The sequence below is a fragment of the Peromyscus eremicus genome, chromosome 17, assembly GCF_949786415.1.
Source record: "Peromyscus eremicus chromosome 17, PerEre_H2_v1, whole genome shotgun sequence".
NCBI lineage: Eukaryota > Metazoa > Chordata > Mammalia > Rodentia > Cricetidae > Peromyscus > Peromyscus eremicus.
In genome coordinates, this window is record NC_081433.1 from 3502279 (window position 1) to 3563226 (window position 60948).

Sequence of the window (60948 nt, forward strand, 5' to 3'; positions counted from 1 at the left end):
CCACTTCCCAGTATCTTGACTCGACAGAATCACGCCCTTCCTGAGTCAGGTGGACTCAATGTGGGCTCAAGGAAGCAGCTGAGAACAACTTGCTTCTCTTCGTGACGGTACAAGATGGGAAGCTGAGGAAGAGGTATACAGATGAGGAGGCAGGTTTGGGGTTTGCTTGTGTTTCTTGTCTGAGTTCATAGACCTGAATAACAACCACAAAGCTATCAGATTCCAGGTCACTGCTGGGGATAAGAAGGGAGGAAAGACTCATTCCCTTTGCCTGCAAAGTGGTCCCAGGTGAAAAAGGCTCCTAGCATTCTTCCAGGAACTCTGCCTTCCAGGCTCACCCACCCTATCGTACAGAGCTGTGTGGTCCGTTCTTGTGAAGTTTATAAAGGACAACTTCCTGTGGCAACGGCAAGGGGTTCTTGTAAGATTCCCAGTCAGGGCAGAGCTTATCCGGTGAGGTATTCCCAGGACCACAAGACTGAGTCACCGTGTTTCTTGTCCATAGGGGCCTGCGGCCCAGGTTGCTATCTCCAGAAGTTAAAGGACCAATTAGGTCCCCACTTGAGACATCCTTGTGAACGGTGATGTCACTGTGGCTGTTGTCCGGGTTGGCCCAGGGTGCTGCGGATATTCTTTGCATTGGTGGATTGTACGGGTAATAAACTGGAAACATTGTCACCCGTCACTTGGTGGTGATTAAGCTAAACTCCACAAGGGCTGATGATTCGTGCTTGTTTTTTTTTTTTAAACAATCATTCTTCCTCCTGCCCTGGCATGGCGGGTGAGAGGAGGCATCTATCCTCAGGTGCGGGTTTTAAACTTAAATAATCACATTTTAAAGCCATATGCTTATCCATTCAATGCTACAACAACAGCAGGCCCGGAAGCCAGCCGCAGGCGGACGTGGGTTTTATTAACACACGCAGCCGTTGTGACCGCCCCATGAGATTGAAGTATTAGTTACTTGCTTTACCGAGGAGGACACTGGGGTACAGGATCAGCGGTGGAATGTGCTCTGAGTGGAGAGTTATAAACCTCCTTTCTACTTGTTTATTTGTGTGTTTGTGGGCACAGGTAGGTACCACAGCATGTGTGGGTGTCAGAGGACACTTTATGACAGCCCATGCCCTCTTCTTCCACCACATGGGCTCTGGGAATCAAATTCAGGTCACCAGGCTTGGAGGCAAACGCTTTTTCCCACTGAGCCATCTCACTGGCCCATGAGTTCTGATTTTAATAGGAAAAAAATTTTTTTTCAAGTTAAAAACAAAGATCATAGGAGTGAGGCATGGTGGCAAACACCTGTAATCTTGAGAGACTGAGGCAGCAGGATTGCCATGAGTTCAAAGCCACTCTTTGCTCCATAATGAGTCCTAGGCCATCTTAAAATATGTCACCAGATGGAGGCAAGAGCATGCTTTCGGCTGCCATGTGACATCCAATAACTGCTTTGGGTGAGAATCCTATGGCTGCTTTGCCAGGCTTCAGACTGTGGGTTTTGACCTGCTAAAAGTGGAAAAGTATCAAGGAATAAATGCAATGAATTCCTTAACACATGTGTGTGTGTGCGCGCGCGCGCGCGCGTGCGTGCGAGTGCATGCACTGTGTAACACAAAAGTGGGTTATAATCATAACACATACATAGCTGGGTTGTAATCATAAGAATTCTACAAACACCTCCCCACCCCAACTGGGCAGGGCTGCATGACTTTGGGCTTGGGTTAACTGACCCCACCAGAGAATGCGGAACTGGTCCCTTAACCTTATCTAGAATCAATCTTATCACCTGGCTTTTGAGCACAATACAGCCCTCAATCAGGCTCCCTCCTGGTGCAGTGTTAGCTTCCGGGCCAGACGAAAGCACAGACAAGGAGAAATGGAGGCCTCGCCCCCACAGTCCACAGGAAGGAGGAAGGCAGAGGCCTGTGTGTCCATCTGGCCTGGAGTGACTTACGCTAACCCGGCCAGGAGGCACAAGCTGGTGGATGCATGCCCTTCCTCTCTGTCTCTTGGGTTAGAATTCAGACATTTAGAGGGCCAAACTTCTTGTCTTTGTATTTGTCATGACCAGATGCAGATCACTAAACATTTGTGATGCTTGAGGGGCACTGTTTTTGGTGTGTACCGGCATTTTTACATGAATTGTATTTTATATAAATATATTTTTGACTGATACAAAAAAAGAATCAAAATTGTATGTATTTATGAGGCAGCACAATGTTCAGATGTTTAGATACAGGCACACATTGTGTACTATTCACAGTAAACATATCAGGGATATTTTGAATGAAACATAGTTTGAACTTGTACCGTCTGAAACTGTAACAGTTTCTTCAGAGAAATGTACTAAACGTTGGTACCTCGGTACCGGGCACATACTTTAGGACCCAGTGAACACAGAAGCAGTCCTGAGGAAGAGACGCCTGCCCACTCAAGCCTCCTCTCTCAGCCTCAAGTGACAATAGGATCCTGATATTTCCTCCGGATCAAGAATCTTCTCAGGCTGTGCCGGACCCAGCAAGTGCTTGACAGATCCCCAGCACCAACCCTCTGTGCAAACAGCTTTATAGTGTGTGCCTTTGTTAGCTACTCATCGTACACTTTGGAACCTCGAACCATGGGCAGAAGACGTTCCAGGAAACGTCTGGGTGTTGTGAAGCTGGGAGGCCACCGAGGGCTGAGGGTTCTCTCTAAAACCAAATGCTGAGCCACACAAAATTCCTCGTGGACAGTGCCTGTCACTCACCCTCCCCAGATCTCGGCTTTCATTCTTGCCTTTGCAGGAATAACCGCTCTCATTCAATCAGCCGTTGCTCTGTGAGCAGTGGAGCACCGTGGCCCATCCACAGGCACTGTGAGCAGTGGAGCACCGTGGCCCATCCACAGGCACTGTGAGCAGTGGAGCACCGTGGCCCATCCACAGGCACTGTTATCATTGACTTCCCTCTCAGGAGGCAGGAACTACCACCAACCCCACTTTGCACAGAAAATATTTAGGCCCCACAGTTTGGAAAAAAAAGCCCAAAGTCATGAAGCAGGATGGTCAGGTCAGAAATGCAAACCAAAAGCTGTGGAATCTGAGGCCTTACCGTTCACCTCTGAGCTAGCTGGCTGTCTAAGCTTCAGGGTCACCCAGGAGTCCAGAGGAAAGACATTGTCTGCCTACCCACCTTGAAAGCAGGCTGTCTCCTGCCTCATGCATGTGCTTCTCATGCTTCCCCATGACACGGTGGCCACTGTTGTATTCTGCTCACAGTGTCTTTCTTTTGCATGGTGCTGAAGGATAATTTCCTCACCCAGGGCGAATCATGACTCTCATGTCAGTGAGAAAATGAAGACAATGCTAAGAGAGAGGTTACTTAGTCTGTGGTGCTGTAGAGCAGACCAAGAGCCTTATGTGCCCTCTAAGCAAGTGCTCTGGTCCTGAGCTATACCGCCAGCCCTACTTAACTCTCCAATGGGGGAACTAGTTAAATGCAACAACCAGATTAAAGGAAGATACAATCAGGTTCATGCCCGCAATCCCAGCACTCAGGAGGCTGAGGCAGAAGGATTGCTGGCAGTTTGAGGCCAACCTGGGCTTCATTTCGAGACACTGTCTCAAAATAAATAAATAATAATGAGAGACAAATGGAGGCCAGGCCGATTTTTTTTTTTGGGGGGGGTTTTGGTTTTGGTTTTTTGAGACAGGTTTTTTCTGTGTAGCTTTGCGCCTTCAATTTTTTTTTTTATACTGGGAATATGGAAATCAAAGTGTGAACACCCAGCTTTATCCACAGTGACAGGAAAGTTCATCGAATGCCTCCCTCCAGACAAAGCTCACTGCTGTCTTCAGACACTGCTGTCCGTGGTCTATAGATTTTAGAATTCTCAATCTAAAAACACAGAAGATATGAGTCATAGAACCTGGAAGATACGGGTCTGGGGCCCCTGAGTTTCTGTCAGGAAAGTGCGGGACCCTGTTCCATGCCATTTACATGTGGACTTTGTCTGTCCTCCCCTCCCCCCCACACACACCCGTGACACCAAGGCAGAGTGACCACTAGGGACCCACAAAGCTTGACCTGGGTCTTACCAGGCCCTTGATGAAACTCTGTCTTCCTTTTACTAAACCTAATTTTCTAGGGAAGCACAAATTTCTCCTTCCACCCGAAAAACCGCTTGGTGTTTCGTGTGCTGAGCAAAGAGACGCAGAGCACACCTTTCAGAATGAAAGTGAAGTGAAGGGGATGTTGGGAGTGTGAGCTTGCAAGGCTTGGTCCAAGAGTGGCTTGACAACAGGAGTTTGCTCTCTCACAGGGCACAGCTCTGGAGGACAAACGTCCAAGGCCAAGGTGTCCTTAGACAGAGCTGGTTCCTCTCTCCCTGGCATAGAAGACCCCCATCTGCCATGTTTGTGTGTGTCTCCTTATGTTCTTGTTCAACACCGGGTCTTACTCTGCAACTCAAGCAAGCTTGGAACTCACTGGATAGCCCCAGAAAGGCCTAAAACTTGCAGCAATCCACCTGCCTCGGTCTTTACATGTGGCCTGAGACAATTCTTTTTCATCTAATGTGGGCCAGAGAAGCCAGAAGGTTGGATGCCGCTTCCTACGGTGTTAGAATTACAGGCAGGAACCACCATGTCCCACTTCCTGTCTGCCCTCCTGTGCTCTAACTCGTTCATACTGAGTTAGGGTCTACTATGGAGGCTTCCTTTTCACCTCAGTTTCTTTGTAAACACTGCGAATAACCACACTCTGAAAGCACTCAGGGTCTGGATTTGAACACCTGAATTTGGGGGTACTTGATCCAGCCCACAACTTTGGATACAGGGGGGTTTGCATACTCATTGAATATTCTGAGAAGGTCACCTGTCAAAACCATGCTACTGTGACTGTAGCCAGAGCAGATACATTGACGTCCGTTAAGACTGGAGGTCGGTGGCTGTTGGTGGACAGCTCAAGCCCTACCCTGAGCCCTTACCCACCCTGCAAACATCCTGCTGTCTCAAAACTGCTGACTAGCGGCTGTACTCCACAGAGGTGCATTCTTTGTATGTTTTTACATTGTCATAGCTACTGTAACCATTGGTTTATTGTACAAACCAGGAAAAACCAGATCTTAGCTTGGGTGTGAGTCAGAGGCATGTTAGTGTGAAGGGTGTACTGGCACCAGGAATATAGAACATTTGCCCTTTTCACCCTGGGAAAGGAAAGTGAGAATGGTGTCCTTGTCATTTAGAGATCTCAGAAGATTCTGTGTGGAAATTACAATGTTGTCATTTAATGTCTACACGTCCACTAGAGACATGCAGCTGTGAGAATCTATTGCCAACAACCGGTGGTCAGCAGTAAGATCCTTCGTCAAGCCAGGCCTCGGGGTGAGCGGCAGGAAGTACAGACTCTGGTCAGAGGTCCGCATGTCCTCAGGGAGTATTTACTGCCTGGCAGACACATCTGCACTGGCTGCCTGTCCTGACCTCACAAGAGCTCTCCGAGGTGGGTCTTGACAGGCTGATTTTCCTTCATGAAGAGAGCAAAGTCCCAACAGGCAAACAGGCTTTCTTGAGAAATTATAGCTGGTAAGTAGCAGGCCGGGGCTCATCCCTGAATCATCAGCAATGGAAAACCGCCTGGGGGGCCTGAGGGAATGGGGGGTGGAGTGACCACAGTACAAGCCTGAAGGCTGGAGTTTAATGCCCAGGACCCACGTGAAAGCCATGTGTGGCGGCATGCACCTGTAACCCCAGTACTGGGGAGCCCGAGACAGGTGGATTCCTGGAGTTTGTTAGAGGTTCAGCCTAGCCAATCAGTGAGCTCCAGATTTAGTGAGAGGTCCTGTCTCAAAAACAAAAACAAAAACAAAAAACAACGGAAGACATCCAAAAGAGGAAATCATTTGTGGAGACCTAAGGCCTTCACACACATGTACAGACACATCTAAAGACACACATGAACACATACACATGTATGCACCACAGCCTACACACACACACACACACACACACACACACACACAAACACACGCATGCACATGCACACGCACAATCATCTTGGGCATGTGTCATGAAAACTGGCCCAGGGTAGCGTTGGCTTTCTTTAAAGAAACCCTTCCCATGTCAGATGCACCGGCTTGGAGAAGATTCTCACTTACAGACTGTGTTCAGGGAGGGATGCCTGAGAGAGGTGGGGATGTGTAGCCCCACAGGGAGCTGCATACCTCTGGATGCCTAGCACAGGGGGAGATGGTGCTGGCTGGCCCACGCTACTCTTCCTCACAACAGGATTTTCCCTTAATGTGTTTGCACAGCACGCTGTGGAAGCCTCCTGCAGCTCACACCACAGAGAACCAGCCCTGTGAGCTATCTCCCCACTGGTGGAAACTAGCAGGAAAGAAAGGAAGAGAATCTGAGAGCAAACAGACAACTTCCCTTTCTCCTCCCTTATCAGGAGCTGTTGATGGTCAGTATTTACCGAAATAATCAAAAGCGGCACCAACTTTCTCAATTCCTGTAAGGAGGGGGGAAAAGAAAAAGAAACAAGAAGGTTCATGGTGTAAAAAGGAAGAAAAGAAAGTTTGCTTCGACTTCCTGTCCTTGGAAGCCACGGACAAAGCTGGTCCAACATCTGGATGCAGATGCTGCAGAGCTAAAACGTTAGAGACGTTTTCCTGGCCAGAAGGCATATTTCTGTATTGACTTTCTATGAGCTGCAGCGCCATTGGAAAGAAAGAGAAAAACGAGGCATTGAACTCCAGTAGGCCATGAGTTTCCTAAATCTCCCTGGCAAGCCGTCCAACCTATTAGACATTTAGAATTTGAAGGTGGAAGATCTGAGATGTCAACTAGGAAACTCAGGGCTGTGTTCCATACCCAAGCATAACGTGGTACGGTGATGAGGGTTGAGGACGCGGGGAGAAACTGAAGTTCCCAGATGCTCCGGTCCCTGGACCAGCCGCTGAGGCCTGGAGGAAAGGCTTCTCAGAGCAGATCCTCTGCCTGTCTGCCTGCTGAACCCTTATTTATAGCTTGATCCCTCGTCTCAAGCCATTTGAAGTCTGAATGCATAAGCCCGGGTCAGGGGGGCAGTGAAGAGGCACAGAGTAGGTGTTTGTGTAAACGAAGTCACTTGATAGCAGCCCAGTTTTACCCCTGGCAAAGTGGGCAGGTGCACGGGGGGCACTGTCTAAGGAGGGTAAATCCACGTTCAGCCTCAGATCAGAGTTACTTGGAAAGACGGTGAAGGAATGTACAAAAACGTGTATCCTTAACCCTGTTCCTCCTAGCTGCTAAGTGAAATTATGTTAGCTCTTAAATCCTTTAATTGAAGAGACTGAGCCTTATTAAAAAGGAAACTATTCTCATGGGAAAAGAAAAAAAAAAAACTCCAAGCTGTTATGGGTGGTTTATATGCCAACAACCTTCTATGCTTGCTGGGAAAAGTGCTGTGTCACACCCAGCACTACTGAACCAGAACCTGGCTTCAAGCACAGGACTCTCTCTCTCTCTCTCTCTCTCTCTCTCTCTCTCTCTCTCTCTCTCTCTCTCACACACACACACACACACACACACACACACACATTAATAGAACTGCTTTTATAGACAGTTATAATTCTCAAACAGTGATTTATTTTTCTAAAATTTAATTTTTCCTAATAAAGAAAAATTATTGCCAGGCAAGATGCCTTGTACCTATAATCCCAGTACTCAGGAAGCTGAGGCAGGAGGATTGCACAAATTCAAGGTCACCCTGGGCTACACAGTAAACTCTAAGTCATCCTGGGCTTCAGCGTGAGGCACTGTCTCTAAAAGCCAAATAATAACAAAATATGTTCTTTAGATGCATAGTCCTTTCAGAAAAAAAAAAAATCCTGTACATCGTATAGCATGATTCCTGCTTGCGTTGCATTACATGTCTTGTGGGTTCCCTGGGACTCCCTCTAAAAGACCTCACAGTGTGTAGTGGATGGAGACCCATCCAGTGGAGATACAAACCATATGACCATGCCTGTGCCTCCAGGCTTATGTGTCTAGCTGCTAACCTCTTTTTACTGGTTCCAGATGTGGGTCTATGAGGATACGGTACCCACAAAGAGGGTATGTGAAGTTTCAGAACCCTCTGAGCATCACTGGATTAATTTCTATTCTCTCCTTCAGACTTGGTTTTGTCTCATCAGCAGGAAGCCCCAGCAGTAGAGTGAACTAGGCTCAGGCACCTTTTCTGTTAGAAGCAGACACGCAAGTCTTTGTGTCGGGCTCTAGCTCAGGGCCGTAGGCTCTGCACTCACAAGCACGTAGCAGGTCCTGTACTAGCAGCAAATACACTGATGAATAAACTCTTATGTGTCCCGAGCTACAAAGCAGAGGGAAGAAAGCTGTGACAGAAAGTAGTCTCGAGGCTTTTAATATTTTTATGATGTATATGACTATGTCAACATTCTATAAGCTGCTGCCAAAATGCTACATACTGGCTTAACAACTGTGACCTCGGAAGAGGTGGCCCATCAGGAGCCAGTGACATGGCTCAGTGTGTGAATAAGGTATTTTGCCAATGAGCCTGACAACCTGAGTGCAAGCTTGAGGACCCACATGGTGGAAGGAGAGAACTGACTACCCTTAGTTATTCTTTGATCTCCACACTCACGCTGTGGCACATGGGTACCCATTGTGTGTGTGTGTGTGTGTGTGTGTGTGTGTGTGTGTGTGTGTGTGTGCATGTGCGCGCACATGTACACATGCACACATACACTATATAAGTAAATGCAATAAGGAAATAAAGGAGAGAGGGTGCTTTTGCATTCTATTTGCTTCTTGTAGATTTTTAGGGGACACTCACGGTACAAATTGCGAACAAGGTGGAGTAGGAATTGCATTGTCAAACCTGAGATGCCGACGAAAGGAAATTGGAAGCCAGCCCAGCAGTGTCTTTGCAAAGCTCCAAAGGTCACGGATGTCCTTTCACACAGCAGTTCCACCATAGGCTTTCACATGGGGAGCTGCGTACAGAGGTACCTTGAGATGCGTGTATGAGAGGGAAGGCTCCCCAACTCCTTCCAATTTCACTAACTCATTTTCCTTACTTTAGAGCTCAGTGTCTCTGGTTGGTAGGAGCCTCTGGTCCACACAGTCACCTAGGGACCAGCTTGACCAAGTCTTCATCTTGGATCTGCACCCTCTGACGCTAGTACCAGCCTCACTCAGTACCTCAAAGAGATGGGAAAGGTACGGAACCGATATCTGCTCCTGCCTGCTTCCCTCCAACTCCCAGCTATGACCCCTCTCCCAACCTTACTGTAAGCAGGGGAAAGTGGGGAATACCTCAGCCACCCAATCAACCCCACTGCATCCCACAAACCAAAGGTGTCTGTCTATGTGAGATGTGGTGTGAGGCAGCTTGAAAGCCAGATCCTGCTAGGAATTGATGATTTAAGTGAATTGATCTGAAAATGCTGGTAAGGAAAGAGATCTAGATACAGTATTTAGAAATATTATATTTTTCTAATGTTATATACAAAAGCATAAAACAAGGTGTACCCTTTGATCTTTAGAGTGACCAGTCTGTAAAAAGTATGTGTATGCATATGCAAGTGTGTGCATGCACACTTCTTTTTAATTAAATTATAATTACATCACTTTACTCACTCCAATGCCTTCCACGACCCCCACCCTCACTCCCTCTTAAACTCATGTTTTTTTTCATTGATTATTATTGTTACACACACACACACACACACACACACACACACACACACACACACACGCACAAATACACCCTGCTGAGTCTGTTTAATGTTGCTTGTATGTATAGGATTTTGGGACTATTTGATATTCAACAGTACATTAGGGGCTCATCCCTGGGAAAGACTATCGGTGTCACTGGCCAGGTCTCATTTGGGCGGCCATATTTTTGAGGTCTCATGGGCATGGCTTCCCTGTCATTTCTAGGAAACACAATCTTACAGCAGATCTTTACCGAAACAAAGCTTTTAACTACAAAGATGAGTTTCATAAGTTGGTCATATTATGAAGTGCTTTTGGATGTCTGCCAGGTATGTGACATTGTGCTCATATGGGAAGGTCCCTTTTCCTGAGATGCTGGGATAGAGAGAAGGGTCAAAGTTTGCGTGTAAAACATGTAAGTGGGTACACACACACACACACACACACACACACACACACACACACACCTGTAGTGTTAGCACACAGACTATGCATTCATGCTTCACACATCGTTGACGCAGAGAGTTGGGATCTAGATGTTTTTCAACTTTTTGTTGTATTTGAAACTTTTTCAAAGTAAAAGGCTAGAGAAACAAAAGATAAGTGTCACAGAACTGGGATACACAGAGTCTTTCTACTGTGCTCTGAGGAAAGTTCAGAAACAGCCATGCTAGAGAAGTCTTTGAGAAAGGGGTTTGTCTGCTCTTGGCTTTGAGGAGTTGGGAGGCACAACTGAGGAAAGCACAGAGAACAATTGTCACCTCAGCCACCAACGGGACATTTGTGCCACACCCTCCACAAGCCTCCAGCACCATCAGGGAAGACTGGATGGAAAGATGGCAAAGAGCCGGAGATCTGGGGGATTGGAGCTAACTGGTGTTTTCCGGATATGATAGGACCAGGGTTCTCATGAACCGGAAGCAGCTGTGGTTGCCTACACAAGACCCGCACAAGATGAAGCCAAGTTAACATCCTGGCATGGAGGGGGAAGGGACTCAAAATACACTGCATGTAATTCTCAAAGAACTCACAAAAAGCTGAGCCAAGGTTGGGAGGCCTGATTACGCAGGGCAGGCTTCTTCCAGAGTTCCACCACCACCACCGTCCCCATATCTGCACTGCTGGTAGTACCACTTAAATAATTCTATTGTTACATTTCAAACATTTATTCTCCCAGAAGCTGTTCTCAGGGCTAACATAAATGAGTCTTAGGAGCATTACGGTTAAAGCCATGTGACTTACCATCCACTCTCTCTGGGTCCTTGAGGGGATGGGTGATTCAAGGTCAAAGTATGTTTCTGCCTGTTGCTCTCGCAGAAGACCCTCCAGGGAACAGTGGTCACTCCCATTTGATAGTGATCAGGACTGGAGCATTTATGAGCCTGTGTGCTGGGCTGTACACAAACAACATCTCCCACTCTCCCAGCAAGCCCTGAGTGAGACTGCCTCTGCAGTATGGTGCAAGAGATGGGTGAGAGAGCACCAAGTAGCCGCATCTTCCAGGGTCTGCTGTACCTTCCTCTTTGGAGGTGGTCATAAGGGCTCCTCTCCATCCAGCCCATCCTGTGCAAACTCACATACTGTAGGAAACAGCCTGCATCCCTAACTATGTGTCCCTGGAAAGTGGGGGTGTCTTTGTTTTTTCCTCACACCCAGCTAGCAGTGTGTGAGTGAAGGTGTCCATACTGTGTCTATTTCGGGAACTGGGAGGAAACCCTGGTCTTTCCAGCCCTCTTAACCAGGAGGGCAGGTAGCACCTAGCTGAAAGGCTGGGGTGGTACAGAGCTAAGGGGTCACTGGCACACAACCCAGATCGATAGCTCTATCTATCTGTCTATCTATCTATCTATCCATCCATCCATCCATCCATCCATCCATTCATTTTCTCCCTCCCCCTCCCTATCTCTCCCTTTCCCTTCCCCCTCCCCCCTCTCTCTCTTGAGCTCAGTACTAACTATTGGTAGTAGACACTGTCTGTAGTTATTTCCACAGAACCAGGAACAACGAGTGTAGCTAAGAAACACCCTTTCAAATACATATCCACATTTAATGTGGGCTGGAAACCAACTGCAAACGCTCTTACTTGTCCTTTAAGGCCAGAGGCAGGCTCTTAAGGCATACTCCTAAGACGTTGGAAAGAACAGAACAGTCGGACTAAATTTAGCATCCTAACAGCCAGTTGGCATCTGTGTAATGAAAGATTTAAAACGAAAGAAATTCAACCACAGACAGAGAAGGCAGAGATGGATGACAAGAAGAGAACTAATAGACGAATACATTTTTTAAAAGATGCTGAGGGAAAGTAAACACAGTGGTTACCAGCCTTATCATTTCCTTCCTTACCAGCATCTGAGATGCCTAATTGTTATTCATGGAAGTTTCTGAATTGCTGACTGAACTCTGAATTGCCTAATAGGAGGATGCCTGTCTTTCATGTTGCAATAGCCAATATTTTGCACACCATCTAGCATGTAATAAGGGATAATAAATACATGTTGTATAAGTGAACAGATTAGGGTGTGTGTGTATGTGTGTAAGAGAGAGAGAGAGGGAAAGAGAGAGATCATCATACAGAGACTTCTAGACTTGTAGATAAGCAAATGTCCACTTACACACGTAGGTTAATTTCCAGCGTCTTGGGCCAGTCTAACTATACTCATGTGAGGATGGTCAAAGCCTGTGCTCTCTGCTAACCTGCCAAGCGTCTCTACCTGACCTAGAAATGCTACTTTGACTTTGTTGTTTTATCAACCTGGCTTCAAATTAGAGCCTCTCACAGGGAGTCCCAGTGTGGGTATGCGGGAGTGTAAGAGCAGTCACACTGACTGTCCGGGTGACAGGCAGGGCGGTGGCTGCAGACATCACCTGATGCCCCAGAAACTTTTCCTTCCTGAGGGTCAAGCTAGGCTTCATCAAAGGACCTGTGTAAATCAGAGAAATTTGGGATTACGGCTGTAGGAATCTCACGGCTTTTTAAAAACATTATTATTATTACCATGATGATGATTTGTGTGTGTGTATGTGTGTGTGTGTGTGTGTGTAACTACACATGCTACATTGCACATGTATGTGGAGGTCAGAAGACAACCTGTAGGAGTCGGTTCTTTCCTCCCACCATGTGGGTTCTGGGGATCAAACTCAGGTCCTCAGTCTTGGCAAGTGCCTTTACCTGCTGACTCATCTCATACCTTTCACGTCTTGAGTGAATACACAGTCAGTAGCCAAACACTGAAGAGACCAGATAAAATGCAGATGCATGGAACTAGAAGCCCTCCCCTTGATCCTTCTTTCTCCACTCTGTGGATCCTAGAGTTACATATGAATTTCACTTTTTTTTAACTTCCTTTAATGGTGACTTCACAACGCCGCTGCACAAAAAAATAAAATAAAATGACAGGACTGAAGAGGGATTTTGTAGCGTTTAAAGATCCCAGTTGGTTTGAAGCAATTTTCTTTGAAGACATCTATCTCCTGTACTATTCTTGGACTTAAAAAAAAAAAATCCTTATGCCTCTAACAATAACAGCACACACATATCCAGACCTTCTATTCTCTTTATTAGGAATGAATGGTACTTAGTCAGGCAATAACAGCTCTATTATCAACTAAAATTTCAGTGACAGAGTTTTCTGTAGCAGACTGTCGACCCAGAGGTATAAATAATAAAGGAGGTAAAGGGTGTGTTTCCGACACGGCCACGAGAAGAAACACAGAGTGAATTAAGATCAAGTCTGGAAAGAAAGCAAGGGGAGGCGAGCTACAAGAGTTGGCGGAAAGGAGACCCTCCCCCCCCACTTACCACAAGGCCTGGCCACAAAGCACTCTCATCAAACAAGGGCATTGAGGAATGTGGCAAGGGATGGAGATGTGGTTCAGTGGTAGAGCATTTCCGAAGTTTGCAGACGTTCTCAGGTTTTGTGTCCATAGTGGAAATTTTGTCTCTTGTGAGCCATCTGAAGATCTAACCCAACCAGAAAGTAAGGCAGTTGTCCATCTTTACACACAGCTGAAGTGACCATTCTGAATTTCACTATTATTATTATTATTATTATTAGTAGTAGTAGTAGTAGTAGTAGTAGCATTCAATCGCTTACTCTTATCTCAGCTGGCTCTGGAATCTGACAGCGCTGACCAGCACTTCCTAAGTGGGCAGCATTTTCTCAAGAACCTTTCTCCTTTCCATTGCAAACCTCTACCAGTGTTTGAGAAACTCTCGGGTTAATAAAAAGAAACAGAGTTGGTGATGATGAACACCGCTCTGAAAGCAGTTGCAGACTGAGTGGTGGCTGATGGAGTTGGGGTTCCCCATAGCAAGCTCACCCTTTCAGACTGGAAGAAGAACACCTGCTAATGCCACCCTGTGAGATGCTTCTGGTTCGTGCAAATCTTTCTCCCCAGTAGAAAAGAAAACCACCTCGACACATCTTAGTCCTTTCTTCACTGACCCTGGCTAACTCAGTGTGGAGAACTGTCTCAGAAGAAAGGTGGGAAGTGACGATACTGTGTACGTGGAGACTTTACGTGAGCACACAAGCCACGGAGTCCAAAGTTGGAAAAGTGGCACCTCTCCTTGTTACCTTCTGCCCACCTTAAGTCAAACTAACCTTGGTATGCAGGGTTTAGGGTCCAGTTTAGTGGCGTGGCCTAACTGGTGTCAAGAAACTTGCAAGTAACAGCAATTCAGAAGCTGAAGGGAAAATGGCTAGAGATAAAACTATCAAGACTCAACTACGGCTGTGCCTCCCAGGGGGCTCTCGGCCAGTCTGTAAGTGAGCATTTACTCACCAAACATTCACTTCTGCCAGTCCTGGCTAGCCTGAAGCAGTCACAGATTTCCACACTAGGTTTTCATCCCTATCGCTTGCTTGTGGGGAGAGGCGAGGGGGTGGACTCTCACACCCACAATGCTAGACTTCTTCCACTTGCTGGGGCTGTGATCTTGAACACAGCAGTCAGGTCTGGGAAGTCTCTGTCTTGTTGACTGACCTCAGGGGGACTTTTCTTTTCACCCAACCTAAGCTATATCACTCCTTGGGCCAAGGATTAACTGAAGTGAGGTGGGATAGCACTGATTTTAGCAATAACTCTAACCCCCTGTGGGTTGGATTCTCACTGCTTAAAAAGTTTCCTTGGAGTGCAAAGATTAAGACCCCAAAGTCCACAATAAACCTGGAAAATACTCCCAACCCCCCGGGTAGTTGAAGGCACAATGTGTTTCATTTTTCAAAATCGTGTTATATATATTTGTAAGTGTAGATGTGTGCATAGGTTTACTGAGCACATGCCTATGCAGCCAGAGGTTGACATCGGCTGTCTTCCTTTGGTGACTACCCACCTTTATTCTCTGAGAATTCCATGAAACTAATTAGATAGTCTTTCCTCAGGGGGTTAAAGGTCAACACACTCAGTTTTGGGGTTCAGGGTATCAGATCTCCTGTTTCCATGGCCGGTTACTGGCTGAAACATCTCCCTAGCCTTGAATTTTTAATCTCATTGCTGGCCTCTGGCTTGCCTTAATCCAATTTTATAACACGTTTTCCTCAAGGTAAAATTTTATGAAGAACATTTCACATCTGCCTTTATCTCGGGGCCATCCTGCCAGAGTGCTTGGCTGACACAGAAATGTAATCCATCTGCAATTAAGTAGAACACATGACTTCCTCCTTTCTTGGAGGGTTCACTGCGTGGCTGACCATTCCCACTGTGTGATACAGGTGCCAGCAGAGGCTTTTCCTGCGTGGGATGTCAGGGCTTTAATCAAACTTTATTTGTAATGCATGCATGACTTGTCTTGAGACATGGGCATAAAAGGATCCAGGAGCAGAAGTCTCTGGGTAATTGTGACTTTGGATAGAATTAAAGGAAGGAAATCAAAATACAAAACAGAAAAATAAAGAAAATGAAAAGAAAAAAAATAAAAAGGAAAGGAAAATACGTTGAAGGCGCTTTTTCCATAGGAAAAAAATATTTTATTTTTTTAAGAACAAATTCAGTTTGAAACAGACGTGGAATGTGACTGCTCGGATCTCATTTTCTGGGGCTAACTGTCGATGTGGAACTAAAGCAGATTTAAAACCTATGACAGGCTATTAAAATAAAACAAAAAAAAATATTTATAACTCAAGCATAATACTGTGTTACTTACAAATTGGACAACGAAATTAAATAAATATTCATGGTACATAATTACGGCACAAATATGCAGCAATTTGGCAACCTTTTATACCATTTTTTTTCCTCATTACAGTGCAAAGGGGGAGACACTGCCGTTAAACAAGCTGTAGCTAAATACATTGCAAAATTCAGATTTTATACAAAACATCTTGCTTAGACTTTATAAAAAACCAACGTTGCTCTATGTACACAATCTGGGTAAGAAAAGCCATTTTCTGTCTTGTTTTCAATGTGTATTTTTATTAAAAAGGTGAATAAGGCTACTGTAACACCCCGAATCCATAGACGGTAAGATCTGAACCTATCTATTTACAGTACCTCCACTTAGACAGGATGGTGCAAGCGCCGAAGTCACGTGACTAGGGACGAGAACACGAGCAAGGCATTTACAGTAACTTTCCAAAGCTGAACCAACTCCAGGTAAGGGGACAGTTGGTAGATTGTCATTTTCTGCACCAGACACAAAACAGACGCACAGGACACTTCTCAGTCGGTTGCAGGTAACTCTTCACCAGTTCATCTGATTTTTCACAGTTTAGAACCAAAATGAGGCCAACCGATGACACAGACATTCGATTTCATTAAAATCAGACGGTTTCCCATGTCTCCCCTCCTCGTCCCTCTCCCCCTCCCTACAACTTCTGATGGCTTACAAGGAAATCTTGTGTGAATGCACAGGAGAGGTTGGGGTGATGGAAAGAATTACATATGTACTGTGGCTGATCACTATGGCAACCCTCCACAGAAATATGATATAGATATATATAATATATACTGGAGATATATATTATACATATATGTACACACGTGTACCACACACCCACTCACACATACACATACATTGAACCAACATCATTTTTTCAGGTTTGGGAAGTAGGGAATAATTCCTGTGACAACTCATTTTTGCAGGTACTCACTGGAGGTCTGAGAACCTTCAAATGCTGTCGTTACAATTTTTTTTTCCTCCCAATTCAGAAAGCAAAATGTTACCATAGTAACAGGACTCTTAAAGATGTCTATTTTGCATAGCACATAAAAAAAAAGTAGGAGGCTTCCTGCTTCCTGTTTATTCTCCTGGAAGGGCAGGGGTAAGGGCAGGAGAGGAGGAGGGACCCACGGCTAAACTTTCAACTGTAACCCCCTCAGTGTGGCCTGCTGGATTCCAGAGAACACTTCAGCCCACAAGGCAAGGGAAAACCCAACAGAGAGTACATGCCAGCACATCTTGTCATAGTCTGACACAGGGTGCAGTCACATCGGCGTCCTGGTGTTTGGGGGCTGGCATTCCTAGTCTACGGTTCTGTGAGATGTCCGCGGGACTCGGTTATTTTTGTCATTTGCTCTCATTACCGATACTTTTCTCATTGTCGACAACATTTTGTTAGCTAGCTAATCGCTTACTTTGTAAAGCACTAAAGGGCTGGGATCGCCTTAATCGCCGTAACAAATGAATTCCACATCTCCTGGTGTGTATTGTGTGTAATCTTAAAATATATATTAGTAAAAATCTTTCATTTTATATCCCTTGTGTTCTATACACCTATTATAAATACGTCCTATCTCCCTCCTTCCCTTCGACATCATAACTTACTTCCATCCTAAGGACTCTTAGAGGTGGGCCACGTGTGCTTCGCTTTGACATGGAGCCCGGGTACAGCCTCACAGCCCGGACAGCACGGCCATAAACCAAAAACCAAAGTGTAAGGCTCAATCGGGGAGGGGGAGGGGCACTTACGGGGAATGGGGGATCTGACCTACCTTTCCTAATGAGAATTCCCCAATAACCTCAGTGGTGATGGACTTACAGCCTGTTTGACCTTTGGCTTTTCAACTTCTAGGTCAGATTTGGCTCTCTGCTATTCTCCTAAATGCTTTCCCTGTGTTTAATAAAAAATGTGGTAATATAGCAGCTGAGTCTGCTTAAAACATCTCCCAAAGCAGACGGACTCTCTCCCACAGCTCCAGGGCTGCGCTTTTTATTGCCAGTACCTCAACAGTCCTGCCCCAGCACTTCGCCAGAGGCCCGTCCTCTCCCTCCCTCCCTGCTCTGGCTTGTCCCTCCACAAGGGCCCTTTTGTTCCACTGCAGGAGAGGGACTTTTTGATTCCCTGCTGCATAGCTGTGTGATAGTGAGCTCCCCACCACTCACCATGTCTGTCTGTCTGTCTCCCACCGGCCTCTGCCCTCTCAGCCCTATCTATTGTTTCCCTCTTGCTCCCCCACCATGCCCCAGAGGCAGCAGCGGTGGCAGCCCTACCTTCCACATTCATTCCGCCACACCCCCCAGGCCTCCCGGCTGACCCAGCCTCCAGGAAAGCAGGATTCTGTACCTAATACCCATCTCATTTGATCTTGGTGTCAAGGGTGGAGCTGGGACTCTGTGGTGAGTGTCCCTTAATGATGCAGGATGTGGAGTGAGGGGCTGGGGAGGTGCCAGGAGAGCCCTGGCAACAGGAATGAGTGAGGACTAAACGCTAGAGATCTTTGAAAAACCTTACTGAGCCCGAGGTCCGAGTGGTAAGTCCAGTGTGCACGGCAGGAAACTTGGAGGCAGAGGCCGGCCTGGTGCACAACCTTCTCCTAAGATGCTGCTGCGTCATCCACAGCCCACCGTGTCCTCCCTGGGCTCTGCAGAGGCCTGAGTGGCAGCTGGGTGCATGGCTTGGAGGTCCGCGCGGGAACGCGGCAGTCCAAGTGGGGATCTCCTAGCAGTCTTCCAGCTTCCGGGGAGGGTCTGTGGTTCCCCAAGGCCGAAAAGCTACAGACTACAAAACTGTCCAGCTCCAGGCTCTTCCAGGAGGCATCCCGCCCCCACAGCCAAGGCTCAGGCAGTCCCTGCGCGCCCAACAAGGCGCGAGTTCCCTTGGGAGGCAGGCGCAGGTCCCAGGCCTCAGACCTTGTAGTAAATGTTGGCAGGACTCTGTGGGGGCATCTCCTGCACGATGTACACTGGGTGCCCATAGTCCCCGCTGACCTTCTCATAGTGCGGGCAGAAGACGCTGTCTGCAGTCCTTAGCGGTATGATAACGTCACTGGGTTCCGAGCCGTTATTGTTGCCACCTCGCTTGGGTGTGGCCAGTGTGCTGAGTGACAGCGTGGTCGTGTGCTGTGGAGAGTGTTTGCGGTGCCTCCTGCGGTACTTGAGCAGCAGTACCACCAAGGTGATGATGATGACGATGAAGATAATGCACCCTGATGCGATCCCTGCGAATAAGGCCACTTCGGAACCCAGGAGGTTGTTCCCGGAATGCCCCGCGCTGTTGCCGTCGGTGCTGGAGGAACCTGCACAGACAGGAGCAAGAAGAGCCGGTTACTGCGGTCCTGGGACTGCCCTGTTGCTTGCAGGGCCCTCGAAATGCAACAGTTAAAGCATGGTCAACGCTCAACTCCCGGGGCGGACTTGACAGAGGTCACCAGATGAGGTGAAGGAGCTCAGAGGTCCAGCACTCACACACCATCCCCAGCCAGGCTCTTGCTTATCTGCATCACATGCAGCAGAGCCAGCCAGCCAGCCGGGGGCTTCCCTAGCACTTCAGGGTGCACCAGGCCCAGCGGGAAGAAAGACACCTGCTGCTACTCCAGAGCCCGGTGTGTCCTTGCCCTGGCCCGTTCTTCCCTCACTGTAGAAGCTGTGTATCTTCTACCGCCTGCCTTCCAAGGAGAGCCCTGCCTTCTGAAGACAGCCCTGCCTACTAGAAGAGACGTGCCAGAAGGGAAGGAGTGATGGGGCCTGGGAAAGGGTTCAACTGAAACTCGGTTGTATTATTTGATTTACACTTAAAATATATTTGGAAGGCAGCAGACGCTCTGGCACTGAACAGACTGCTAACCCAAATGTTAGCACTAAAGAATTGCCTGGCACGATTATCCTATCCATTTATCAATTTGTCACAAGAATTTGACACATCTTGTCATTGAAAGTTAGAGGGAAAAAAAAAAAAACTTCCTTGACTCTTGGAAAGAGAACGTAATATTATGGTAGATACGGATTCTCACCACCTCCAAACCAACACAGAGATCCCTAATACAGAAGTGCTGGTGTGTATGCACCCCAACACAGAGATCCCTCATACAGAAGTGCTGGTGTGTATGCACCCCAACACAGAGATCCCTAATACAGAAGTGCTGGTGTGTATGCACCAGCTATTTTGCGAAATGGCACCAGCACAACGGACCAGGACTGTCGAGAAAATGAGCCCATTTCCTATGGCACCCTGTACTTTGGTCAGTGGGGCCTTTACTATTTTATTTTACACAGAGAATGAGAAAAACATTAAGAACAAGCCACCTGGAATATGCCATTAGGCAACGTTTTCTAAGATTCAGAAAAGGATCGTCGAGGCTCTTTGTGGATTAGATGTAATTAGACAGGGATTAGGGCACAAATTATATATACATTAACATCAGCTTTGGGACGGCGTCGACAGTGAGCAGGATACAGAATCAGCCAATGAAAACTCGTCTGGTGGGACATCACTGGCGACTGACCCATCTGGCGAGCTCTGCTATTGTGACTGTAAGACTTTGGCTGGAATGAATTAGTCTGTCTTAGTGGCAGAGTTAATACCGATTCACTGAGAGCAAAGATCCCAGGCATCTGTGCCCAGGAGTGAATCCTGCTGGTCCGGAAGCCTTGTGAGAGGCTTCTCTGCCTCTTGGAGTTCTAAGAAAACGCACCCCATAAATGGACACACGCACACCACAGGGCTGTACCTGGGTTTGGTTTCACAAAAGGACTTGTTGTTGAACTTCTCCCGTTTGTACCAGCTTCTAGCTCCGGACGTCTCGTTGGATCATTGTTCCTGGTTGATCCAGCAGAACTTGCATCTATATGAAGGGCAAGTGATTAATCGTGGCACAGACATCTGACAACAGCAAGTGTCAGGAGTTTGCACAGATATCTCAAGAGGCACGAATAGCAATGAACATAAGACTCTTTATGCAAAGCACTGTGAAATACAAGAATATAACCTTCCTTTTTAATCAAAACGGTTATCCTCGTTATTTTGGAGGCTTAGATTAGGAGGCCATCTGTGGAAACTATAGGGATTCTTGCGTTTGGCAGCCAAAGCATTGCAGATGACATTTCAATTTAACTGAGCAAGTTGATTGACTACTATACCGGTCTCTAATTAGAAGAATAATTCTTTCTTTCTGCACAATAGGTTAGTCTACATGAAAACGCGGCTCTTGGGTTGTCCAGATTTGAAAATGAAACAAAGCTTCAGAGCCAGTGTTTACATGCTGGGACACTTTGATTTTGTTCAATCAAAGAGGCGTTCTGCATTGTAAAGAGAAATATACGTATCTGTGGCCACACACAGATGCTCTGTCTCGCTGACCTGAACTTTTAGAGAGATCTCCAATAAGGAAAGCAGAGGATATCACCTTGGGGGACTCTGCCAGTGGTTCAAAGTGCAGAGGAGGGTCTGCCTTCAAAACTAAGAAGAGGGGTGACAGTGAGCCTTGCCCTCGGTGCCACGCTAGCTGGGGGCTACACCAGGTCACAGTGGCTTCACAAAGCAGCAGACGATCTTTACCTTGTCCAACTTTCATGAGGATCTTCATGGCTCTTGTCTGGCACACCCCTCCCTCCTGGTTATCCAGGCCCTCCAAAGACCCATTTGATGTAGCTGATTAAAAATAAAATGGACAAAACAAAAAAATAAAGAAAAAATCAGGAAATCAATAGGCCAAGATTACATGAACATGAAATGTCTGAAAACAATTTGAAAAATAAGAATTCACTCTTTGTCACAGGTTTTCTGAATGTATGGGATGCCGAAAGCCAAAAAGAAACAGAAAAATAAACAAAGAGAAATGGATCCTGGAAACACTGGCTACATGTAGGCTACCTGCTTCCAAATGCACTTAAACATGCCCTCCCGTACACATATGATTTAGTATTACTCGATAGGTAAAAAGGACAGCACCTTCCACAATACCCACGGACTCCTAGGGGGCCAAACTAGAAAGTGCAAGAGAGCAAGCCTGGTAATTTCAAAACTTGGTAATCTTCCCCCAACACCTGCTTCCTCCACTCCAGACTTCCTGCTCCAAGAACAATTAACTTGATGCTGGGCTTGTCAGGCATCCAAGTTCTGCAAACGCTAACAGGGGAGCCTTCTGACACCCCCTCGCTCCCTTCTCTAGCCTGAAATGTGCTGAAGCAGCATCCTAGAACTCAGGTCTTCAGAGTCTGCCTTCTCATCACTGTGTAAGTTCCTGCAAACACGTGTGTTTAGCAACCCCCATCAGCCACTTCAGCCAAGTTTCCTGCTGGGGAAAACTCCAGCTGGTCAGACGGTTAGCACACCCCTTGCCTTGTCCGGGTCTTACAACAACTTGGATACAACCAGGTGGGGACAACCACCTTGCCCCACATTGGCCCACTGGATTCCCTTCCCACCTTAACAATGAGCGGCCAGAAGAGGCACATCCCTTCTCCCAACGAGTTTCTGTCTATCAAAGGAGCTATGTTCTATCTACACACACTGCTGTTTGTCCTTAGGCCAGTGAGTTCTCTAAATGGCTTTGTAACGAAAGCTGCAAAGAGATGGGCTGTCAGGCCACGTAATGAGGAGCAGGCTTTCAATTACAGTTCAAGTTTGAGTGGGAGGAGAGGGTGGAATGTGCCGGACACTGCTTCCCCTTGAGTTCAAGGGGCAAGGAACAGAAGTGTTTCATATACACGCCTGTGACTTCAATCAGCGTCCACTCTGACTATCAAAGTCCTGTCCACTAACACCATACTCGGAAGAGAACCAAGAAGGGACAGGTGCTCTGGCAATTTCTTTGAACACGGTTGTTGTGCTTTGTTTTCCGAGCACACCATCACCAAACAGCACCAAACGCCTTCACAATTAGTAGAAGTTTGTAACTGAAAAAACTAGACATGAATTCACTTCTGTGTTCTGGAATTATCAACCCCTGTTCTCATTATTTTCCTGAAAACAAAAGGCACCTCTTCTGCGTATAAATATCTCGCTGCTTATCTGAGAGTGTGCTTAACATTGGGTCTCATAACTGCATCTCTTTTCGGCTGTTGCTGACACTGTAGGGTTTTCTGGGAAAACAGGTAACAGTTGCCATCATAACTTTGTTGGGGAGTTGCAGTAAGCTAAACAGTATCCACTCACAGACTGTGGAGAAAATGCTTGTCAGATAAGTCAAAATAACTGTCTAGAGAGACTGTGTTTCCGAGAGTCTAAAAAGGGGCCTTTGTTGTTATTGTTCCAACTTTCCCACACCTTCCTCTACCTTCTGGGGGTGGGGGTGGGGGTGGGTGGGAAGTGGCTCAGCCTCCGAGCCTCTCTCCTAAGTCTTCTCACAGTGTGGGGTTCTCTGGGCGCTGTTTCTGGAGTGGTCTAGGGCAGTGCTGAATCTTCAATTACTGCTTAGGGTTTTCTCACTTCATTTCTCAGGAATCAGGATATGTATGTCTCCATATAGAAAACAGCAGAAAAGTGATCTGTTTCGTGAAACTACCGGTCAAGTGTCTAGTTGACTTAATTCGAGGATAATTCCAAGTTTTAGACTCACGAACCCATAAGGCACTTCATGCTAAAAGCACATCCTACTGAAAGTTAAATAAACAACTTTTGTTTTTCTTGCTAAAAGTTTGAGTACTCATCTGACAAAGGACAGTGGTAACTGAATGCTGAGCAGGGGGTGGGGAGGGCTACATATTTCTTTGATTTAATCTCAAAGGGAAAAAATCAGATTCAAACAGAAAAGATTACCAAAAGGAAGGCAGGCCAGGAAGCTCCATCACCTGCAAGCAAGCATCTGTATCTGCAGGGCCCCTGCTGAATTCCACCACGTGGAAGGCTCGGGAGTGGAACACACGCACGCACGCACGCACGCACATGCACACACACACACACACACACACACACACACACACACACACACACACACTATATTTATATATATTTTAACTTGTAGGCCAGTGCCTCTTTTAAGCGAGAACATTTGCGTTGAGCTCCCCAAGGGATGTCCAAACCACCTCCCAGATATAAAGTTCTCTAAAGGATTTCGAACTAAATTTCAATCTGTGTTTAAGCATCTAGAGACCAGAGAACTGTGGGAGGGAGACAGGGTTGCATAAAATGGAAACCACTTCACAGCTTTAAAAGCTGAAGTGTTCCCCCCGCCACTTGATTAACCAAAGAAAGAGAGAAAGGAAGAAAGAAAAGAGAGAGCGAGAGAGAGAGAGAGAGAGAGAGAGAGAGAGAGAGAGAGAAAGGAAGGGAGGGCGAAAATGGAGGTGGGGGAAGGATTGCTGTGTCACTTTGGTGGGAACAGTGGAAAAGACGGGCAAACACAGCATTCTGAACAACAGTTTTGGAAAGCCTGAGGGAGAGCCGGGGAAGAACTCATTACCAACTGATGCTAGGCAAACTGTATGATACTGTTCCAAGGACCACCATTAAAGGTCGTGGTCCCAAGGAAGTGTGGGTCAGGAAACTTGTAGGGCATTTATGACACACTTTGAGTGTGTCAGATCTCTTCCCGGACAGAGACCATTGAGGCGTTGGATCTGTGCTACCTGTGGGCGGTCCCATCCGGGGCCTGGGGCTGGGGTCCCTGACAGTCGGAGGGGTGAAATGAGAAAGCTGCTGAGGTCTGGCCCTTTCACTGCTTCAGGATCCGCTCAGAGGTGAGCAAGCAGTGTCACGCTGCAAGTGGCAGGGAACCGGCTGCCACTGCAACAGCCTGGGTCCCCATAAACTGCAAGCCCAAAGCAACCCTTCCTCCTTTGAGCTGCGTCTGCCACAGCACAGGAGAAGTAACGGACATGGCTAGGAACGACGTGTCATGGAAAAACCCATTTTCAGATGTCCATACCAACAGAAACTTCAGAAGGTTGTAATCTTCCGGAGTGCAGCATGGTAGAAAAAAGCCTTACATGAGAGACGAGCCTTAGATCTGATGCAAATTTGGTTTTCCACATGTCCTCAACAGGTAGAGCAATCCTTACTCCAGAGGACCCGCCCCTGCTGGAACAATGTCCCGCCCCCCATGTTTTGTCCTGATTGAACCTCCTTCCTGGCCATGAACTACAGAAACACCTCACGAGACTAGCATTCTGATATTCCCCCATCGACCTGGAACCTAGAAGCTTTAAAAAGCTCAGCACTGATTTTGAAACATCACAATAAAATTGCTAATACTTAGGAATAAAATCTATTTCCATTTCATTAGAAAGTTTTGCAACTATTCCTATCATTCATTTGAACGTCCCAGGGAATTTTTAACTTAGAGAGTAAAAATAAACGTGACCTCATTATGTTTAGTTTCCCTCTGCATCACTCTACCAGCATTGTCTAATGTGGCTACAACCATTGTATTACCCAGTGGGTAGAAACTGCATTTAATCACCGAGAGACAGGAAAATAACATTGTTATACCTAAGCTTCTATTTAGTGTCCGGACATTTTTCTCCCCTGGCCTAGTTGGGAGGGAAATAGACTTTATAAAATTAAAAATTACTTAAAGTTTCTCCATCCATTGGGAGGTAGGTTTAATAAAGATACATGTTATTTTACAACTGGCTTTTAAAAGCTTTTGCAGCCCGGCAGCGTTGGTGAAGCATTGCCTTTAATCCCAGCACTTGGGAGGCAGAGCCAGGCGGATCTCTGCGAATTCGAGGCCAGCCTGGTCTACAGAGCGAGATTCAAGACAGGCACCAAAACTACACAGAGAAACCCTGTCTCAAACAACAACAATAACAATAACAACAAGATGTATTAAAAGCTTTTGTATCTCGGGGCATATATAGCATCACTACACTGTCCAGTCGTCCCCAAACTCCTCTCTGGAGTGAGCAAAAATCTCTGCTCAGCAGAAAAGCACCCTAACTGCGTGTGGTAAACATATCTGCAATCCTAGCGCTCAGAAGACTAAGACATGAGGGTTGAGGGTTTGAGGTCAGTGCAAGAAACTTAGGAAGACTCTTTCTTAAAACAAAAACAACAAAACAAATGTTCAGAGTTTGAGATACCTGAGTTATGATCGGCAGTTCCTACTGGACAGTGACACTAGCTAGATGAGCACAAACAGAGACAGAGAGGTGGGAGCTGGTAAAAGAGACAACACAGACAGAATATTCCCGATAGAGAGAGGAACACAGCGTGCTCTTCTCTGCTCCTAGAAGGCCAAGCTGCAGCTGCAGCTGGATGGAGTCCAGTGAGTAAGAGTGGGCTCATCGAATGGAGGGTGAAACAGCTCACATGTGGGCCTTGTTTCCAAAGAGACTAGGGAAATGTTCTATGGCTCAGTACCACCCCACAAAGGACACAGCTTTGGGTCCTATGGGTAGAATGGTGTATGAATGCCTACTCACACTGTGGAGGATAGGCCAAACTATTTTTAAGTGGCCATGAGAGCCATGAGGGCAGAGATTTGAAAGTAAGCATAACAATTAATGAAAACAAGTTCACGAAAGAGACACATGGTAAGTATATAAGGTCAGGAAACCACAGAAGCTCTGGCCTTACTTAGGGCTGACCTTGATGGAACACCTTTGATTACCAAACAACATTTTATGAGAATCTCTGCCAACACCAAATTCTATCTATCCATCCTGTCCTTGCCCAGCATGTATCACATGCCAGCCACACTAACTCTGCTTTCTTGGGTGAGACTTTCTACACACCCTTCCCCCAAGCTGAGCACAGACATCTGAGGAAAAGCAGCAGCCTAGCCAGTAAATTGAAAAAGCATCATCCAGAGAGACACACGACTTCAAAGTCACCCCAACACACAGGACCAGGCTACTGTGTTCTCCCACCAGGGGTGCACCTCTGAGTGCCAACAAAATAAAAGACATTTAGAGTGAGGTATGTCAGTGGAGACACAAGGATGCCGATTAAGATACAGTTGTTTAATGTCAACATTCAAGCTGGGGAGCTGAGATCTTCCAACGTAGCTTGGTATCCATTTGAATTCCAAAAACACAATACAGATTCAGAGAATGTACCACAGAGACGGATTCAATCTCCAGAGCCCAGTGTTTTTGTCTTGGTTAGCAGGGTCATTCTCAAGATAACTGGCACAGATGGAGGAAAGTCCTAAACAGAAAGAATAACGTCCAGGAAAAGCCAAAACTCAATGCCTGTTTTTAAAAAAGAAAATGAGAAAGTGTCCTCAACAAATGTCAGTTCAAAGCACGATGAAGTAGAGGGGAAATTCATGTCTTTTCCTGTGTTTTCCACTGTGGCTTTTCAGGGAAAGAGTGGAATGCATCCCCCTGACGTCCCAGGAGCTCATGGGAAACTGGCTAGCCAGCAAGAGTCCAGCCTTCCTTGTCTCAGAGCACCTCATTCCATAAGGCCAAGCTTGCCTTGTCCTTGGGCAGAAGCACCATGGCACATCCCTCAAACGGTCTCATGAAGAAACAAAAACACAAAGCAAAAGATTTCCAAGAGAAACATTCATTCAACAAAACATAAACAAATACACAACAGGGAAACAACCCAATGTGGCTCCTGGCTGGGCTGTCACTCACATTTGATCAACTTTCTTTGCAGGAAGAAGACCATCCACTCTTAAACATCACAGACCAGCAGGGATAAAGGACACATGCATCTCTCATCCAAGGGAACACAGGCCCAACTCACAGGAACAATCACTCCTATTAAAATGGTGTCGCCGTTACTGTATTTCAAAATCTCCAAGCAGCCAATCATGCACAGAGAACAGCTGCCCCAGGAGCTTTCACAAAAGGCAATCATCAGTCAGCTTCTGCACTGGGCAGAGTGACTTGGAAAAAGAACATTAAAAAAAAAAAAAAATCACAACCTAGATCTCACCTCTTCCCTTCCAGCATTGAAGAAGGACTGAATCCATGACCTAAGAACAAAGAGATGGGGTTTTGTGTGTGTGTGTGTGTGTGTGTGTGTGTGTGTGTGTGTGTGTGTGTGTGTGTGTGTTTTGGAGGGATGTCTTAACTTTATTTTCTGAGCTCAAGTATTCTATATGAACTGAGATAGGGTAATTCATCAATAGCTCAGAAACAGAAGTCTTTAAAAATGTAGCCACTTGGACATATCTCCTAGCAAGTTGTTTTTATATGGATGTATACTGGGAAGACTTTCATGGCATCAGCCACTCGGCCACTTTTAGGAGCTGAGGGCACTCTACCGATAGTGTGCAAGGGCCAGCAGAGTAAACAAGACTTTAATCCCAAGGGATAGCAATCCTTTGTGAGGACAGCCACAATATCTAGTCATGACTGTCATTCTGAAACATAAGATTTATCAGGGGTTACTCCTAAAACGTTTTAACCATTGAAAATTACACAAAGATTAAGGACGTGACCATCCTGGATGGTGGTAAGAGTCAGTTAATGACCCTCAAAAGTGAATGGCTGAAAGTGAAGCAGGAATACATAGCAGACACATGCTTGTTAGTGGACCATGTGTCTACAGAGATATGAGTGAGTGTGAGTGAGTGTGCATGAGTGAGTGTGCATGTGTGTATGCACATGTGAGAGCATACATGAAGAAAAGAGGCTGAGGGCCAGATACAGTGGCACATGCCTTTTATCCCGGCACTCAGGAGGCAGAAACAGTTGGATCTCTGTGAGTTAGAGGTTAGCCTGGTCTACATAGTGACTTCCAGGCTAGTCTGGGTGTTTTGGGATAGCGGACACTTGCAGAGTTGTTAGCACCAAGTTTCAGGTTCTGGACTCTGTGTTTCAGATCAGGGCTGCTCAGCCTGTGACCCCCTGGGCTCAGTCTAGGCCCCTGACACTATTCTGAGAAAGGTGAAAGCAGTACTGGTCGTAAACTACCTCTGGTCCTGTTTTCGTTCAAGAGATGCTTAAACATGGGAGATCAGTTGTGAAGCGGTGTATTTTCCCTCAAAATGTTGCTTGTGCCAATTTGGGTCTCTTGATTTCTTAACGGGTTCTACTGAGGGAAATGTTGCTTTCTAGTCTAAGATTTTATTGCTAACTCTGTGGTGACTTATGCAGGCAGGACTTCTCACTAGGTACATAATTGTAATAACTTTTAACATAATTTCATTTAAAAAATACTTTTCCTATTTAGACACTTCCAGGTGTTTTGATATTGCTACAACGACTCAGAGACAGCCACGGAAGTGAGGATAGTATGGTCAACAGTAAAGAAATAATTACCTCTACACAGGAGTCACCATCAGCACGAGCTAAAGCTACTAAGAGAATTGTGTCTTAAAAATAGGTTGCCAGATGACCATTTCAATAGCAATGACTGAACTCACAGTGAAAAAAAAAGGTATAATAGTTCTAAAGATAAAACATAATTCTCTATTGTCTATTAGCTTAACTTAAAACCCCAGATTTTAAAAATACAAACTTCCTGTTCAAGCCAGTGATAACATCTCACGAAAATACCCCCAATCCTGAGCCTCATACAGTTGAGTGGACTATTTGTAGCACATAGCCTATTCTCTACTCTCTGGTTTTTAAAAATATCTTAGTGGCCAAATGGAATTGTCTAGCTAGGAAAGGGTTGGAGTAAAAGTTCACGGGCAGAGGGGATGGGGAAGGACATCCCACAATCCTCTTGTTCACCCGACTGTCACTAATTGCAGGCAATGATATTAATGACCCAGTAATTACAGAAAGAGCAGCAGTGATGTGGAAAGCATCCATCCGAGTGGAGTTCATGGCTAGGTGGTCACGACTTCTGCAGTGGCTGAACTGATGTCCACTGACAGCGTAGGATGGAACGCCGCAGAAGTGGTAGTGTTACTCTTGCGGCACAACAGTTTAGATGGTCCTGAAATTATTTGCTTTGACCACTGAGAGACCAGCAGTAACTCCAAAGAGAAAGTACCCCTGTTTAAATCCGCCCTACATGTGATCCTTACCCCATGCAGGACACACATTCTTTATTCAAGGAATCCAAGGTGATTTCCCAAATGTTTATTTCAGTAAAAGAATAGCTTCACTCCATAGTTTAACAGTAGGGACAGCAAAACTGGGCTAATTCACTAATGCAAAGTGACTTTCAAAGCAGAGCTGTCACTCAGCAACACATCCTCTATAATGCGATCAATTATGCTCTTGCCCAAGGCTAGGCTGATCTATCAGTCTTTATCCTGCTATCCACCATCCATCCATCCATCCATCCATCCATCCATCCATCCATCCATTCACCCACCATCCATCCATCTACCCATCTATATACCTGCCATCCACCTATCTTCTTATCCACCATCCATATTCCCACTCATCGGATCACTCACCACCCACCACCCACCACCCACCCACACATCTGCAGCACTCGCACTTAGCTACAGAAAGTTAACATGTCTTAATGTCTCTGTTTCTATATGGACTAACTTTATTTTAATTACATTATTATTTAGCAACTTTCTGTTGATGGGCTCAAAGTACTTGCTAATGTCCTAAAATAAATCTAGTATAACCATATTGAAAAAAAAACATATTTTTAGATCTATTAGGAGATTTAAAAAGAAAGAGAAAGTTTGAAGTATTAACAAGGGCATCTCTCCCGTCTTTCTACCCTGTAGGTATTGCTGTGTTGCCCAGGTTAGCGTTCAACTCTCGAACTTGGTCTTCTGGGCGCCCAGCTTACCTCTACCCTAGTAGGATTTCTTAGTCAAGCTCTGGGGGTTTTTGATAAAGTCAGTTATATGTTATATGTTTGATGGGGCATCACTACCTACATGTTCGACAGAAACGTTTTGTCATTTATATTGCACGAGCGTAATGCGGTTCCACATGCTGTATGTATGCACTGTGCCTGTCTCCTGTCCTCACCCTCCCTATGTATGTACATGCATGTGTGCATGCGTCCATGCGTGTGTGCTCCAATGTGTCTGACTCTCTGCACTGTCACGTGTGTGCTTTGCATGTTTGTATATTACAGCCGCTATTATTTTCTATACACGCTCTGTTTGCTACCCCTGCACACACACCATGCATTTCTGTGTGTTCTCCCCACAGTGCACATGGCCCAGGAGCCACAGCCACACACTTACAATGGCGGACTAAGGGTTTGGCCGCCCTGCATTGGGTTTTGCCCCCGACATTTCATGGTGTGTCAAGTGTTCTAAACCACACTGTCAGGGTTTCCTCACAGCAGTAAAAATTGTTCTGTTCCCTGTGCTGCTAGACTTGAAAGTAAGATGAGCGTGAAGGCCACGGCATCTCCCCAAGGATCAAACACACCCAGACTCAGAGCTTTAGGGATAAATGCACGCACCTTAAAAACTATATGAATTAGTTCTTCTCAACATAATCTTCTTTTTTCTTCCCCTAAATGTCTGTCTGTGCCTCTTGGCTATTTTTTTTAAGTGTTTTATTTTGCTTTAAAATTTCATCTTCATGATGAATATTTAAGGGCTGTTAAGAAGGAAACGTGTCCCCTTTTATCCACTAGGTCTCTCGTATTGTTCAATTATTTATAAATCTATGTGAATGTTCACAAGCTGTAAATGCAAGGGTAGAGATACAAAGATGATTTTTATGAAATAATAAAGACATTTTTATTCTGAATAACTCCCGAATAATTTCTTGGCTATGTTAAGATCTTTATTTTTCATCTTACTTCTTTTATATTATGGTGTTTATTCTTCCCCAATCTTTGCTCCTTGCTCTGGGAATCCGTCATCTCATCTTACCATTGGTTACTTTCAGAGCAGGGAGTAGTAATGGCAGGTCTACATCTGTGTGGTTTACATGAGATATGCTGTCCCCGTTCCCCAGGAGATGCCAAGGAGCACGAACAGAGTCTCTACCCCTGGCAGCCGCATCCTCTGCTCCCCTCTGCACCACCCAGGCTAGCATCCAGGTGGCCATGACGCTACTAAACTCAAGAAAGCAGAGCGTCTCGGTGCATCAAAAGATGGCCAGAAGCAAAGCCGAGCTTCCTTTATATTAAATTCAACATGGATCCTCCTGATCTACCCTGGGAGAGGCTTCCCTACAGATGGAGCCCATGAGGCAACCCTGCCATGCTGATTGACAAAGGAAGAATCTTCCGTGTCCTGGGGAGCCACGGCATGTGAGAGGCTGGTGAACTGGAAAGTAAGAACCACAACTGTGGGTGTGTCAAGACTCCTCCCTGTCTGAGTCTTCAGGGTCTCTCAAAGAACCTGCTAGCAAGCTCAGGCAATTCCAGAATTCACCACACTTAAATGTGTGCTTCCAGGTCAAGGGAACCCAAAGGACTGTAAGGACAGTCAAAGAAGACAAACTGGGAAGATCTAATGAGTGGAGCTGTCCAGAATGACTGAGGCTAGCAACTCTGTGGTTCCGTCTATGCCCAGACTACAAGCCAAGGATGCTTTCGGTACCAAAACTTCCCAGGTGCTCCATCTCACAACGAAGCCCAGCTTTGCCTTCAGCTTCCAGCCTCTCACTTCCTCCCTGTTCCGATGTTCACTTGTACTTGGTTGGGGGCCGCACACACAGCCACAAGCCACCTGACACACTTTTCCTCATGGGAATTCACATCTACTTCATGAGCAAGTATTCTCATGATGCCCACTTTAAAGACGAGAAGACCTAGGCAGGAAATCAGCCTGAGTTACTTGTCTGTTGGCACATAAAGTCCAGGGTGGCCAGATGTGGACTCACAACTCCTATGCTAACTTGTGTTTCTAAGTGTGGTTTGTACTCATCCTCTGTGCCTTCGGCTGTATGGTCTCTGGCAAGAGTCCATCACAAAAAGAACAGCTATAGAGAAAACTAGAAATGAGCTTAAATGCCTCAACTCAGCAACTGGGGGCAAAGAAGGTATCAGACACAAGTCTTACCACCAAGACAGGGGACAGGAAGACAGGACATGGTTTCTGTATCATCAAGATACCTAGTATCTAGTATATAATGAAGGGAGTGTGGCTGGCTGCTACTTATACATAAATAACCCATCAAACAAACCTCATAATCTCTTTATGGCTGCCGTGTGTTCTTACATGCTCTAAAAGCTATCTTCATGTCAAGGGGCATCTGAAAGCTGCTCTGAGATTTAGTATTTTTCCAAAGAGATATTACAAGACACTCAATATATGTTAGTGTAACTTGCCACACTCACCACCCAGAATGAGCAAAACAAAGCCAGAAAAAAAAAATGCAGCATATGTTCAACCAAGCTCTTTAATACTGTTATTTGGGGTGGGGGTTGTGCAATTATTTCTCTTTATTTTGTGATTTTTTTTTCTCTAAAGTGAAATGTATGCTTTAAAAAAATTAAGTGTCTGTGGAGCCTATCAGTTTTGGACACTTTCATTAAAGAGGCCTAAGAAATGGAGGCTCCCCCAGACTTGATGGCTCAGCAAGGCAGACTGGACATGGAGAGTCACAGAGACACACTGTGGATTCAGTAACAATCAAAGATCTTTGGAAATGGTGACTGCTAGATGATGCTGGAAGGCTATGACCTGCCTAGGGGGTATACAATAAAACAATACAGAAACTACATAAAACAAAAGGCAAGGTATAGCATGAAGCCTTTCTCCAGCCCTGTGGTGGCCCCTTGTTCACCCAAAGTGTAAGAATACGAGGCAGCTGCTTCCACCCCTCACTCAGGCAGTCACTCTGTGTAACTTTGCAAGGTTTCATCTCAGGTTTGGTATCAGCCACAGCACCTGCCTCAGGACAGAGTTTATAGGCCAACACAAGGAGCTTGCTGACTCAGCCCTAAAGAAGCAAGGACAGTTTCTCTAAGAAAACTGGGGCACGCAGAGGACGGATGTCTTCCCAATACAAACTGGACAGCTTGCTTATAAAACTACATCCAACAGCGAGCTTCTATTGCAAACGGGTAATATCAGAAGATACAGTTATTCCATAAACAATGAAATGAAAGACACAGTAAGAATAACTACAGGCCAAATCAAAGCCAGCTCTGTCTTTGAGGCCATTTAGGATCCGAACATAACGAAAGAGCAGGGGGTTCTCAGACCACACGGTCACAATATCCCCATCGTCAGATCACTCGCAATTAGAAGAGTTTATTAGTTATGCAAATTAAGCCCAAGGCTAATTACTGAAATAGGTCACTTGAAAAGTCAATTCTAAACACGAAGAAACCCCATATATATCATTTTGCCACATGTCAAAGCAAAGAATCATTGCGGAGGAGGATTAATGAGGAGGCCTATCACTGTAGCACGCTACTTCTTAAGAGAACTCAGGGGAGAAACGGGGGTATAAAATACAGTTCCAATTACACATTTATGTTTACTATAAAACCCAAAGATGCAGTGGCTTTAAGCTGGGTAACATGAAAAGTCAAATAAAAAAAAAAAATCCTTGTTAAAAAAAAAAAAAATTGGGGCCAGATCCTGCTGGCTTTAACCAGGAAATATCATGGACACATCAGTGGGTCTGTATGTCTGACCATCACAGTTTGGACAACGGTGATAAAAAAATGTTCTAGAGAAGGAAATTAAAGTGAGTTCCTCATTAAGTTCAGGCAACATAAGGCTCTGGACTCCCAGGAGACAGCCCAACACCAGCGAAGCCATGTGTGCATCCCCACAGGGGCATGCCAAGCACACCTCCAAATCGCAGCTGCTCCTTTGCCCCCAGGACGGAACTAGCATATGATGCTCCTGACACTGCCTGGGTGAAAGTGCCCAGCAGCCAGCTGCTAAGTCTTGGAGTCAGCAAACACACCATCATTTACAACCTCAAAACTGAATCAATACTTTGCAGCATGAAAATGTACCTATGAGTCTGAGCGCTTCCTATTGTGCTACCCAGCCATCTCCATGAATGCACTGGTATAAAGATTATTGCCTGCACAGACTTTCCTTCTGGAAAAAAAAAAAAGGAATGGGACTTGTGTGTGTGTGTGTGTGTGTGTGTGTGTGTGTGTGTGTGTGTGTGCATCCTGGACACGTGTTTGATAGGAGACTTGGTGACTTTCTCACATCCCTTGACTGTTTTGATACTATTTTAAAATTTGATCTTATCACTCCCCTCCTTTCAAGGGAACTCGGACGCTGCTATGGGGTGTGTGAGAAACTGACTTCTGCATGTTGCTAAGTATTTGAATATCCTCTTCTGCCTGTGACGTGGGGGAAGCCTTTCAACCTTGCTGCACTGGGCTTCCTGGAAAAGTCCCCGAGCCACTCACAGGCCTGGGAACATCTTGCTGCAAACAGTATTCTCACAGCGTCTCACTGCTCAACAGCCAAGGTGTTGTTTTGAAGACGCTTTCTAGTTACTGGGTGTATGGGAGAATCTTGCGTGTAGAGCAGCCTGGCGTTCAGCTTGAGGTCATCTTGCTTCAGCCTCCTGAATTACAACAAGCCATCCCATGCTTTGACATGGCAAACCCTAACTCTAAGGACGGTTGGGGGGCAGAGGAATGAGAAGCATATCATAAACCTGTTAACATGGCCTAATGGATTCTCCAAAAGGAAAAAAAAAAAAACAAGAAAACCAACAGGTGCCATTATTGGGTAGATTGCTATTAACTACAGATTAAACTGTATGTGCAAGTCCAAACCAAACCTCCCACACATTGAAGAGCAGTTATGACAGGTTCACTATGATGCACTGAGAGATGCCGGTAAACCGATCAGTTAGCTGCATTTTGTGTATACCATTTGAAATGAAAGGTTAACTCTTTAGTGTTTACCAAGCTTCCCCTTGCCCTCCGTAGGAAGCTGGGATTTTCAATGCCATCTTTTTGAAATCTAAGGTTAAGATGGAGGAGAGAACTCTGCAGGCCTATGTAGAGAACTATGCTCCCACCCACTGTAGGAGCCCTAGGACTTCCTTTGACAGTATTTTCAGGGTCAGGCGTCTCCCATCTTGTGAACAGCTCGAGCACATGCTCAACCTTCTTTCTCTACTCACCTGGAGCAGTAACCTTCTGAAGGGGACTAATCTGGGGTCAGTTTCATTTTCTCCAAAAGTCATGCTAGATCATGGCATCTGTTAAGTCCTTATTCATATGTACGTGTGTTTCCAAAAGCTTAGCTTCCATGTATTTTACCTTGTAACCACTTCATATCTTCAAAGATGGCCCTATTATCTTACCATCCCATCTGCCTTGTTTCATCTTACAATGTTTTTATTTTCAGTTTATGGTGATTATTCCATTAAATATCTAACTGAACCACTCTCTCTTTTTTTTTTTTTTTGTTATTCTTAGAAATCTATTTTGTATGTATCATGTTAGCTTCAAAAACCAGTTCTCAGTCTCGGTGGCATTTGAAGCAACAGACAAGATAATTACTGCCTGTGACCACCTTTGCTTTAATTACTAACGTAAAAAATACACACCAAGGAACTCTAGATGAATATATAGTGAATTGCTGCATCTGTAATATAAAGAGCAGGTCGTAACTCGAGAAAGCCAGACTTCCAATCTAATGATACGGTGCTAAGGGAGCCAAGCCAGAGGCCAACTGTAGCACAAGGAGCTGAAGTCTAGGGAAACAGAGGAAGGAGTGTAACTTGAAGGCTGGGGATGTAGGTCAGCGGTCAAGTACTCGCCTACATGAATCGGGAGTTTCATCCTAAATACTACAATTTAAAACAACTACAAAAAGCCTGTAAAGAGTATACCATGAAAACAAACAAATTAACCAGAATCTCATTGTTTGAACCATGTGAGCAGCTGTACCAAGACCCATGACACTGGGACCAGGAGAGTTGGTTGGTGCTAGCTGTGACGTGTGCACAGTAGGCATGTGTCACAATGGGCACAGCTCACAAATGCACTTCAGATCTACCCCAGTGAATATCTATCCTCTATTATGACAGATACGGGGGTGTCATTCAGGCAGCACACTTAGGCTTTTAGTCAGGACTCAACATGACCACTCGGACTGGCACTTGTCTGTAAGCCCCATGCTTCTAAGCTCTGAGCTCTTCCTGTCTGGAGTGATAGTGTCCTGGCGAAGCATACCACTATTACACTTTGCTCTATTGAGTCCTAGCTTTGAACTACAGTTCTTGGAACAGAATTGCACACTAAATGAATGAGTGGATGGATGGATGGATGGATGGATGGATGGATGGACAGATGGCTGGATGGAGAGAAAAAGTATCACACAGATTTACCTATCAAAACCTCACCAAAGGTCCTTAAAGATGGTTTTGTTAGTAGAAATGCTGAGTCCCTTCATATAATTTACTTATTTCAACACCATAAGAATCCTGGCAGGTTCGCCCCAATGAGTATTTATATTCAATTAATACTGTTACTACAGGGTCCCAAATTTCAATTAATTTTTTTTTGGAAAAAAAAAATGAACAAAGCTTCTCAAAAAAATTATTTACCAGGGTAATTTAAAGGAAACAGAAATCATTACAAACCTAGTTAGCTTATCCTAATTCCTACGAAACAAAGAGAGAGAACTATACTTACATATAATGTAGTAATCTTTGTTCTTCTGAAATTCTAGACCCCAGAGGTTAGGGCTGAATTCTTGAAACTTGATGGTGAATTTCACATCTTGGTCTGGTTTGGCACAGTTGAGCAGGGGTGTGTTTTCCTTCTTAATAGTGCATCTGTCTGCTTGGTCTTTATCAACCATATAAACTTTATAATATTCATACTGGCCAACAGTTTTAGAGTCCACTTTGGGGCAAATAATATCCAATTTGTCTCCTATCTGTGGGTATAGTACCAGGCCTTGTCCGGGTAGAAATCTAAAAAGCATAAAAGAAAAGCCACTGAGTTGATAAAAGTGAACGTTCTTAATGACAGGTATCAAAGAACCAGACGCTACCCATCACCCCCAACCATGGACATCTCAGCGCCACACTCTGATTCAACAATGGTATCTTCAGGGGACAAATGCTTTGAGGAATTAACCTCAGAAAACAAAAGGATGAACTATCCTTTCTTTGAACCACAAGGCCCAGCAGCCTGCTGACACTTGGTTCTCACCCCCGCCCTTGTAATATTCCAATACTCTTTTGTGCACCTTTATAACAACTCTTCCCTGGTGGTGAGTCAGACCTTCCCACCTGTTTGTTATTTTTTAACCATTGGCATCGCGGTTTATTGGGCATGCCAGAGAGATCCCATCAATTCCAGGAACAGCGCATGCACAGAACCTTTGTTGTCCTGGTAGTTTCCATGTGCTGTTGATATTAATTAATAGACAAGTTTCATCAAGAATGTTTCGAATTACTTATCATAATTAGTCAGTCACTGATCAAACAATGGGTTTTTTATTACACAGAACAAAAGAAATGTCTTACAAACCCATAAAAGATAACCAGAAATAATTAGCGTCGTATTGATTCAGCTGCAAGATGAAGAGCCCTCTCCTCGTGAGGACAACAAGTACCTCCTTGGTCTACAAATCTCCCCTTTCCCCGCCTCCCTTGAGATGTATTTGCTCCAATTAATTCTTCGACAAATCTTTAGAACTAAGACTACTGATACAAAATCCCTTGGATGCTCCCAGCTAAAAGCTCTCCTCCTTTCCTTTCTTGCTGGCCATGTTGCTGAAAGATCTTCCCTAATGGGGAGTTTCTCTGAGACACTGAAACAAGAGCTTCCTAATGAACATCCTTCTGTGAGTGCTAACATTAACAACACGCTCAGAGAGAGCGGCCAAGCCTGCAGGCTCATTAAAATATTAAAGCTCCCGAACAGAGCATTGCCTCCCAGTCCTTCCAGCCTGGACTCTGGCATTATTTAGCCAGAGATGCCCACCAGCCTTGATGACCCTTGGGGCCAGGATGCAGCAACAGATAAGGAAAGGATGATGGGGCTCCCAAAGTTCAAATCCACACCAACTATTGTGATTTATGTAACAAGCCGCCAGTTCTCAGCCAGTGTATTATTCGGTTACAAAGTAGCAGAAGGCACAACTTACATTTCAGACTCATATTCAAAACTGATACTTTAATTTTTAAAATAATTTGTACATGTATACAATGTATCTTGGTCCTAAACATGCCCTATTCCTTCCCTCCGGGTCCCACTGCTCCTCCCAGCCAAAACATACATTCCTTTCACAGCTCCATGTCCTAAAAAATAAATAAATAAATAAAACAACTCCCTGAAACTTTTTTAAGGCACACATGAGCATGCGCGCGCGCGCGCGCGCGCACACACACACACACACACACACACACACACACACACACACTGCATATGCACAAGGTTGCCTGTTGTTACTTCCTTGGGTGTTCTTACACAACCTCAAAGAGAGGGTGGTCCACTGACATCAGTTTTTTTTATTGTTGTTTAATTAAATTAGTCCCTTTAGCAAGAACATATGATATTTATTGTTCACTCACTTAAAAACAAAAGTAGGACAGGCAGGATGGCATAGTGGGTAAAGGGGCTTGCAACCAAGCCTGATGACCTGAGTTCAATCCCAGGGACCCACATGGTGGAAGAAGCGTCCTCCAAGTTGTCGTTCTGACTTGTAGAACACACTGCCACCTGCACTAGCCCTCCCCTGGATATACAAATGGGTGTGTGTGTGTTTGTGTGTGTATTTAATGGTGAGAAGGATCGATTTATAATGAAATCTTTCTGTGAAACAGAATTCAAAATGAATTTATAAATTGTAATGAATTTAAAACATCCATGTATATATTGCTGAAGAATTCTCTATAACTCTTAACAAACTGAGAGAACTATTGAAGAGGCCTCTCTGTCATCTCCCACAATTATCAGGAGACTTTGGGAAAATACAACTCCAGTGACTAAAGGGCATCCACACACAACTCATTCTTTCTAGGTGGGTTCTTCTTGCTGGATAAAACTCAACAAAGTTCCACGGGGCCCACGTATCACCCTCTCCTCCTTTTCCCCAAAGTGATTCTGAGATGTCCTGTGGTTGTAGCAGGACAAGATGGGGGGCAACAGGTACTACACTAAATTCCATGAACATTAAATGGCTCTCCCTCCTGGTTCTTCTTACCCCTCGACCTTTAAAGGAAATCCGTAAGGCTCACACAAACCAACCGGCAAACACGGGGCCAATTCCCACCTGAGGCTTCCCGTCCTGCTTCACACTTTCCCTCTCCTTAATCTGTTCCTTCTGCAGTTGGTGTAGCCGGCACAGTGGGACACCATGTAACGTGCCAGCTAGCCTTGGTACCTGTCTCCTACATAAAAACAGAAGTCTGTCAGTCCTTCAGGCCAGTACTTTCGCCATCTTGTAGTGGGAGGGGATGGTTCCCTGACCTCGACAGTCCGGGGTCTTTCTAACTGAGGTGTGTGTTCTCATCTTCCCATTCAATTCTTTAAGGGTGAGGCACCATGCCCAGCTGACCAGTGTATCTGTGCAAGTCTTGGGGACACTCCCCCATCCACCCCTACCCACCCATGCCGTAGTATCCCTTAGGTCTGAAGTCCGGCTCATTAAGCTCTCTCTTCATTCAAATTTTTCCCAAGGTCTCTGTGAGGATAGTTCTCTCGCTGCTTGCTCTTAACTCTGGCATCACACAGGTGGTCCCCTCTACTCAGATAAGTCACGACCCAGCAGTCTCTTCTATCACCAGGTCACCAGGCCCCAGTCCCAACACTGGTGCAACACTGGGCACATCAGCTGGTGTGGCTTCAAGAACTGCTGTGGTTTTTACGATCATTTTCAGGAGGAACAAATCACATAAATAATTTAATGAGTTTTTGATTCATCTTGCAAATCAGTTTTAATTCAGTGTGTGCAGTTTGGTGACGGAGCAGCATGGTAACCTGTGAACACACAGTTGGAGGGGTGGGATCTTAAGTTTTAAGTACATGTGTATGATATAGTTTGGGCCAAACCTACTGTTTCTAAAGCTTCAAGGAAGATAAATACCGGAATTTGATCTTTTTCCCAGAAAATGTTGCTGTTGCAAGTGTTCATGAAAGAAAGAGGGAAGCCTCTGCATGGCAATCCACAGGCAAGGACTCCACCCTGAAGGGCTGCACCGACTGAAGTCTGTCTGTGGAGGGTCAGCACAGCACCACAGACTCTCAGAGCAGACCTCTAGAGCGCCTTCCCCTTCCCAGAGCCAGAGCAACGCAACGACCACACTGGGGCTTTGCTGTGAGACGGGGACAGGGGAGTGCTGTCCTCCACGCACAACCATCGTTTCATCCGGCAGCTGTGACTGCTTGCAAGAGTCCTCGGATCGGGCCTGTTGCCTGCTGACATTTCCTCATGCACCTTCGGACTCTGATGTCACCTGCCAGCTAGCTGTATGCAATTCTGTATTACATGGTCTTGTATGCTCTAGAGGTGCTAGCATTTACAAACTGTGAAAGGTTCCTGAAGGCAAAGTCCATCGATGCAGCTACAGGGAAGTTGCCATCCATGCCGGCGTGAGACTATTCAGTGGTGTGGCTACTTTTGGGTCACCCACGGTCTTGTAGGCAATCCCTCAGCCTGCTCTGCAAAGGAGCCCAAAATACTCATTGGTTCCCCAAGTTGGACTTTGACGGAATCAAACTTTGGTTCGTTGTTGGTGTCCTACGAGGACGGAGTAGGCATTTGCTTACATCTTCCCAGGGAAAGAGTTCCCATGACACAGTCTCATACATCCCAGGCTGGCCGGGAACTTACTATGTAAGTGAGGCTAGCCTAAACTGCTGATCCCCCTGCCTCCACTGCCCAAGGGCTGGGATTACAAATGTGCATGTCCAGCAAGTTGCATATTGTTCTAGATGTTCTGAGTGATGTTAAGAGATGAAGACTGGGTCTTCAGGAGCTCACAACTCTACTCCCCAAAGGAGGGCTGCTCCCACACGTGTGTGATCACAAAAAACGCTCAACAACTTTATGTCCTAGTGGGAGAACAGGAGTGAGCAAACACAAGCTAACAGCGGCGACACATGCTGAAGTCACATCATGTGCCCCAAACTGATGGCAGGTCACAGGTAAGATTGGAGCTCTGAAGACAAGCCATTTCACTGGGACAAACACATAGTGGAACTAAGCCAATGTGTCATTCCACTGACTCATTGGGCAGTTTCTGACCCTGACTCTGTGGGTCTCCACAGCCTCTGGCAACCTCCAACCTCCTTGTTTAAAGCATAAGATGGCTGCCACACACATCCAGTGGCCGCTAACCACAAGACCATTACCTGTCCGATGCAGAGCTGAGTCTTGCTCCCCTCACCTCTCACCCTATAGTCTAAGCCACACAAGCACACCTTGTCGAAAGATAAAGCCCTCGGGGAGAGTGATGAAACCCAACAGGAAAAGCCCTGCCCTGCCCTTCTCAGTTCCCACTGTATCATATTAGTATCTAAATCTGGTTTTGTGAAATACATGTTTTCCTAGATCAAGTTTTTCATAGATAAGCTATGAAGTTAAGGGGAAGAGAAAGAAAGTCAATACACACTCAGCCTTGCAAGAATCCCACGAAAAGCTATGGAAATCTAGCTGCCTGCCCTGCGTACGATAGCTGGGCCAATCAGGGCCTTCTGAGGAGGCCACCTGGCATCCATCCCTTGCTCTAGGAGGCCAAGAACCAAAAGGAGAGAGAAATGGGCCCACCACCTAGAATTTGTATTTCAGATGTAAAGTTACAGACGAACTCCAAATATTCCAGGCAGACAGTGTTTATCAACGGCAAACGGGGTGCTTCTCAATCACCTTTTAGAGGAACACAAGGCCATAAAATCTGTTACAGATAGTCAAGTCAGTAAACAGAGCCCTTTTTGAAGCTATGGGTTTGCATTTGTTTTCCTTGGTGTATCCTGGGAGAGTCAGACCTCATACACACACATCTGTGCCTAGAACAGTAGGCAACCCTCAACAATACGTTGACAAGGGGTGACCAGGAGAAAGTGCTCCAAAAGTTACGGTGACGACAACCCGTTGATGTTAAGTTACTGGTGGTAACCGAGGCTGGGAGCCACACTCTGACTTGTTTTGGCATATTCAGGTAAGGATCACCTTGCAACCAAAACCAGCCACCCACCACTCACACCGTTCCTACAGAGGAGTAGGGACGTTTAAGGCCCGGGACAATGGTCCCCGCCTGGCCAGAACAAAGCAGGGTCGGACATTTTCTCTCCATGTTGCCTACTGAGTATCAGCACTCTGCTGTCTGCGTGCCAGGAGCATGGACCACCCCATGGCAGCCTAAGCACTGCCGCCTAGCTCCATTCACTTTCCCTGGGGAGCTCCCAGGGCCTTACGGGGGAACCCTGAGCAGAAACAGGCCACTCCTCTGGTTTTCCCCAGTGAATCATTTCCAAGCAGACAATAGATTCCATGACTTTGACTCAAGTAGAGAGAGAACGGAACTGGGACAAAACAGGCAACTCCGAAGTAGGGTTTCCAAAGCCGGAGGCCTGGTGTAAAAAGGATTTGACGCCAGAATCTATTTTTACCTGTGGGTTGCCTATTGATTTAACTCAGGTTTGAAACTAGACTCTCACAAAAGTGCTCCACACAGGGTACTTTGAGTAACTCTAATGATCTGTACAGTAGACACTAATGTTTAGTAATCTAAATTAGATCTCTAATAATTTAAATTAGACACCTCAACTTCATACTTCTCATTGTAAAAACCTCTATTAACATCACACAACTTAGTATTCTTTCATGTTCACAGCTGAGAACACAGCAGAATTAACGAGGAGCAGGGGAGGAAACCTAAGCCTGTGTGTGAACCCAGGCTGGTTTAAAATGCCACAATAACACAGGGAACACACAGATCAGCTGATGGGGTTGGAAACACGATTTTTGTGGGTGTAACACACCATGTCACCAGAAGCCTGGGAGCAGATGGAGGCAACTGTTGCCAGATTCACCTCTGACCTTTACCCTTTGGTGGGTGACAGAGCTGTGGACCTAAAGTTCTACTCCATCACCTCTCTCTCATCAGGGAAATCTCAATTCCCCCTGCTCTTCTTCTAGTTCCACTGTATGGACCTCTGTGCAGACGCCTCCTTACACTCTACGTGTTTCCTCACAGGGGCAAAACGCAAAGGCTATCTTAGAAATGACTGCACAGCTACCGGATGCTGATGCTGTCTGTGACCGCACAGGTGAAGTCAGCAACACATAGCAATGACCAGTTCCTATGTCTAGGGAACTGGGCCAGGTAGAGCCCCCTCCAGAGAGGAGGACAGCACAGGCTTAGAAATGCTGAGCAACAGCTTCTGAGGAGAAAATGTCAGCTGCTACCTAACACGGTTCACACAGAAAAATCAATTTAACTATTTCCTATTTCTGCACCATCAGGTCAGGGACGAAGCGTCTGTGAAGTATGTCCCCAGAGCTCACAGAGAAGACGATGCAGCCACAGAAAACTGAAGGGGAGGACAGGAGACAGTAAGTTGTCCTACTTGCAGAACATTGCAAAGTCAGATGCACACGCGAATACACGGCACACCCTACTGAAAATCCTAGGCTTCCTTTCACTTAAAACGGCATCTAGTACAGTTGCACAATTGACAGCGCCATTTTGTCAATCGCAGACTGCATATGGAAAGGTGGTGCTGTAGCTATCTTAGTCTGGGTGAGTAAACACTGAGCTGTTCATACAGCCCAGACCCATCTAAAGACACATCCCCTGAAGAGGCCTCACTGTTAGGCAACCCAGGACTGTGTATGACCACTGTGCACAGATGACTTACTGGAGCTGGAAATAGATACCTCTGGAAAACATGTGGTGTGTACTGGACTGACCACAGAGACCAGCACACACCGACAACCGTGCCATCAATGGTTGGTTACCTGTGACCATCTGGGGCTACGCTGACTTTGAGGTGTCAGTGGGCTTCAAAGTTCTCTTCAGTCAGCAGACTCTGTGAGCAGGTTGGGCATTGCTTTTCAACACACAGCTTCAAAAACTAAACCTGCTGGGCCTGGAGGCACAGATCTGTAACCCCAGCTCCACAGGAGGCAAGGGCAAGAGGGTCACAGTCCTGAGGCCTGCCTGCACTACAGAGTGAGTTCAAGGCCAGGCTGGGCAACTCAGGGAGACCATGTCTCAAAATAAAACGCAGAGAAAGAACCGAGGAGACAGCTTAGGGTCAGAGCACCTTCCTGTCACGTACGTGGTTAGGTTCAACCCCCAGGACTCCGAAAGTTCAAACAGTGAACAGACATAGAAACCTGAGCTAGCTTTTTGAACTAGCTTTCTTAGCTTTAATTTTGAAAGCATTTTAAATATTTAAGGCTTATAGATCTTTTAACTTTCTGATGCAATGCCCTAGAATGCACAGGGTGGTCTACGCACTAAACAGCCCCCTAGTTGACAAATGTAGAACAGATATTTGTCCAAAAAATGAGAAATAAGAGATTAAATAGAATTAGATTTCATCACTGAGCAAATCAGGAAGTGGGCTGACATTTTTAAGGAATGAGCTTTACAAATTGGGTCATCCTGGAAGGTAGAAACCCTCAAATCACATTCACACACCAGATTGTTCCTGAGCCAGCACTGTATATCAAGGACACTTGAGATTTGCCACATTTTGAGAAACACACTTTTCTCCATAAAATGCTTGTATTGTTACTTTAATTCAGTGGTAAAGGCCGCAGGGAAGGGGGGGGGACGATGACAATGTGTGAGTTAGTTCCGCCCTCACTGACAGTGGACACTAGAACCCCTCAGGATCAGGCCATTCCCTGGCCTTCAACTCGGCAACGCCTCTGATGTCCGCATGCAGCTAGGCTAGCTAGCATCACACGTTCCTTTCCGGAATGTTCCATGCAGTTGGGAGAAAGGCTTCACATCATGAGTGTGTGAACTTGATATAAACAGGCAGAATATTCCATTTCACGTTACCTCCATTTCCTACTAGAGTGCTGCAGTAGCTTAATCAGTTACTCTAGAAGTGCCCCCCCACCCCCACCCCACCCCACAGAAGCACCTGTTACAAGATGAATAAGTGAAGGAGTAGCACCCAGGACAGACAAGGCAACAGCTCCAGAAGAAATACTCGGGAAACACTTTTCCCCCTTTTTAGTGAACAGCACTTTACTGCCCCCTTTGGCATTTTAACATCAGAACAAGTTTCTACACAGACTTATTCTGAAACCAGAGAAATAGTGGGGTGTAGCTAGCTATAGGGGTGTCAGGTTCACACAGAACTAGGTTACCAGATACCATGCTTAGAGTAACAAGTAATTACCCTGAAACTTCCAGCAAGCACACCGCTATCTTCCCAACAGCTTCAAACCTCCAAGAAGTGAGTAGTAATTGGAGGCTCTAACTGACATTTTCTGCTTTAATTCGAATGTGTGTGTGTGTTGGAACAGTGGCCTGTTTTCACAGGTGCCCCTTTCTTTCAGTTTTCTAAAACAAATACTCTGTGCAACTTGAACCCGATTTATTCAAGGATAAGAAAGGGGACCTAAAAGCAGGCTGTACAATTGGGGACCATTAAAGTGTTCTAAAATGCGAGACATCGAGGGGGTGGGGGGTGAGCATTTCAAACTTCACACCAACCACAAGCCAAACCTTTTCAAAAGCCGAAAGATGAGAAGCGCAGAAATCCAAGCGTCTGGAGACTACACAGCCCCAGGAACCAGTTCAGCAACTCCACCAGGTGAGGAGCTGGCCTGGGCACCGAGAGACAGAAGGAAGGGACCCATCTACAGCCCGAAGAAAGTTCTGCTCACCGAGCACCCCCGTGATGGTGGAGGGCCTCCGGCCTGACGGCCTCAGCTTGCCTTCCAGTCACACCACGAGGGACACATTTCTTCAAATCCATCGTTCCCCTCTGTCTTCCTGCAGTTCCCAGTGGGTCAAAAGGACACCGAACGTCACAGCTTACATGGCCGCACAACTGCACAGAAACTGACGTCTTTTGACGTTCGTCTTGTTTTCCTGTGTGTTTGTGATATGGTGCTAGAAAACACTGGTCACTAAAGGAGATTTCACTTTGAGATGCTCAAAGATAATATTCCCACAGTTTAAACGGTTTGGTTCCCCCTCCAGGGAAAACAGTGCAGGTATTTACTTCAACTCTATCCATGTAACTGTCTTTGCCCCCTCAACACCTTCACTCGCACACCTGTATCAGGCTAAGGTTGAAACAACGTATCTCCTATTAATCGTTTCCAAGTCAGACTTCACCTGCGTGAGGCAGACGCCATAGCTGTCTTTCCACAGGTTAACAGGCACTATTTAAATCTGCTATGGAATTAAGAACAAAACTAAGGTTTCATTGACGTAGTGGACCAAAGAACATTCTTTGCCTGCTCTACTCCCTCCTTCAATTAAAAAAAGAAAAAGAAAAAAACCCCACAAATTCTGTGGCCAGCCAAAGCAGGATTCAAGGGCTAGAGCATGAAGCTGGAGGGGTGGGGGGTGTGCAGTGAGCAGGCAAGCAGAGCGATGGTACATGCCAGACGGCCCCGCCGGCAAGCCGACCAGGCAGGCTCCCCGATTGAAACCCCGATTTCATAACCCCAGTGACAGGAGGCATTGCAGCCCTCTTTCTCAACTGTAATTTGTTAGCACCTGCACGGTCATGTTCCCAGCCGTGCTTTTAGCAAGAGTCTATAAAGGAAGGTGGGACCCATGTTATTTATAGGCCAGGCCCCAGAGAGGAAGATGGTTCTCACAGAGAAAGGGTCCAAAGGGCACCTCCAGCTGGTTCTCTGTTGTTCCAGAGCCATTTGCTCATTTACCTGAGTGGTGAAGTCACAGGGATGAGAGCCACATGCAAATTTAACGAGGACTGAGTGGTCTGCCTCCTCAACACTCCAAGACCAGGCATCCAGGGGTAGTCCTGGCCGTGCACACTGTCCCTTCAGCCCTCCATCCTCTTCCTCCCTACCACCATGTTTCTTCATTTCAAAGTGTCCTGCCTTTGTGGAACACAATTCACTCTTGTCCCTACTAAGATGAAAGCCTTTCCCTTTGGCCAGGTGTCCAACTAACAGAACCCCACTCCCCCGCCACATGCCTGCCCCCTCCTTCCCCCCCACAGAGCAGCACGCCAACAGGTGCTTCTGCAACAGAAGTAGGAGTAAGTCCACGACAGACAGAAGGGACCATGACACTCAGCTTTCTGGGTCTGAGCAGGGAGTCTCCTTGACAGGCAAGCTTAATAGGCCTAGCAAACAGTTTACAAGGCTGTGTGTGCCATGGCTTTACAAGCCCCTAAATGGCTGCTTCCCAGCACTTCCTCCTTCCCAGGCTCCAGGGGAGGGGTCAGGCACAGGTCCCTGTGGGTGTGGTAGGAGTTACCTTCCTCTGGTCACAGCCAGTGGGATAGGGGAAGAGGGGGAAGAGAAACCCAATGGGTAAAACTGCCACCAGCAGAAAGGAGGAGTGGAATTGGTTACTGACTGATACACATCACCCAGGACCATGTCACATGATGGAAATATGAATGAATGGTGCTCTGCGGTAATTCTCTTCCCTGGCCGAATCACAAAACAGTTCCAGAGTTAGGTCCTAACAGTGACTCCAGCAGGCTGACATTGAACAGAGAGAACTGGGCAGGGAAGAGCTAGCTGAGCGGATGCCATGCGGTGGCACTTTTAGAGTCTCAGTTCCAAGGAAGTGAAGACATGGTTGCCTTCTCCGGAAGCTTGTGCTGCAGGTAGGCAGATGCCGGAGTGGAGGACACTGTGGAGTCCACAGAACCCCAGGCCCACCAATATTCACCGCCCGGCTTCCTTAAACAAACTGCTCCAAACTCGCAGAACATCAAAAGCCAGATGGGCTGAACTGAATGAATCCACAGGCAAGAAGCCAGACTCCCCGTTTGCTGTAGAAATAGGCCTGGGCTTGATTTGAGTCTTCTCAGCTCTGACAAGCTGGAAGCTGGCACAGTTCCCACAATCCAAAATAAAATGGCATTTAATTGTGACTAGACTCTAAAAAAGATGTCATACTATCTCCTTAGCTCCTGACACACACTCAGCAGCAAACTGGAGGTGACTCTGGAAGCCTGACTTTCTCCCAGGGGGAACTGACCAATCACTTAAATTCTTAAAAGGAAAATGTCATAGTCAAAGGGGTCCTGCACAATAAATGCATTAACATTATATACTGTAAACACCGCCCAGTCATCCTTCAGACGGTCTGATGATGACTGCTTCCAGTGGGTATGGTCTTGTCAGATCTGAGCTTCAAAGGATCCCTTAGAACCGGACACCCAGCAGAAATGAGGGCTGCTGGACGTTCAAATGAACAAGGGAAGATCGCATTCAACGCCTCTCTTTTCTCTACCTTGTGTGGACTGCTTTGAGCAAATACACACTTAACTTACCCACAGCCAACCTCTTCTTGCGACAGCACAAAAGAAGGGCAGAGAACCTAACAGCCAGAGAGCGAAACCAAAGCACTTCAGTTCAAACCTACTTCTTAGCTTCTGAGGACCTTGGGTAACTTGGTTAATCAATTTGGCCCCAATTTCTCCACTAGTATTAAGAGGATAACAAAAATATTTCCCACTGGTGGCTGCAAGAAGGTTTAATGATGGAGGACTGGGGAAATGGCTCAGCGGTTAAGAGTATCGACTACTCTTCTAGAGGACCCAGGTTCAAATCCCACATGGCAGCTAACAACTGTCTGTTACTCCAAGATTTGACACCCTCACACAGACATACATGCATGCAAAACACCAATGCACATAAGATAAAAATAAATAAATTATAGAAAGAAGGTTTAAAAGGTATGTATCCAGCAGTTGGAGCAGCAGCTGGTATGTGGTAAGCCCTGTATACGATTGCTATTACATAAAACAGGGTCCAATAGGAAGTAGGGGTTCTAAATGAAAAAAAAGAAAAAAAAACCATCAAAAACAACAACAACAACAACAAAACCAAAACTGCCACACTGCCCATCCCTGACCCCAGGCTGGATTCATGTATTCATCGAGGACAAACATCTTTTACTAAGATACACGGAACAGGTTTGGCCAAAGAACCTACAGGGTTTCTCTGTGTAGCTTTGCGCCTTTCCTGGAGCTCACTTGGTAGTCCAGGCTGGCCTCGAACTCAGAGATCCATCCGCCTGGCTCTGCCTCCCAAGTGCTGGGATTAAAGGCGTGCGCCACCACCGCCCGGCTAGAACCTACTCTTAATGCACAGCTGAAGAGTTTAACAAGAATGTCCAAGGCTTGTTCACACACTTGTGTTCTGAGAAAGCACTGAAACAGGGAAGCAGAGGAAGAAGGTCTAGACTGACAGTGGATGGGGAATTAAAAGGTGCTTCATGGACCAGAGAATCTTAAAGAATCAGCAGCAATGACAGGCAAGCAAAAACAAAATAACACCAGAGAGCTTAAAATATTAGTGTTCATCTTCTTTAACAAAGTGTTTTCATTTTTTTCTTTGTATGGGGATGGTATTCGGTGGACAGCCAGTGAATTTTATTAACAGTAGCTGACATTTACTGGTTTGTTGTGCCAAGCTCAGAGCTGACTTTCACTCAGCACTGCTATGTGACTGTCTCTGACGTAAAGCTGGACAAATAGGCAACACGGAGGGATTGGCTCACACAGGTGAACTCCAAAGCCTGTGCTCTTGATCAAACCAAGCCACTGCCCTGGAGAAATCAATGGCCTGACCTGGCCATGATGACACTCATGTTTAAAACAATGGGTCCTTGATAATCTCCACATCAGAAAGGCTGCTGAAATCAATGAGCTGCTCTTCCACAGGGCCTGTCTGTTCCACTCTGTGGGATCTGACTCTGCACTATGGCCACTCAGAGGCACATTACAGACACTACCCTACGCTAAAATAAGAGACTTCTGGCTTGCGCACTACTAGATTTCAGCAATCTACCATGACTTTGTTTAGAGAAACTACTGTCTTTAAAAACTCAAGTTTCTTCTCACCTGGATTGAACCCCTACCCAGGACTGGCCACCTTCTGGTCTTCCCCTATCACCTCTACATACAATGCCATGGCATCCCAGCACGGAATATTCCAGTTTCTACCTGGCATTTAAATCTCAAGGAAAGAGATTTTTCTGCCTTGACTTTATTCTCAGAGTAATGGACCTGGCCATTAATAAACACTTATTGAATTAATCAAGTTACAACTGCCAATTGTCTTGGGCCCTTGTGACCTATAAAAGGAAGAACGGGGTGTGGGGGCAGGTTAAAGGCCAGATTTCCTCGAGGGCCCTAAACAGCCTTTGAAAGTAAGAAGACTGCTAGATTTCTATTCCACAAAAGGCTGACCCAAGGTAACAGTTCTCTTGGATTTGCTTTCCCACCAACACCAGCAACTGGCGACATCTCGGGAGCTTGCTTAAGTGTGTATCTCCCAGTCCCTCCTTAGCCCCCAGGAATCAGATACCAGTTTTCACAATCCCTGAAGATGACTTTGGTGCCCTTCAGTTCAGGAGCCTTGGATCTGGAGTGTGGATCTTGGATCTTTGACAGCCAATAAGAACACAGGTAGCCAACAGCATTAATCTGGGTTGTGCCTTCACATCCCACAGATACTTATTGGATACCCACAAGAGTCGGAAGTGAGTGAACTGTTGGAAGAAATAAGGCAGTGTCTGCCCCTTGCTTTGCCAAAAAGGCGAGGGGAGAGCACCTGAGCATGCCTGGAAGCAGCTCTGCACCTAGAGACCTGGGGTTCTAGGCATGCCTGGAAGCGGCCCTGCACGTAGAGACCTGGGGTTCTGGGCATGCCTGGAAGCGGCCCTACACGTAGAGACCTGGGGTTCTAGGTATGCCTGGAAGTGGCCCTACACGTAGAGACCTGGGGTTCTAGGTATGCCTGGAAGTGGCCCTGCACATAGAGACCTGGGGTTCTAGGTATGCCTGGAAGTAGTCCTGCACATAGAGACCTGGGGTTCTGGGCATAGAGACCTGGGGTTCTAGGTATGCCTGGAAGTAGTCCTGCACACAGAGACCTGGGGTTCTGGGCATAGAGACCTGGGGTTCTGGGTATGCCTGTAAGTGGTCCTGCACGTAGAGACCTGGGGTTCTAGGTATGCCTGGAAGTAGTCCTGCACATAGAGACCTGGGGTTCTGGGCATAGAGACCTGGGGTTCTAGGTATGCCTGGAAGTAGTCCTGCACATAGAGACCTGGGGTTCTGGGCATAGAGACCTGGGGTTCTAGGTATGCCTGGAAGTAGTCCTGCACACAGAGACCTGGGGTTCTGGGCATAGAGACCTGGGGTTCTGGGTATGCCTGTAAGTGGTCCTGCACGTAGAGACCTGGGGTTCTGGGCATGCCTGGAAGTGGCCCTGCACACAGAGAGAGATCTGGGGTTCTGGGCACCCTGGAAGCGGCCCTGCATATAGAGACCTGGAGTTAATTGCCAGGCCTATAGGCTTGCAAAGGAAAACTGGACAGAGATCTCCATCATCACAGAAGACAATGCATCTAGGATCTTTCCTAATGATCTGTTTTCTGTGGGCAATTCTGACTGAGGATGAATGCTCTTAGGGACACAGTAAGGAAACATAAGTGGGGAAAAGGCAAGGACTGAAGGGTTTTGTCAGGAGGTGTGACCAACCACACTGTGCCTCAGGCTCATCTGCTATCCCGAGTGGATGGAAGAGGTCATCTCAAAGACATCTCTGCCTTTGAAGGACAGAAACTCCATGAAATACACATAGGCGAGGAAACAGCCCAGGCAAACGGGAAGAAGCAAGCTGTGCCCTACAACACGCATACCTCAGTCAGGATGAGGCCTCATTAAAATCACTCCCTTCTAACACAGATACGCTGAACCTAGGAACAGCACTCACAAGTTCTAGGGAGACTCAAGATGAGTGTCCACAAAAAGTGTCGGTGTATGTCTTGGTGGCAACAGGGGCTTCAGTACCAGAGAAGTGCTATAAATAATGTAATTAAAATTAGACACAACTGAATTTCGAGGGAGAAAACGAACTGGGTTCTTTTTCATCTATTTACAACCCTGATGAATAGGATGTTTTCTGAATGTGTAGATCACCAGTGGCCCATCCACAGCATTTGGAAAGTGCTCCCCCTGGGTAGTTCCTACTCCTGCTGTGGAGGATGGAACGCTACCTTCTTCACTAGAACCCATTTGCTCTTCCTGTTCTGTTTAGAGAATTACTCTGGGCAGACAGAACCCGCTTTCTTTAAGAGAGCCTTTTGCGACTATGGTTTTAAAATCTGAAATCAGCAAGTATTTGAATTTATACACTGAAGGAAACTATTTGAATGAGCCGCTGCTGATTCCGTGTTGCAACCCCAGAAGCAGGTCTGCTTGGAACGCTGCTACACTGGGAATCCTGGTAACCCATTACCATCTCCTCACGACTTTCCTGGTTTTGTTACAGTCTAGTCCTCCCCCTCCCTTTTAGAAATAGAGGCTGTTTCTAAAATATATCGCCCAGATATGCTCCATGGAATGGAGGGTCCAGAAAAGGCGCGAAGAAGAGCTCACCTCTGGACAGTTAGTAAACACATGCAGGGCTTTCTTGCATAGCTCTTGAATCACTTTAACCCTGTTCCTAAGGGAAAGCTGGAGGCCAAGGCGATTCAGCGTCTCCCTTTGTCATTTGCCGGCCATAAATATGCGCCAGTCTGTGTGTGAAAAGCTGAAGGAGGCAGCAAGCTTGCTGGACATTTATCATTCTCTGTTCCCCGTTAACAAGCAAATACTTTAGCTGAATGGGCCATTAGCAATCATTGTCAAATGGAGAATGAAAGGTGTTAGGAGGTGACCAGCCTGTAAATGAGAGAGTGTCCCTCCTCTTTGATGAATCTCGACAAATGAAATGGATATTTTGATATAGATTCAGAATTAAGACGGAAAGGAAGGTACAGAGTGGCAGGTGTTTGGGCACGAGAAGCGGTGTGCAACTGTACGTCTTTCATAATTCTCACAGTGGAGAGAAAAAAAAACAGATCACAGAAGCGACGTGTCTACAGCCCCCAAACCATGATCCAGCGTGAGAACTAGGAAGAAAGTCAAGAAAATGGGTCTAAAGAGAACATTTAGGGCTTAATGATGTCTTATCATCTGTGTACAGAAGCAGGAGAGACTAGACACCCTCCTGCTCCTATTAAAAGAGCTCCCAGGCCCCTTGTGTACGCCACATACATCCAAGACCCACTCCATGAAGAAAGCCCCTCGTCCTGAAGAAACAGTCAGACTTGCCTAAAATCCCAAAAGGTGACAATAAAGCAAATATTTCCTTTCTGGTGGCTTACACCAACTGTGGGTGTCACTCTGCACCTAACCCGGGATGCAGTCAATGGCTCACTTATTTAATGACTGACATGGAAAGTGTGGAAGACCAGCACTGAACTCCAGTTCCCTTACCCGGGGAAAGAGGGCAGTAACCAGTCAGCAACACCAAGAGTTTTTGTTTCTGCCTTCAGTGTGTGTCAGCACTATCACTTCAGAATCCTGTAATTTCCACCGGGAAACCCATCTCGTCCAACTCAAAGATTACCAATCACAGTGGTCAGGAAAGCCAGGAGCCCCTGGAATCACAAGGTTCATGGGTTTTGACATACCAGATGGAGTACTTGAATTAAACGAAATTTCTCCCTTTCCAACATTGTCACCTGCTATTTTTCCTTTTTCTTAAATTTCCCCAGGGAAGGAAAGATCAACCTCACAGAAGAGCTAGGGGCCCAGGTAAGGGCCAACAGCCCCAGCCTTCCTTCCCCTCTTCCACAGGCAGTACCGGGACGTGAAGGGCCCTGGGGGAAGCCTGAAATCAAAAGGCCTCTGTTTTCTTTTCAGATAATTCGGGCCCTACCTATCTCCCTCTGGTCTCCGTCGCTGCCCAGCAGGTCTCTGCCTGAAGCCCAAATAGATGAAGGCAAGGGCAGCGAAGGGCGGCTAATCCTACAGAATGGCTGTCTCTGTCAGGCCAAGAGTTAAGCAGGAAAAGCTTCCAGCCCCTAACGACTGCAGAGAGCTGTGCGTTTAATCAGCCTCCATCCCAGTCTATAAAAAGGCCGTCAGTGAAAGCTACCTTGGCCATATTATCTTCCACCAATGAGCAAGAACTGTACAGCTTTCCTCCACCGCTTCAGCCATCCCAGACCACAAGTGGGGCTTTCATGATTCTTAATCCGAGTTCCCAAGTCTGTGTGGCTCTCACATAATACCCAACAGCCTGGAGCAAGGGCCTTCGCCCTACACCCTTTTCAGGGACATGTCATTTCTAACATCAAGCTAATCTATATGTTGCCATGGCTTCTCCTTTATCTGCCTTTACATCTTATGAACTGCATGGATTTACCACATTATTTTTATCTGAAAGACAGAAAATGGTGGTTTTATTGCCATACAATCAGATTACTGCTGCTAGCTCCTCTATGCCTTTTTACCATACTTCAATCAAAAGGGATCAGTTTCTTTATGCGCCGCCCTTGATTTACTTTACATCTGTAAAGACGTAGTCTGGGTTGTAATCCCCTTATTAACTATGACCAGGGTTGATTTGCCTAAAAATAAAAGCAAATTGTGTCAGACCCTTTCACTTTGTTTTTGATTCCGAACTACAAAATGGATTACTAAAGAAATCTTCAGAGTTCACACGGCTGTTATAGTGCTGAATTTAAAACGAGAATTAAACAAGTTAAACAGGGGAGCCATGTCAACGGTTTGCATCTCCCATCACGGGAGAAGGGCTGACTGCTTGCTTTTGTATTCTTCGGCTTTATAGAGACAATGAAGCCACAGGAGTTTTTCCAAGCTGTTCGGAACATGTCTCATTTGCTATCCTTCCTTTTTGGCTGTTCTTATTCCGCACCGGCCCCCTTCTAATCCTCCCCTTTACGGGGGGCGGGGGGGGGGGGGGCGTGCTACCTAGAGAGAGCTAACCCTCTCTGGAAGCTTGCAGTTCTACAGGATCTGCATATTTTAATCAAAATATTTTAAACAGTTCAACACTTCTCTTTAACAAAGGGTGATCTCATAAGCAAATCTATGCAGATGTTTAAGTGACCTGAAAAACAGGTTCTTTATGTCTGTAGCAAAGGCAGGCAGTGACTAGAGGCATTTTAATCATCTTTTGGAGAAGGGAGGCATCTTAGCATCCAGTTTGCAGTTAGATATTTTAAGAATAAAGTTTGCATTGGAATGTCAAGAAAATGCTGTCCCTTAAAATGATTCTTTCCCCAGGGTCTACAGTCCATATTTTCCCGGCCTCCGCCACTCCCACTTCTATGACGCGGCCCCGCAGTCATGCTGGGATCGGGGACAGTCCCCCATTCTGTGAATGTGCTTTGAAATGTCGATCCAAGTGAGGTGACACATTAAGTTCCTTGGGAGCAACCCGAAATATTTCAGCTGAAGATTAGACAGCAAAGACATAGTTACTCCAGGGCCCACGCTGGTTGAAGGAGGTTTTCATGTGGACCCACCAACAGGGTTCATCTCAGTCAATGCGAAGAGGTTCTAGGAAAGCTAATTAAATCCACCAGTTCTCCTCCAGCAGACTAGGGAAACCATTCCAAGGCCTGGTTTTTAGGTAGTCCCAGGGGCGGCTAATTCTGCCTGTCCACAGCTCCGGCCACCGAGTCAGAACCGCAGTGGAATGCTGGGGCCATTTGCATGTCTTTGCATGGGTAGGACAAGTGTCAACAGCTAAGCTTCATGAACGCTTCAGAACCAAGTGCCCAGCAAACCATCCTAACCTGGCCCTCTTTTCTGGGGCTGGAAGCTGTAAGTGCAGAGGTTAAGAAGTGCAGTCCCGGGACGCTCAGACCCTCATCTGAAGAGGCTGCCACGTTTGTCTTTGTACTCTGCCGGGCTCAGCTGTGGAACAGGGACGACCCCACTACCTACAGTTGATCACCCTGACAAAAATGTGAGGAACGTGGACGTGAAACAGTACCAACTCCACCCCAGTGCTTTTTCTTTCTATTAAAACCGACAACGTGCAAACTGTGGAACATACACATAGTTCAAGGCGCTATTCAGTCAAGGCTGAATCTGCATTTGTTTATCTACAAAAATAGGAATTTCAGACACAATAGAAGGTAGGCTGGCGTGTATGTGTTATTGAACGGCTATTTAAACAGTTCTATCCATTGTAGTTTAGTTTATCAATTTGACAGGCCCGTATTTATTCAGGGCCTGACCTGGGGGGGAGGTCCGTGTGTTTCAGGTTATCTGGATATTATTCAGCCATTCTTTTGTATCAAGCCAATCAATTTCAGGAATTCAGTGTTACGTATGGGGGAAAAATTACATGGGATAAGCACAATGCTTTGTAAAGTAACTAGTATGTAATAAATAAAACCTCCAGACTTAAATTAATACTGGAATGAAATTTTCAAAGGTGTAATTTATTCTAGAATACTATGCCAGTGTAGCATTGTTAGTCCTAAAGTGAAACTATTATTCATCAAAACAAGCAACAACAACAAAAAAAAACAGATGCCACTTTATTTTGGCAAAAAACACTATGCTGGAAAGGGGGATTCTACTGAACTGTTAATTAGAAATGATTTGCTTTGCTGTTCTTCCCAGAACTTAAAAATAGTTGAAAAATGACCTAAACAGTACCAGCATCTACAGATACAATGTGGCGAATCTAACAGGGCGGCCACTAATCTCTGAGTACACAGAACTTCTGATTATTATATAAACTCTCCAGGATGAGATGGCTGGCAGTGTGATTAAAGTAGTGATGGAGATTCCAGTTTACAAAGGATTTTCTGGGCCCTATGCGCACACAGCTGCTGCATGCTCCCTGTGTGGACCACCTGCTAAAAAGGCTGACCCCCGCATGAAACAAATCTAATTACTGATGCCGTTTTCAGGACAAGTGACTTGTCCCACAGTTCATGCAAAGTGAAGTGAAACTTCCAAGCCTCTGATTACCTGCCTGCCACATCTTATCCACTGAAACTTTTCTCTGGAAAAGTGAATAAGGGAGGCAACCCCAGGCACTAAAAACTAAAAGGCCCTTTTGTGTTGCTCTTCGAGGAAGAGATCTTTCTGATCCCACAGATAGCATTCCGCCACATGCTTTCCAAAGACTTCAGGCCATCCTCAGGCGAACTGTAAGACATTTTACCGTGGAGGCCAGGGAGCAGTCACAGTAACAGCCACTCAGGGAGGCCTGCTCCTCCTAAATGCAGGCCCTTAGCAGCTCTCTCTACATCTGTGGCGGCAGCTCAGAAAACTATACTGTTAAAGACCAAAATAGTGAGTAAATGTAAGATACCACTCCCTCCCTAACATGTAACAACAGAAGACAGGATTCTCCGGATGCTAAGCACACATAATACTGGTTTTTTTTTCCCATACAAGTCAGTATTTCTGATCCTCCCTGCTGCACACCCAAGTATAGTGGTCACTACGAACACACACACACAAAAAACACTTAGGTCTCTCTGTTGCTCTGAAGGGTTTCGTGGGAATTTCTTTAAGCTAGATTTAAATATAAATATTAAATCCAGACCGGGGGTGTGGGGCGTGGGGAGAGAAGAAGAAGAAGAAGACCGCCTCTGAAAGAGGCGGTGAGTGAAAGTGCAAAGTGGAAAGAGGCCCGGGGAGGCGGGGGAGGGGCGCGCCCGTCGCTAGCATTCGGCAGGGAAGGGTGACCTCTGTAGGCACCGCGAGCAAGCGTCAGCAGCAGCCACCACCAGGGCCCCAGTCCGAGCGGCGACGGCGACGCTCAGGTCCCAGCCAGGCGCCTTCCGGCACCACCAGGTGCCTGTAGATCCCGTGTGGCTGCTACCATGGCACTCCGGGGGAGCAGATACAACACCTTACATTAAAAATCAAAACAAAAAAAAATTCTATACCCGATCAGACTACATCAAAGGCGGCCCCAGTAACTTTAAAACAAGGGGGCCTCCTGGCAAACACGCAAAAAATGTCTGCTTCGGGTCATTTACAACCGGAGATTTTTTTTTTTCCCCTTTCGAAGGGGAACGTGTTTGGTCAGTTATATTGGTGAATTTGAAATTGACCACTTTCAAGAGAGTAGATGCAATTCTTTGCTTATGGGGGTAATTTCTAAATCAATTCGTCCATCTCTACTCTGAGGCCACTCACCATACGCTCAACTCCAATTAGGCCATTGATTTTGCTTCTAATCTCAAAGGTCTGCCTCCAGCCAGGAGCCAGCCAGCGTCTCCACACTCTTCCAGGGCTGAGTCCAGAATTCCTCACAGCACTTTCTGGCCGTAGTTGGAAGATGAGGTAATAGGCAGCACCCAGGTGCGGTTACTGGGACCATGGCCGGCCGCGTATACCAAAGGATGGCTTGCATTTTCTAAACCCCGAGCGCACCCTGGGAGCCCAGACCTGAAAGTTAGTCTCAGGCCTGGCTTCCTCCCGGCTGTGCGCTCTGCTAAAAGCAAGTCTGATCAAGAGACTCTCGACTCCCCGAGTGCAAAGGCTGCAGCGTTGACTGGGCAGGGCCGGCCCTGAGCTTTTCCAAAAAGCGTCGTTAAAATTGAGCCAGCTACCCGGACCTCACCGGGGCTAGGCCACCGGTTCCGACGCGAAGGGAGAGGCCGACGTGCGGAGGGCTGGCAGCCCGAGTTCTCCGGCCCAGCCAGCGAGCTCCCCGCGCACGTTCGGGCTGGCAAGCCGACTCGGAGCCACGCCGGCTGGCTCCCGGACGCTGCAGGCCCAGTGTCCCCTCCCCAAAGGGACGTTTCACTGCCCCAGACCCCCGATTTCTGCCGCCTTCCCGCCGGAGCCCCGGCCGGGGGCTCCCGCGCTCCTCGAGAGCGCAGCATCTCTGCCTGTCTCCGGAGCCCGCCAGTCGCTGCGCGCCTGAAGCCCCTTTACTGGCGACGTCCTCCGTTCTCCAAAAAAGAAGGGAGGGCCGGGTAGCGCCATCCGACACCTTTCCCGACGTGCCACCCGAGTCGCCAGGGCGTTGGGCACCCTCGAGCACTTGAGGTTGGAACCCCAGGAAGAGCCCCTTGGAGCCCGCGCTCACAAGTCCAGCCGGTCCCCACCTAGAGAAATGTGGCGGGGTGGGGGCTGGGGGACAGGAGCCTCAGGTTCTAGAAACAGGCTCCGAGGCCGCCTCCCGCCCGGACCTTACGGCGTACCCCCAGGGATCGGCCCGGGCGCAGGGGAAGAGGAAGGGATCGTGGACGCCACTTACTTGGAGTTCGAGGAATTCCAGTAGATAGGCTCTAAAACTATCGATCTGGAGATCGCAGTTCTGCATAAAACCATCAAAAGTCCCCAACAGTACTTCCACAAGGAGTCCCTCCTGGACCGGGCCATGGCCATGGCCAAGCCGCTCCCAGTTCTGCGCACACCGGGACGCGATGGGACCGGCCACGGGCCGCGATCCCCAATCCTCCGGGGCGGACGCGCCGCACCGCTCCAGTGGTCGCGGAGGCCAGGTGCGCTCGCCCTGCGCGGCCCTCAGCGCGCGGGGTGGGGTCGAACGCGCGGGGCGCGGCGGCTCGGCGGACTCGGGGCTCCGGGGCGCCGCGCCGGACGCAGCTGGGACGGCCGGCTCCCGTGCGGCTCCAGGGTGCCGGGCCAGCCGCGGAGGGCGGGCGCGGCGAGGGCGCAGGGCTGGGACAAAGGCCCGCAGCGGAGAGGCGAGTCGGCGTGGGATGGCGGGTGCTGCTCCCTGAGAGGGGCCGCTTGACTATAGATCCAGGGCAGCGGGCAGCGGCCCGGGCAAGTGGGCGCCGCGTCGGCGCAGTTCCATGTCCCGGAGCGCAGAGAGAAGAGAGGGCGCCTCCTGAATCCTCGCAGCTCGCGGCCCGCCGAGCAGGCAGGAAGGAGGGCACTGGGACCCCCGCGGGCGCCGGACGCGCGCGGGCCTTTGTGTGCGGGGAGGGCGCCGGGACCCGCTATGCGCGCAGCTCCGCAATCCGACCGGCGCCGCCGTCCCCGCCGCGGAGAGTCAGCGCGCCGGGCGCGCTGTCAGAGCACTATAAACGTGGGGCCCCGCCCAGTCGCACGCAGCCCATTGGCCCGCCGCTCTGCGAACGCGCACCGATTGGGCAGCGCGCCCGTCCGTCGGCCGCCCACCCGACCCTGGGCCCCGCGAGGTGGGGCGCCGCTGACAGGTGAGCCCCGCCCCCGGGATGAGCCGCGCTGGGCGCCGCGGACCGCGCACGAGTGGCCCCGTGCGGCGCAGGGCGCAGGGTCAGCCGCCTCCGAGTCAGTTGTGCCCGCGCCCGCAGGGTCGCCTCGCCCCGCAGCGCGCCTGGGCTGGCGAGGTTCTGTCTTCCCGCTCTAGCTTGTGAGAGCGAGGGTCCGTGAACGCAGCGTTCCTCCGTGCGGCGCCGAGGCCCTTGGCGA

At 46.9% G+C, this 60948-nt stretch overlaps 1 protein-coding gene across 1 annotated transcript; it reads right to left on the bottom strand.

Annotated features, from left to right (window-relative positions):
- Positions 1 to 15669: 15669 nt before the first annotated feature.
- On the bottom strand, positions 15670 to 60021 carry Efnb2 (ephrin B2). The gene is made up of 5 exons (XM_059244599.1): positions 59786 to 60021; positions 37228 to 37511; positions 21415 to 21507; positions 20588 to 20701; positions 15670 to 19156 (listed from the first exon to the last, which is right to left on the bottom strand). The coding sequence occupies exons 1-5, from the start codon at positions 59914 to 59916 to the stop codon at positions 18765 to 18767; spliced, it is 1014 nt and encodes a 337-aa protein (XP_059100582.1). The 5' UTR covers positions 59917 to 60021; the 3' UTR covers positions 15670 to 18764.
- Positions 60022 to 60948: the final 927 nt, after the last annotated feature.

Coding starts and splice junctions, on each gene's coding strand:
- Efnb2 (XM_059244599.1), bottom strand. CDS start 59,916: ATGGCCATGGCCCGGTCCAGGAGGGACTCCTTGTGGAAGTACTGTTGG. Junction 37,512..59,785: donor TGGAATTCCTCGAACTCCAA/GTAAGTGGCGTC, acceptor TATGCTTTTTAG/ATTTCTACCCGGACAAGGCC. Junction 19,157..20,587: donor TTTTGTGAAACCAAACCCAG/GTACAGCCCTGT, acceptor CTGTCTGTGCAG/GTTCCTCCAGCACCGACGGC.